Here is a 72,089-nt window from a genome sequence, read left to right on the forward strand (position 1 = left end):
GGGTTTGAGTTAATCTACAAAAAACGAAGAAAGAGGAATGACAGAGTGAGTGGGGTTCTGCTGCGCAAGGTGTCAGCTGAAGATAAACATCAAGATGGGAGCCAGCCTACCCATGCGGAGGTCTTTAGTCGATATGTCCGTTTTGCCGTCTCGTTATTAAAGGTTAGGTTGTGTCGCTTAGGACTGGAACCTAAAGGACAACAGACAAGTATTACCGCGATGACGGAAACCGGCATTAGTCAGGGGCTAGAATGGAGACTGCACGGTGAGGGCTTACCTGGTGTGTGGCGGCGGGTGGCGGCCTCCAATCGGCGGTCCGAGTCGTACGCACGGGGGCAGGCAAGGCTAACGGCGTGGGGAGCGTCTATATATACTGTGAGAGCAAGTGCTAATGTTAGGTTCAGGTGAGGGGGCGCGGGGAATTCCTGGCTTCCAAACAACATAAAGGACGGATTAAAGAGGCACTGATCCCTGTGAAAAAACGGCGGCGGCCATCTTGTAATGGGGGCCCGTCCTTACAGGACCCAGGTTGGTGATAGAATTTCATAAGGGGTAAGGTAACTTTACGGGGCAGTTGCTGGAAGTATTTGATCTGAATAAATTCCAACTATTTGCATTTGATATAGACACAAAATACAGTCGTATGGGAGTGAATTTACCTACACTATATATGGGGTAAAACCACGGTGGTCAGTGAAAAATGAATGAGCAATGCAGGGATTAAACACAAGGAGCAAAAAAAGGATTCAATACAGAGGGAAAATAATGACGGGATTTATGGTACTTTATGGTGATCGGCAAGACATTGAATTTACCTACACTATATATGGGGTAAAACCACGGTGGTCTGAGGAAAATGACTGAGCAATACAGGGATTAAACACCAGGAGGAAAAAAGATACAATACAAAGGGAAAATAATGACGGGATTTATGGTACTTTATGGTGATCGGCAAACCAGAGTGATATACAGAGCAAATAAAGGGGAACCAAAATTTACAGTAAGGCATTTGCCCACGGGCACTCCTCATTCAGGCCTTTCTCCATGCTGTTTAGAAAAAAGATCCAAAAGACCTCACGTTTTTTTCTTTGCAATGTGGGGTCAGTGCCTGCCGGGGTTTGGATTTTTTCCAGTATGGACCATCTGAGGTCATGTTCAGAATGCCCCTCAGATGTCCAATGTTCAACTAGGGGAGCTCCTCTTTTGCCAGTGCGGATGTTAGATTTGTGCTCTCCAATGCGCAACCGGATCTCTCTTCCTGTTTCACCAACATATGGTATTCTGCATGGGCATATGATGATGTAAATACAATTGGAGGACCTACAGTTGCTCATTTTGGAGAGGTGGATCGTGCGGGTGGGAATCACTATTTCCTTTCCCACTATTGCATTAGGGCATGCCTGGCATTTGCCGCATTTGTGGTTGCCCATCACTGGACCAGTCCCGGTGATGGAACTCTGTGTTAGGGTTTCTGGTACTCGCATTTTACCTCTCACCAGGTGATTTTTGAGGTTTTTGTTGCGTTTGAATGCAAAGATGGGTTTAGGTAGTGCACTTTGGTCTGGATTTAAGTTAAGCAAAAACCAGCTGGAATTGATGGCTTGTCTCAGTTGGTTGTTTATGGTCGAGTGTCGGGTGATGCAGACAATGGATTCCTTGGGATTAAGATCCCTAGGTTCGAACATAGCTTCTCGGTTATAATAACGGGCCCGTTTAAAGCTATCCTTAACCGGCCGGTAAGGATACCCCCGTTGTAACAACTTCTCCTTCAGAACATCCCCCTCAGTTAAGAAGTCTTTGATGTTTGTGCAATTCCTTCTAATGCGAAGGAATTGACTGAAAGGGATGTTGTCCCGTTGACAACGGGGGTGGTAACTTCCATATTGCAATATGGTGTTTCGGGCGGTAGGTTTGGTAAACAGAGACACTGTGATCTCTTGATTGCTATGTTCGACCCACAGGTCCAAAAATTCAATCTTGTCTTGGCTGAAATGGCTCGTGAACCTCAAATTGGGGTCCGCTGAATTGAGCCATGCGATATATTCAGTTAGGGTGATGTCATCTCCCTCCCAGATAAAGAAAACGTCGTCGATAAAACGAGACCAGGCTCGTACGTTCTCGTAAAATGGTGACATCTCATTGTAGACATGGATGCGTTCGAATTCACCCATGTACAGGCAGGCGATGCTGGGGGCGCAAGCCGCGCCCATGCTTACTCCGCCTACCTGATGGTAAAAGTTGTTGTTGAACTCAAAATAGTTCTCCTTTAGAACTATTTTTAGGCAATCCATGATAAAGTTGGAATTTTGTATCTGGGGGTTGGATGTTAAGATGTCTTGTACCACCAATAGGGCACCTTCCTGCGGGATGTTGGAGTACAAAGACTCCACATCCAGTGTCACCAGGAGTTCCCTGTTCTGATGATATGGCGTTCCCTCAACCTTCGAAATGAAATGGCCAGTATCCTTGATGAAAGAGTCCAGAGCTCCGACCAAAGGTTGGAGGAATTGGTCAATGTATTTAGATAGGGGCTCTAAGGCTGATCCTATCATAGATACAATGGGCCTTAGAGGTGGATCAAGTTGGTTTTTGTGGGTTTTAGGAACCCCGTAGATGATCGGTATCCTGGTGAAAGAAGGGGTGAGAAACTCCGCTTCCTGTTCACAGATATCCCCATTCATGACTCCTCTTTCGGTCATTTGTAAGATGCGACGCTTGAGGGCTGGTTCCGGGTTTCTAGTGATTTTTGCGTAGTATTCACGGGCAGACAGAAGGGTGTTCATCTTCTCTATGTAAGTTGGTGTGTCAAAGATCACGATACCCCCTCCTTTATCACATGGTTTTATGGTGAGTGAGTCGTTAGTTTCAAGGGACTTTAGGGTTTCTTCCTCAGTGCTGCTTAGATTTCTGGGTCCCTTGGGGACAAATTTCAAGATTTTGTTAATTTTGAGGGTTACTGTTTTTTCGAAAGTTCCTACCTCATGGCCAATTTCTTCCAAACTGGGGGTGAAAGTGGATGGAGGTTTAAGACCTGATTTGTTATCAGAGTCAACCAAAATCGGACGGTTAGAAAAGAATTTTTTGAGGCGTATTTTTCTGAAAAAGGAGTATAGATCCCTTAGAAATTCAAATTTGTTGAAGTGAGTGGTGGGCACAAAAGATAGGCCCCTGGTTAGTAGTCCCACTGTCTCAGGGGTCATGTGCTTGTTGGACAGGTTGAATACCGGAATGGTTTTCACCTTGTCCAATATTGTTGATGTCGGGTTTGTACATATGGTTGAGGAGGACCCTGATGGTAATTCCCTCTGTGGGGGTTCCGATTTCTCGGTCTGTAATTCCCCCGGCGATTCCCTAAAAAACGGTTGGGTCGTGGGGTTCGATCTGTGTTGTCCTGTCTACCTACCTGGGGGTAGTTGGTATCGTAGTTGGAGTCATAATTAGAGTTATGTCCTTCGTCACCCTCGGAGTCCGTGGTGTCAGAAAAGGTAGTTATACGTTGATTGCCCCATCTTTGATACCCGCTCTGCTGGTCGGTACTGTTTTGAGTGTTATAGAAATTGCTTGTAAGGAATGGGTATGCTCTCTCCTGGGTGAATAAGCGGATGTCCTTGCGGAACTTATCCGTTTTCCTTTTTAATAAATACTCAGAAAATGAGTCCAATTCTGCTTCAATCTCCTCAAGTTTCTTTTTTCCTAGGTCTACGGCATCTTCAGATTTTAATTTAGCTTCCAATGTCTCAATTTCTTTGGCTAGGAGATCTAAAACCTGCCGGGCGGTTTCAATGATGAGCATCATCCAGTCCCTGGAGCAACGGTTCGCAATGAGAGCCCATTTCTCCAGGAACTGTCTGATCTCAACAAAGAGACCTGGGATGTTCCTTACTCTGAGGCCAATTGGGATTGTGCCTGCCTTAAGGTAGTCTAGGATGAACTTGGCATGCAGTTCTGTGCGTTTAGATTTTTTACGGAGATTCAGGAGTTTAGACCAATCTCCTTGTAATCCTTTAGGTAAGGAGAAGGCCGATTCATTACTGGATGTAGCTCCGACCATTTTAGCGAATTCATCATCAGAGAAGCCAAAAGATTTAATACTTTCCATCATGAAGTGTCCAAAAAGGGAATCACCAGATAGTAAGACCACAAAGATACAAAAAGGTAGGAAAGGGGGAGTTAAATTAAATGAGATTCAGGCAAAGTCCTATAAAGAGAGAAGAGGCAGAGTCACAACAAACGGTAAATATTCAAAGGGCCTAGACCGGGAGTCGGAAACAATACTGAAGTCATATGTGCACCATAGGACAAATAAACCCCCACAGCGGAGCTGTGAAGAAACTTCAAATCAAAGGGGGACCCCACATCAATTTAGGCAGGTCGATGGGGAAAGTAACAATCAAACACCGGGAGGGGACCTGCCCGCAGTAGATTTAATCAATGGCCTTGGAGAGGTCCTTAGTATTATAAAACTTGTCTTGAACCCAAGCAAATCATATGACAAGTTTGATTTTATCAAAATTTATTTTTTATTATTATTTCTATGAATTCATTGTATTTGTATGTAAATATAAATAATTTGACATCAGAATAAATAAACATCTAGACAACAATTAAATGGTGGTTCTAACTTCATACTGACATACCCTTCACATTCATACTGGAAACATTCACACATCATACATCCTACAACACTAAGCAGAGATGGTTATAGGTGACAGGGGGACCGTTGATCAAATGTCCGGGTTGGTTCAGTGGGTTCCTAGAAGGGAACAGACGCCAACGCGCGTTTCGGTGTGTAGCCCCGTCCAGGGCAACACCTTCATCAGGGCAAAGTGGGGTAGAGACGAAGGAACCACATATGTATAGAACTGTCTGTGTGGGAAAACATATTAAAAACATATATATTAGGAAACATACTAGCTTGGGTTCAAGGCATAATAAAGCAACATTGTTACGTGAATACTCAAACAGATTATGACTAACAGTTTGTACCGATCCGACTAGGCCCAGAGACAATAATTATACCGTGGGGGTGCCACATCAATATCTAAACATTTTAGATGAGAGAAAAAAGTATAAGAAAAACACTTCACAGCGTAGAAAGAAATATACATATAAATGGCGGGCAACTCCTTAGGTCTAAAGTAACCGAGGTACTGTATAGGATTTTACCTGTTGGTAATTGAATGGGCTGGCGTTAGATAAACCGAGTGGTTGACAGTTAGGTGGTGCCAGCGAGAGATCGCATTTCCGTAGATGATTACCAGAGATGGATGGAATCCTGTCCCCGAATATATATAGCAGAATAAATAAGGATGAGTATCCCTGGGGTGGAAAAAAAGGCAAATCAATATACTTATCTTGCCCGGGGCTGGTTTAGCCTTAGAGTGTAAAGGCACGGTATAGGGTCACAATTTATAAATGTATACCTTCACAACAACGGGGAGACACCATCTATGGCCTTCGGTGGATGCTGACTTTATTTGCCACCCTTATAGGATGAGTATACCTGAGACAAGGGAATTGACAGTACAATTAAATATTTAGCTGCAAATATCGTCCTGGTTTAAGGAAGAAACACGTAGAGACGACATGGGAAATTATTGCCGTGGTACCTTTTCCTGGATATGGAAAAAATTCCAAGTGGGATTCTGGTTGGTGCGGGGACCGCCGGCTGGGGGTTTGAGTTAATCTACAAAAAACGAAGAAAGAGGAATGACAGAGTGAGTGGGGTTCTGCTGCGCAAGGTGTCAGCTGAAGATAAACATCAAGATGGGAGCCAGCCTACCCATGCGGAGGTCTTTAGTCGATATGTCCGTTTTGCCGTCTCGTTATTAAAGGTTAGGTTGTGTCGCTTAGGACTGGAACCTAAAGGACAACAGACAAGTATTACCGCGATGACGGAAACCGGCATTAGTCAGGGGCTAGAATGGAGACTGCACGGTGAGGGCTTACCTGGTGTGTGGCGGCGGGTGGCGGCCTCCAATCGGCGGTCCGAGTCGTACGCACGGGGGCAGGCAAGGCTAACGGCGTGGGGAGCGTCTATATATACTGTGAGAGCAAGTGCTAATGTTAGGTTCAGGTGAGGGGGCGCGGGGAATTCCTGGCTTCCAAACAACATAAAGGACGGATTAAAGAGGCACTGATCCCTGTGAAAAAACGGCGGCGGCCATCTTGTAATGGGGGCCCGTCCTTACAGGACCCAGGTTGGTGATAGAATTTCATAAGGGGTAAGGTAACTTTACGGGGCAGTTGCTGGAAGTATTTGATCTGAATAAATTCCAACTATTTGCATTTGATATAGACACAAAATACAGTCGTATGGGAGTGAATTTACCTACACTATATATGGGGTAAAACCACGGTGGTCAGTGAAAAATGAATGAGCAATGCAGGGATTAAACACAAGGAGCAAAAAAAGGATTCAATACAGAGGGAAAATAATGACGGGATTTATGGTACTTTATGGTGATCGGCAAGACATTGAATTTACCTACACTATATATGGGGTAAAACCACGGTGGTCTGAGGAAAATGACTGAGCAATACAGGGATTAAACACCAGGAGGAAAAAAGATACAATACAAAGGGAAAATAATGACGGGATTTATGGTACTTTATGGTGATCGGCAAACCAGAGTGATATACAGAGCAAATAAAGGGGAACCAAAATTTACAGTAAGGCATTTGCCCACGGGCACTCCTCATTCAGGCCTTTCTCCATGCTGTTTAGAAAAAAGATCCAAAAGACCTCACGTTTTTTTCTTTGCAATGTGGGGTCAGTGCCTGCCGGGGTTTGGATTTTTTCCAGTATGGACCATCTGAGGTCATGTTCAGAATGCCCCTCAGATGTCCAATGTTCAACTAGGGGAGCTCCTCTTTTGCCAGTGCGGATGTTAGATTTGTGCTCTCCAATGCGCAACCGGATCTCTCTTCCTGTTTCACCAACATATGGTATTCTGCATGGGCATATGATGATGTAAATACAATTGGAGGACCTACAGTTGCTCATTTTGGAGAGGTGGATCGTGCGGGTGGGAATCACTATTTCCTTTCCCACTATTGCATTAGGGCATGCCTGGCATTTGCCGCATTTGTGGTTGCCCATCACTGGACCAGTCCCGGTGATGGAACTCTGTGTTAGGGTTTCTGGTACTCGCATTTTACCTCTCACCAGGTGATTTTTGAGGTTTTTGTTGCGTTTGAATGCAAAGATGGGTTTAGGTAGTGCACTTTGGTCTGGATTTAAGTTAAGCAAAAACCAGCTGGAATTGATGGCTTGTCTCAGTTGGTTGTTTATGGTCGAGTGTCGGGTGATGCAGACAATGGATTCCTTGGGATTAAGATCCCTAGGTTCGAACATAGCTTCTCGGTTATAATAACGGGCCCGTTTAAAGCTATCCTTAACCGGCCGGTAAGGATACCCCCGTTGTAACAACTTCTCCTTCAGAACATCCCCCTCAGTTAAGAAGTCTTTGATGTTTGTGCAATTCCTTCTAATGCGAAGGAATTGACTGAAAGGGATGTTGTCCCGTTGACAACGGGGGTGGTAACTTCCATATTGCAATATGGTGTTTCGGGCGGTAGGTTTGGTAAACAGAGACACTGTGATCTCTTGATTGCTATGTTCGACCCACAGGTCCAAAAATTCAATCTTGTCTTGGCTGAAATGGCTCGTGAACCTCAAATTGGGGTCCGCTGAATTGAGCCATGCGATATATTCAGTTAGGGTGATGTCATCTCCCTCCCAGATAAAGAAAACGTCGTCGATAAAACGAGACCAGGCTCGTACGTTCTCGTAAAATGGTGACATCTCATTGTAGACATGGATGCGTTCGAATTCACCCATGTACAGGCAGGCGATGCTGGGGGCGCAAGCCGCGCCCATGCTTACTCCGCCTACCTGATGGTAAAAGTTGTTGTTGAACTCAAAATAGTTCTCCTTTAGAACTATTTTTAGGCAATCCATGATAAAGTTGGAATTTTGTATCTGGGGGTTGGATGTTAAGATGTCTTGTACCACCAATAGGGCACCTTCCTGCGGGATGTTGGAGTACAAAGACTCCACATCCAGTGTCACCAGGAGTTCCCTGTTCTGATGATATGGCGTTCCCTCAACCTTCGAAATGAAATGGCCAGTATCCTTGATGAAAGAGTCCAGAGCTCCGACCAAAGGTTGGAGGAATTGGTCAATGTATTTAGATAGGGGCTCTAAGGCTGATCCTATCATAGATACAATGGGCCTTAGAGGTGGATCAAGTTGGTTTTTGTGGGTTTTAGGAACCCCGTAGATGATCGGTATCCTGGTGAAAGAAGGGGTGAGAAACTCCGCTTCCTGTTCACAGATATCCCCATTCATGACTCCTCTTTCGGTCATTTGTAAGATGCGACGCTTGAGGGCTGGTTCCGGGTTTCTAGTGATTTTTGCGTAGTATTCACGGGCAGACAGAAGGGTGTTCATCTTCTCTATGTAAGTTGGTGTGTCAAAGATCACGATACCCCCTCCTTTATCACATGGTTTTATGGTGAGTGAGTCGTTAGTTTCAAGGGACTTTAGGGTTTCTTCCTCAGTGCTGCTTAGATTTCTGGGTCCCTTGGGGACAAATTTCAAGATTTTGTTAATTTTGAGGGTTACTGTTTTTTCGAAAGTTCCTACCTCATGGCCAATTTCTTCCAAACTGGGGGTGAAAGTGGATGGAGGTTTAAGACCTGATTTGTTATCAGAGTCAACCAAAATCGGACGGTTAGAAAAGAATTTTTTGAGGCGTATTTTTCTGAAAAAGGAGTATAGATCCCTTAGAAATTCAAATTTGTTGAAGTGAGTGGTGGGCACAAAAGATAGGCCCCTGGTTAGTAGTCCCACTGTCTCAGGGGTCATGTGCTTGTTGGACAGGTTGAATACCGGAATGGTTTTCACCTTGTCCAATATTGTTGATGTCGGGTTTGTACATATGGTTGAGGAGGACCCTGATGGTAATTCCCTCTGTGGGGGTTCCGATTTCTCGGTCTGTAATTCCCCCGGCGATTCCCTAAAAAACGGTTGGGTCGTGGGGTTCGATCTGTGTTGTCCTGTCTACCTACCTGGGGGTAGTTGGTATCGTAGTTGGAGTCATAATTAGAGTTATGTCCTTCGTCACCCTCGGAGTCCGTGGTGTCAGAAAAGGTAGTTATACGTTGATTGCCCCATCTTTGATACCCGCTCTGCTGGTCGGTACTGTTTTGAGTGTTATAGAAATTGCTTGTAAGGAATGGGTATGCTCTCTCCTGGGTGAATAAGCGGATGTCCTTGCGGAACTTATCCGTTTTCCTTTTTAATAAATACTCAGAAAATGAGTCCAATTCTGCTTCAATCTCCTCAAGTTTCTTTTTTCCTAGGTCTACGGCATCTTCAGATTTTAATTTAGCTTCCAATGTCTCAATTTCTTTGGCTAGGAGATCTAAAACCTGCCGGGCGGTTTCAATGATGAGCATCATCCAGTCCCTGGAGCAACGGTTCGCAATGAGAGCCCATTTCTCCAGGAACTGTCTGATCTCAACAAAGAGACCTGGGATGTTCCTTACTCTGAGGCCAATTGGGATTGTGCCTGCCTTAAGGTAGTCTAGGATGAACTTGGCATGCAGTTCTGTGCGTTTAGATTTTTTACGGAGATTCAGGAGTTTAGACCAATCTCCTTGTAATCCTTTAGGTAAGGAGAAGGCCGATTCATTACTGGATGTAGCTCCGACCATTTTAGCGAATTCATCATCAGAGAAGCCAAAAGATTTAATACTTTCCATCATGAAGTGTCCAAAAAGGGAATCACCAGATAGTAAGACCACAAAGATACAAAAAGGTAGGAAAGGGGGAGTTAAATTAAATGAGATTCAGGCAAAGTCCTATAAAGAGAGAAGAGGCAGAGTCACAACAAACGGTAAATATTCAAAGGGCCTAGACCGGGAGTCGGAAACAATACTGAAGTCATATGTGCACCATAGGACAAATAAACCCCCACAGCGGAGCTGTGAAGAAACTTCAAATCAAAGGGGGACCCCACATCAATTTAGGCAGGTCGATGGGGAAAGTAACAATCAAACACCGGGAGGGGACCTGCCCGCAGTAGATTTAATCAATGGCCTTGGAGAGGTCCTTAGTATTATAAAACTTGTCTTGAACCCAAGCAAATCATATGACAAGTTTGATTTTATCAAAATTTATTTTTTATTATTATTTCTATGAATTCATTGTATTTGTATGTAAATATAAATAATTTGACATCAGAATAAATAAACATCTAGACAACAATTAAATGGTGGTTCTAACTTCATACTGACATACCCTTCACATTCATACTGGAAACATTCACACATCATACATCCTACAACACTAAGCAGAGATGGTTATAGGTGACAGGGGGACCGTTGATCAAATGTCCGGGTTGGTTCAGTGGGTTCCTAGAAGGGAACAGACGCCAACGCGCGTTTCGGTGTGTAGCCCCGTCCAGGGCAACACCTTCATCAGGGCAAAGTGGGGTAGAGACGAAGGAACCACATATGTATAGAACTGTCTGTGTGGGAAAACATATTAAAAACATATATATTAGGAAACATACTAGCTTGGGTTCAAGGCATAATAAAGCAACATTGTTACGTGAATACTCAAACAGATTATGACTAACAGTTTGTACCGATCCGACTAGGCCCAGAGACAATAATTATACCGTGGGGGTGCCACATCAATATCTAAACATTTTAGATGAGAGAAAAAAGTATAAGAAAAACACTTCACAGCGTAGAAAGAAATATACATATAAATGGCGGGCAACTCCTTAGGTCTAAAGTAACCGAGGTACTGTATAGGATTTTACCTGTTGGTAATTGAATGGGCTGGCGTTAGATAAACCGAGTGGTTGACAATTAGGTGGTGCCAGCGAGAGATCGCATTTCCGTAGATGATTACCAGAGATGGATGGAATCCTGTCCCCGAATATATATAGCAGAATAAATAAGGATGAGTATCCCTGGGGTGGAAAAAAAGGCAAATCAATATACTTATCTTGCCCGGGGCTGGTTTAGCCTTAGAGTGTAAAGGCACGGTATAGGGTCACAATTTATAAATGTATACCTTCACAACAACGGGGAGACACCATCTATGGCCTTCGGTGGATGCTGACTTTATTTGCCACCCTTATAGGATGAGTATACCTGAGACAAGGGAATTGACAGTACAATTAAATATTTAGCTGCAAATATCGTCCTGGTTTAAGGAAGAAACACGTAGAGACGACATGGGAAATTATTGCCGTGGTACCTTTTCCTGGATATGGAAAAAATTCCAAGTGGGATTCTGGTTGGTGCGGGGACCGCCGGCTGGGGGTTTGAGTTAATCTACAAAAAACGAAGAAAGAGGAATGACAGAGTGAGTAGGGTTCTGCTGCGCAAGGTATAATTATTGTCTCTGGGCCTAGTCGGATCGGTACAAACTGTTAGTCATAATCTGTTTGAGTATTCACGTAACAATGTTGCTTTATTATGCCTTGAACCCAAGCTAGTATGTTTCCTAATATATATGTTTTTAATATGTTTTCCCACACAGACAGTTCTATACATATGTGGTTCCTTCGTCTCTACCCCACTTTGCCCTGATGAAGGTGTTGCCCTGGACGGGGCTACACACCGAAACGCGCGTTGGCGTCTGTTCCCTTCTAGGAACCCACTGAACCAACCCGGACATTTGATCAACGGTCCCCCTGTCACCTATAACCATCTCTGCTTAGTGTTGTAGGATGTATGATGTGTGAATGTTTCCAGTATGAATGTGAAGGGTATGTCAGTATGAAGTTAGAACCACCATTTAATTGTTGTCTAGATGTTTATTTATTCTGATGTCAAATTATATTTACATACAAATACAATGAATTCATAGAAATAATAATAAAAAATAAATTTTGATAAAATCAAACTTGTCATATGATTTGCTTGGGTTCAAGACAAGTTTTATAATACTAAGGACCTCTCCAAGGCCATTGATTAAATCTACTGCGGGCAGGTCCCCTCCCGGTGTTTGAACATGCAAAATTTAGTCAGAACATATTTCATCGTCTTTTTCTTTCAGAATCTTTATGATTTGGCCATTACAAAAGACAACTTCAAAAGTTTGTGGCAAAAAATGGACAAGGGCATCTCCGATGTTGTCAACTTCCTCATCTAACATAAACCATTTAATTAAGATCTCGTTTTCGATGGTCATAGATTGATATTCGTCTGTGTTTGTCACTTTTATTGTGATAATGCTATTTTGCTCTGTAGAGCTTTCAACACCATAAATTTGAATGTCCATCTTTTCCTCTGGTGGGGCTGTTACCTGTTGAGAGAAAACAAAAGCAACAATTAGTTTTTAAATTTGTATACTTTATGTTTTGTGTAAGGCCTATAGTGGGTGAAAGGGACAGAGTGGTTGAAAGGGACACATTGGGTGAAATGGACTGAGTAGGTGAAAGGGTCCCAGTTGTTGATAGGGTTTGAGTGGGTGATAGGTCGAGAGTGGGTGATAGGTCTAGAGTGGGTGATAGGTCTAGAGTGGGTGATAAGTCTAGAGTGGGTGATAAGTCTAATGAGGTAATATAAATTTTATGGTCAAGTTATGTTCCCTAGCGCGTACCCCACCGACTCCATGTACGAGTTAAAGTGCATGTAACTTCCCTCCTGTAACAGCTATGAAGACGCAAATACATTTGCGTCCACCGTCAACTTGTCCTCTTTCAGACCCACCATGAATGGGTTGGATGGTCCGTTCCTAAGTATGCTATGCCAACGTCTTTTTGAAGTGTACTCCTACGTTTTTCAGCCTGGCTGAAAGTAGGCCCTGAATCTCTGCCACCGAGCCTCTTTTCTGGCTTCTGACTGCGAGGGCCTCTGCCCAAGCAGCCCCCGTACCCGTGAACTCTGACTTACTTCTAGCGCGGCCCTCCGTGCTCAGCTCAGCCTGCTGCCTGCCAAGATTGACTATAACCTTCGAGTTATCTGTTTCCCTCCCCGAAAATACATTCCTTCCTGCTAGCTTCAGTAAACATCCTTCCTCAGTTACAGGGCTAAAGGGCCGACCTGTCTCTGTGCAAGTAATTCATAGCTCCGTTGCCATGCTTTCATGGAAGGCCCCTTGCCCCACGCTTCTCATACAGACACCCAGGCGCTCATACACGCACTCACAGCAAGTATAGAATAGCTTCTGCTCTAGAGACCTTTCTGCCCAGATAGCTTAGTTCCTAAACATCAGATATCAGATATGATAGAAGCACAAGTTGATCTGACATGCCAGACTTCTGTCTCTTTCCGTCAGTGTAAATGTCAAGTCCCCTGCACCCCTCCAATCAACACGTCATGCAGCTGCGCGCGCATCCAAGCTTCCGATTTCTGCTGACATTGCCACCTTTTCTGTTAGTGCCACCCATTCGTGACACCTATCAGTGACGTTTCCAGAACACACCTCTAGTTCACGCCTCTTGATTACGCACATGCACCACGTGTATATTGTTATCTTGTCTTCTCTCAGCTGTTACGCCTCTTGCACTGTAAACCTATGTTATGAAATAAGTATATAAGCTATGTACTGTTAATAAAATGTTAGCGCGCTCATCTATCCCTTCTGACACCCTGTGTGGTGGTCAGAACATGATATCCTGATTCCTTTATGAGGAATAAAACCCTTAGAAACTCTTACACCACGGACTCTGTTTTCCTTCATTCTGATTGAGTTATTATTGATTAAGTACTTATCTGCATAGAAATTAAGAGAGTAAATTAATTATTTACGTCATTTTGGCGCCCGAATAGGGACCCCTCCCCCACCTCACGTGCCGGTTGGCGCGTTGCATACTGTGTCCCCTGCCATCAGTTAGATGGAATACACGTGTACTGGCAGGATTTCCTGCATCTCCCTCTGACCCACGGAGGTGACGAAGACTGCAATCAGTGCCCAGACGAGGCGGTGAGGAGTGCGGAGGATCCCGACCAGAGCCCAGCCGAAAGAAGCAAGGTCCGAGGTGTGAAGAGGCCCACCAGTTTTCCGAAGTTTTCCGAAGTTTTTCCGAAGTTTTCCGAAGTTCCGAGTCGAGTCCAGTCGAGTTTTCCGAGGCCTTCTGTTTTCCGTGCTTCCCGGTGAGTACCATTGCTGGGTCGTATCTAGACGGGTTTGGGTACGCAAGTCCGGTCTGCACTGTTGTTAGGCAGTGTATCTGTACTGTTTAGCAGTATATCTAGTATTCCGAATTTCTGAAATTCTGCACTGTTACAACGGTGTATCTGTACTGTTGAGCAGTACTTCTAGTATAGAGGGGTAGTCATCTATGTTTTAAATGTTTTTGTAATTAATGTCGTGGTATGAATGTGATTGTTTTTGTGCATTATTGTGTTTTCTTGTATAAATAGTTACAGTCGAAATTGAGTATCAAGGATCAAGCATTTCAGTATCAAGTAGGCACAATGCCGTTTTTCAACAAGTTAAAGCAGATAGGAACTAGGAAAGGGATGTTAGAGGAAGAGATTCCAATCCCCCCTAGGGACACTCCAGGTAATTTTATGTATAATAAGCATGGCATAGACGCCATCCTGTATCTAGAGTTATGGACCGATTATACCAAGCACCTAGAGGAAAGATACCGATGGCCAGTTAACGGAACATGGGATGCCGAGTGCATCATAAAGGTAGAAGAAGTATTACGGAAAAAGAAAGCCAGACAATCTCAGAAAGACGCCATAGAATTTTGGCGTAAGGAATCACGTAAGCGTGCTGAAAGAGCACTCCGTAGAGAAGACAGACTTCAAGAATCAGAAAAGGCCCAAGAAAACGAATTAGTTACTGAGGGAATTCGAGTAAAATTAGAACAAATAGATCGTATCCAAAATAGCCAAGTGAACAACATGTATCTTTTGGCCGAAGGTACCCCTGACGCCATTTCAGAAATACCGAAAAATTTGCCGTCACCATTGGTTCCAACTAAAGTAATGCACAAGACTACTAAAGACATATTCCTAAATTCCTATCTAGACGATGTAGCACCAGCTTACACCAATCTGCCTGTTCGTGCCCTGCCTACAGACAGGGACGGGGGTGGTACTCCACCCCCAGGTCACGTTCCGCCGGTACCGCAACAGACTTCTCCTGTTCCGCCAGCCCCGCCACTTCCCCTACTCAAAACTGACCTACCGAAACCACGTTTGCCTGATCCACCTAAACGACAAGTTCACGTTCAGATACAGACTCCGCGGAGAGATAATGCCCAAGCATCCGCCTCAGGAGGTGCGACAGCGGGTCTACAGACCCCGCCACCGACACACAGATTGCATTTAAAGGACACACAGAATCCTTTCCAGTCTCCCCACTACTCATCCCGGCTTGAGGCATTGAAAGATAGGATGTCATTCTGCAGATATGATCCAGTACCCGGAACAGACGATCTAATGGTATTAGCATCACTGCGCTTAAGATCTGCCACCGATAGCTTGTTATGCTGTGTGGGAATGCAGGAAGCCCTCGACAGACTATACCAATTCATACAGACAGGGAAAGACCCCGACAGTGTCCAAGCTGCCATGTATAAACAGAAAGTTGACATTCAAAAACAGATATTACGATTCTTCATTAATTGTGTAATAAGAGAATGAGACAGGCCCGGAACAGATCAGAGTGAATTAGACGCATTGAACAAGTGGGGCCAAAATATAGCAGAAGCAAAACATGACAAGGGGACTTGCATAGCCGCTATGTTCCAGAAAATTAGAAAGGCAGTATTAGCTGCACACCAGGAAGAAACTGATAAAACTTCCTCCGAGGAGGAAAATGAAGATGAGACATCAGGAAAGTCTACAGACATTATAGCATATGTAGGTAGGGGAAACTACCTTAGGAAAGGTGTCCGTCCGGAGAGCAAGAGAGTTTTCTTCTCTGCCTTAACAAATCCGAATTCTGCTGAGCATCAGTTCCAGGAAACTGATAAACGGCTTCGAGATCGAGTTGGGTACCATGTACTCAATTCTATGGATGAACAAGAACTAGCCCGATCAGCTGTATCATGGGCCGAGAATGCAGACATATATAATGATGATACCGTAGCACAGACATTTCTGAACCTCTCCCCCGACGAACAGAAATTAGCAGGCGTATACATGATTCAGCACCTTCTCATTAAATACAGAAAACATTATTCCGATCCAGGTCCCTTACACGAGACACTAGAAGCACTACTGATGGATAGATGGAGAGGCTTAAGTACCAAATTAATTCAAATAATTCTAGAACAACGACGCAGATATGATACCTTTGTAAGCTCTGAATATGTTCCCGCCCCACCTCCAGAGAGGAAAATGTACCATATGCAATGCGGGGGTGGTATTGAAAGTCAGAACCCCTTACGAGAAGTGCACCCTGTTATGGGTGAGGATAAGGTTTTGAAACGCGTGTATGTACACACGCCTCTGACTAAATTAGAACTGTTAGAAATGAAGAAATTAGTCCCGTGCCATGATAAAGACCCTGCAGGTTTTCATAGAGAGCTCAAAGATATGTTACTGATGGGAGACTACACGTATGATGATATCATGAAAATGTTGAAAGTATTATTGCCTACGGGTATATTCGAGAAATTAAAGGAAAAGGAATGGGAGGTGGGAGACACGAAGATTGCCTGGGCAGAAATAGAAGAAGAAGAGAAAAAACGGGTTCCAGGGTTAGGCCTTGGGGACAAAACTAAAGCATTACCAGGTTTGATAGTACAGGTCTTGCCCAGATTATTGACAACTAGAAAGGAGGATTGGGATGCCATCTCGTCCTGTAAACAGAAACATGATGAAGATACTAGCGACTTCTATTCAAGATTCGAGAAATGTTTTATTATCAATAGTGGCCTCCAGCCAAGTAGCGAGTCGTATCCACATCTTTTTGTATCAAAGTTAGTCGAGAATTCCCTACCGTTAGTTAAAAATAGAGTGTATAAAGTCGAGAGTACATGGCAAGCAAATACGCCATCCCAGATGTTACAAATGTTACAATATCACCAGAATAGAATTAGGGAAGAACAAGATCAGGAACAGAAACGTATGAAAGACACGAAAATGAAAATGTTAGTAGCTCAGACGGTCCCATCCGACAGTCACAGAAAAGGTACGACCCAGACAAGTCACACTGCAGCTCCTGTTAAAGGGACATGCAATTATTGCAAGCAGCCAGGTCACTACGTACACGAATGTCCAGTTCTGAAACATAACATAGCGACAGGTAAAACTAAAGAAAGACCGCATCCGCCTAGACAAGACCATAACCAGCATCAGTCTACACAGAATACACAGCCTATGCATACATCCGCACAGACAGCACAGACCGTAGCAGTACCACAGCCACAGCCCATTGCTGCAACTCAGCAAGTTTCACAACAGATGTACCAGTATGCCCAGTCTGCTTACCCCGAATATTCCCGATATACATGAAACAGCCTAGAGAGGGAAGGTGGCTTGCCTCTTATTGAGATTCCTGTAGATCAAGAAGGTCCTTATGTACACAGTCAAGTATTGGGGAAAGACAGAAAGTTTTTAATTGACACAGGGGCAAGTCGCACTACAATAAGTCATGACGAAGTTCCAGGGGCACCCCTCTCAGGCTCACAAAATGTTTCCCTTGGTTTTTCAGGACAGCCTATTGTAAATGAAGTATCAGAACCAGTTCCCCTGGCTGTGGGTCCATTATCACGCGTTACAGACCTGTTACTCACAAAATCATGTCCGGAAAATCTGTTAGGAATTAAAACATTGAAGGCTCTAGGAGCTATAATCTGCTGTTCCCCGGAGGGAGTTAGACTCTTTCTGCGGGATTTCAAGGGTCACTATGTTCTGCGTGAGTTTGACGTCAGATTGAAAAATGTACCTGATTACTTGTGGGCAAAAGGCCCAACTGATGTAGGATGTATGCACATTACACCATACCGCGTTACACTCAAGGCAGGTGTTGTATTACCCAGAATCAGACAATACAAGTTACCACCCGATGCTGTAGTGGCTTTACTGAAAATCATTGAAGAGCTCATTGCCCAAGGAGTGGTCGTAGAGACCGACTCCAATATCTGTAATTCACCCATCATTCCGATTCTTAAACGTACTGATCCCAATGCCCCGCCAGTATATCGGCTGGTGATTGATCTTCGAGAATTGAATAAATGCATTATTCCACAGTATCCTGTGGTCCCCGATATATCATCTCTATTGACTGCTATTGATTCAGAAGCAACGTTCTTTACTGTAATTGATCTCAAGAACGCCTTCTTCAGCGTGCCTATTGATCCAGAGAGCCAATATCTCTTCGGATTCTGTTTAAATGGACGCAGTTTCAAATTTTCGCGCGCACCTCAAGGATTCACAGAAAGCCCCAGCATCTATAGTCAAGCACTGAAGAGACAACTAGATTGTATTCAAATGCCAGTTAACACCGCTTTACTGCAATACGTCGATGATCTGCTGATCACCGCACGAAGTGAGCCCGAATGTGAAAAAGCATCACTGACAGTTCTACACTTTCTGGCCGACAAGGGACACAAGGTGTCTCCTTCGAAGCTACAATTCTGTGTTCAGCAAGTTGTGTACTTGGGTCACTTGCTGTCCAAAGTGGGGAGACAGCTCACTCCCGATCGCATTCAGTTAATTGCAAATATGCCACAACCCCAGACACAAAAGGAAGTGCGGGCCTTCATAGGCCTCACCTCGTACTGCAGACAATGGATTCCCCAGTATGCATTTCTAGCTAAACCACTCATCCAGTTAACGACACAGGAGGCAGCGACTTCGACTGCCCTCCCTTGGACTCAGGAACACACACAAGCTTTTGAAGACTTAAAGAAAGCCTTATGTCAAGCACCAGTTTTAGCAACACCATGTTACAGCAAACCGTTTACACTTTTTGTTACAGAACGTGATGGTACAGCATTGTCTGTCCTCACTCAAGATCAAGCAGGTTCACATAAGCCTTGCGCTTATTTCTCTAGTACATTGGATTCAGTAGCACAGGCACTCCCTGCGTGCTTAAAGTCAGTAGCAGCAACAGCGTTAGCAATAAGACAAAGTGATTCAATTGTTTTAGGTCATCAGTTAACAGTTCAAGTACCACATTCTGTAGAGGTTTTGTTAAACAGAACCCAGACTCAACACTTAACTATAGCACGACTGACAGGTTATGAATTAACACTATTCCAGCCACACATAGAAATCAGACGTTGCAGCATCCTGAATCCAGCAACACTGTTACCTACAGTTATGACAGATCCAGCTCCACATGATTGTATAGAAATAATTAATGCAGTAACAAAGCCACGACGAGACTTAACAGATGTCCCATTGACAAATCTAGACCTGACACTTTATGTGGACGGTTCATGCATGAGAACAAGTACAGGAGAATTAGTGGCCGCGTATGCCGTGACCACTGAAACTGAAATTAAAGAAACACATCGTATTGACACACTGTCTGCTCAAGCAGCAGAGCTCATCGCTCTGACCCGAGCTTGTATTCTAGCCAAGAACAGAAATGTTAACATATACACAGATTCCCGCTATGCCTTCGGAGTTGTACACGACTTCGGAGTCCTCTGGCAAGAACGAGGTTTTCTGACTTCTCATGGGGCCAAGATACAGCATGGCCCCCTCATTCAAGCACTGTTAGAAGCAATACATTTGCCCTCGGGCATATCAGTCATGAAGTGTAAGGCACATACTAAAGTCACAGATTCTGTTTCTCAGGGTAACGACCTGGCAGACCAGACAGCAAAACATACAGCACTGACTCACACCCAGATTACTGACATAACAAAAACAATAGTACCAACAAAGTGTATGGCAGTTAGAGATCCCGCCCTAGACGTAATTGATATCCAGACACATGCTACTCCAGAGGAGATAAAGAAATGGACTGAACTAGGAGGGATTCAGACAGATCAAGGTTGGGTGACGAAGGGAAAATCTATATGGTTTCTCCCCGACTCAATGGTTCAGGTCATGATAAATACAGCACATAGCCCGGCACATCTAGGAGAGAAGGCGATGTTAGACAGTTTACAGAATCTCTGGTACAACAAACACTTACGAGCAGCAGCAAAACAGAAAGTGCGTACTTGCATGATCTGTTGTCAGTTCAATCCAGGTAAAAGCGTCCCTGTTGAGCAAGGAGGATTTCATCCTCCCGATCACCCTTTTGAAGTCCTCCAGATGGATTATATCCAGATGAATAGCTGTCGAGGTTTTAAATATGTCCTTGTAATTGTTTGTGCTCTGTCCCGTTGGACCGAAGCATACCCAGTCCCAGACTACACTGCTCCGACCACTGCCAGACAGTTGGTTCGTGAATTCTTCCCACGGTACGGTTTGCCCCGTGTCGTGTATTCAGATAACGGACAGCCGTTCTCGTCCGAGTTGATGAGACAAGTTTCCCTCTTGCTAGGATATCAGTGGAGGTTCCACTGTGTCCGACATCCCGAAGCAGCTGGCCTTGTAGAAAGGCATAATCAGACACTAAAAATCCGCCTTGCCAAGATCTGTCAGGAAAAAGGGGTCGACTGGATAGTCGCCCTGCCCGTGGCACTATTCTACATGAGAATGGTCGCCCACTCAAGATCAGGGCTATCCCCGTACGAAGTGGTCTTTGGCAGACCACCGAATATGTGGGGGACGCCCATTCCGAAAAAGATCACTGATGTTGATTGTAACATGTTGACAGATTACCTTGCCTCCTTGATGTCTGCACTCCAATCATGTCGTTCACAGGTTGCCGCAGCCTTCCCTGACAATACCGATGTAAAGGCGCATGAGGTCCGTCCAGGGGACCTGGTTCTCGTCCGGAATTTCGACCGGAAAAGTCCGCTGGAGCCCCGCTGGAAGTCTCCGAAGACCGTCCTCCTTACCACAAGGACCGCTGTGAAGATCGAGGGGAGAAAGGGGTGGGTCCACACGAGTCACATCAAACTATGCAATGAACTAAAAAACGGACTGAAACAGGACTCTGACTCGTCCACCCCCACCAAAGACTGTGTTGAAGCAAAAGACGTTACCGTCTCTAAACGAGAAAAGACTCCCCAAGAACTATACCGAATGAAACTCCGATCTAGCAAGTCAGACAGTTTAATTGTTTAAGTCCTCCCCTAGGTGAATCGGTTAAATAGTTTCTGACATGTATCCCCTAGATCGAGATAGAGAGAGAGAGAGAGAAGCAAAGAAACGTACATACTGTAAATCACTGCGTAGTCACTGTATAGTGACGTTGTTAATAATGTTTTTCCTAAGTATTCTAATTATTATTGCCAGCATTCTGCTACCTATATATTGGCCTATTTTCAGGCGTGAACAATCTGCTTACAATGTTTCTGCTGAACACACTTTTAGTGAACTTCCTGCACATGAACTCTCTTACAGACTTGCGCTGCGCAACAATACATTCATTAGTATGTTACACCATTCCCATCAGACAAATAATGCCACCGACTGTTGGATATGTGGCCGACTCCCTCCCTACCAGAATTACAAGGGAGCTCTGCCCCTCTTTCCGTACCCATTCACTCACAATGGCTCCTGTGGAGCATGGTTTAAAATAATTAATTCCTTGGATCCTGATATTGCTGTTTTCGATGGAGGCTGGGTTTGGGGAAACTTGAACTTAGTCCTGCTCAACGTCTGTTACCCTGATAAAGAGGGACTTCCCACTCGAATAGGAACTGATCTAGAAAATGAAGTATATGGATTAGGTAATTACACAATTAGCCTTATGATCCTTACTGTTGAATCTGAAACCGCTCCAGTTTTGCCCCATATGTTAGTATTACCAGTCACAGGTGAATTATGTGTTAGCAAGAAAGGTTCAGTACACGTAGGTCATAGTAAATGCACTACTGTGGTCGAATTCAGTGACCATGGTAAATCATCCTTCAAAGCTATCAGTCACTCCTATTTTGTTTGTGGTCATACCGCATACATACGTTTGCCTCCAGATTGGGATGGTACCTGTTACATTGCATTCCTTCTGCCACCTGTTTTTCTAGCTCCCCCTGATTACCATAGAAATACGAATCTAGCACCGAATAGACCCAAAAGAGATATTCCCCTTGTCGACTACACAGAAACGGCATGGGAACAGTACACTGATTTTAATAAAGGATTCTTTTTCTTCCTAGGACCTGTCCAAAACAGTAAATTGATACGCAGATTAACTAGAACACTTGAAGCAGTAGTACATGAAACTGCCTCCGCCTTAGGTAACTTAACAGAGGAGCAATCTGCTATGCGGGTTGTTGTCCTTCAAAATCGTCTTGTAATTGACGTCATCTTGGCAGATAGAGGTGGAGCCTGTAAGGTCATCGGGTCAAGTTGCTGTGTTTTCATTCCACAAAACGCACCATCTGTCTATCAAGCTATTACCCGTTTGCATAAAATTGCAAATCAGATACATCAGAATCCAGGCACCTGGACTTGGTCCGGTTGGTTCTGGACAACGTTAACCGCTTGGGGATGGAAGATCTTATCATTCCTAGGCATTGGCCTTGTTATAGTATTCAGTTGCTGCCTGTGCCTACAGTGTGGGCCAGCGATATGTGGACTGTGTGCCACATCCTGCATTGAGCATTCCAGTTGTCTCTCAAACAGTCAAAGAAAGAAAGATGAACATATAATGTTACAAGAACAGACTGATAGATTCATGAGGATTGATATATCATGAAGGGTCCGTAGGGAACAAGGAGGGAATGAGGTAATATAAATTTTATGGTCAAGTTATGTTCCCTAGCGCGTACCCCACCGACTCCATGTACGAGTTAAAGTGCATGTAACTTCCCTCCTGTAACAGCTATGAAGACGCAAATACATTTGCGTCCACCGTCAACTTGTCCTCTTTCAGACCCACCATGAATGGGTTGGATGGTCCGTTCCTAAGTATGCTATGCCAACGTCTTTTTGAAGTGTACTCCTACGTTTTTCAGCCTGGCTGAAAGTAGGCCCTGAATCTCTGCCACCGAGCCTCTTTTCTGGCTTCTGACTGCGAGGGCCTCTGCCCAAGCAGCCCCCGTACCCGTGAACTCTGACTTACTTCTAGCGCGGCCCTCCGTGCTCAGCTCAGCCTGCTGCCTGCCAAGATTGACTATAACCTTCGAGTTATCTGTTTCCCTCCCCGAAAATACATTCCTTCCTGCTAGCTTCAGTAAACATCCTTCCTCAGTTACAGGGCTAAAGGGCCGACCTGTCTCTGTGCAAGTAATTCATAGCTCCGTTGCCATGCTTTCATGGAAGGCCCCTTGCCCCACGCTTCTCATACAGACACCCAGGCGCTCATACACGCACTCACAGCAAGTATAGAATAGCTTCTGCTCTAGAGACCTTTCTGCCCAGATAGCTTAGTTCCTAAACATCAGATATCAGATATGATAGAAGCACAAGTTGATCTGACATGCCAGACTTCTGTCTCTTTCCGTCAGTGTAAATGTCAAGTCCCCTGCACCCCTCCAATCAACACGTCATGCAGCTGCGCGCGCATCCAAGCTTCCGATTTCTGCTGACATTGCCACCTTTTCTGTTAGTGCCACCCATTCGTGACACCTATCAGTGACGTTTCCAGAACACACCTCTAGTTCACGCCTCTTGATTACGCACATGCACCACGTGTATATTGTTATCTTGTCTTCTCTCAGCTGTTACGCCTCTTGCACTGTAAACCTATGTTATGAAATAAGTATATAAGCTATGTACTGTTAATAAAATGTTAGCGCGCTCATCTATCCCTTCTGACACCCTGTGTGGTGGTCAGAACATGATATCCTGATTCCTTTATGAGGAATAAAACCCTTAGAAACTCTTACACCACGGACTCTGTTTTCCTTCATTCTGATTGAGTTATTATTGATTAAGTACTTATCTGCATAGAAATTAAGAGAGTAAATTAATTATTTACGTCACTAGAGTGGGTGATACGTCTAGAGTGGGTGATAAGTCTAGAGTGGGTGATAGGCCTAGAGTGTGTGAAAGGGCCAGAGTTGTTGAAAGGTCCCGAGTGGGTGAAAGGTCCCGAGTGGGTGAAAGGTCCCGAGTGGGTGAAAGGTCCCGAGTGGGTGAAAGCTCCCGAGTGGGTGAAAGGTCCCAAGTGGGTGAAATCTCCCGAGTGGGTAAAAGGTCCAGAGTGGGTGCAAGTGGCAGAGTGGGTGAAAGGGCAAGACTGGGTGAAAGTCCAAGAGTGGCAGAAAGAGATAATTGCAAAAGGTTTTGTTTGTTGTGCTTACCTCCATTTTGCTATGGCGCGTTGTATTCAATATTTTTTGGCAATTGAATTCATGTACAGTGACGTGAGTCAGGGTAACATATTTGCCAAGATGTATTTTAAATAGTGACGCTTCTCTCCACAGTGTCACTTTTATATCATCAGTTGCATCTTTTATTGTAATCGATTTGAGTGGGGTATCTTGGCCATTGATAAACACAGTCTTTGCGTCCTCTTCCTACACAAAAAGCAAGCATTCTATTAAATAGTGACTGTAAAAACACATATTACTAGTGCATTGTATGAAAGGCAATATAATGTATCATATTTAACGACCCAAATGAACATCCTTTCTAAAAGATAGAATTGTTTATTGCAAAAAATGGCTTTGTAGAGAGTACTTGTGTTTGTAGTATACACCAAAGCACTGCCATCTTATAGTTTTCAAAACTCGTACTTGCTACTATGTGTGAAGAGTGTATAATTCTAATTTTTTTGAGTTACTTATTGAAGGTACTAATGGTGTAATGTGTGTGTAAGTCAACTATGCATTTTTTAAGTAGACATGATGACATGAGTGAGGGTGAGGGTGAGTTATTGAGTGTGAGGTGTTGATTGTGAGTGAGTGAGAGTGAGGAGTTGATGGGGAGTGAGGATGAGTGAGGATGAGGTGTTACGTGAGGGTGAGGGTGAATGTAAGTGAGGGTGAGTGAGGGTGAGGGTGAGTGAGGGTGTGAGGGTGAGAGATTGAAGGTGAGTGAGGGTGAGAAGTTGAGGATGAGTAAGGATGAGGGTGAGTGTGAGTGAGGCTGAGTGAGGGTCATTTAGGGTGAGGAGTTGAGTTGAGGGTGAGAGTGAGTGAGTGTTGAGGGTGAGAGATTGAGGGTGATTGATGTTGAGGGTGAGTAAGGTGAGTGAGGGTGAGTGATTGAGTGAGGGTGAGGTGTTGAGGGTGAGTGAGGGTGAGGGTGAGGGTGAGGCTGAGGTGTTGAGTGAGAGTGAGGTTGACTGAGGAGTTGAGGGAGAAGGGTTAAGTTTTTGAGGGGGAGGTGTTGATGGCTAGTGAGGGTGAGTGAGGGTGAGTAGTTTAGTGTGATTGAGGGTGAGTGAGATTGAGGGTGAGTGAGGCGTTGAGGGTGAAGTGTTGAGGGTGAGGTGTTGAGGGTGAGTCAGGGTGACGTTTTGAGGATGAGTGAGGGTGACTAAGGGTGAGGCATTGAGGTAAACACAGTGTTTGCGTTCTCTTCCTAAACAAAAAGTAAGCATTGTATAAAATAGTGACTGTAAAAACACATATTACTAGTGCGTTGTATGAATGGCCATATAATGTATTATATTTAGCGACCCAAATGAACATCCTTCCTAAATGAGAGCAATATTTATTGCAAAAAATGGCTTTGTAGAGAGTACTTGTATTTGTAGTATAGAGCAAATCGCTGGCATATTATAGTTTTCAAAACGCGTACTTTCTACATAGAGTGAAAGAGTGTATAATGCGTTATTTTTTTAAATTGTTAATGAAGTTACTAAAGGTGTACTGTGTGTGTAAGCCAACTATGCATTTTTTAGTAGACATGATGACATGAGTGAGGGTGAGGGTGAGGGTGAGTTATTGAGGGTGAGGTGTTGAGGGTGAGTGAGGGTTAGGGTGAGTGAGGGTGGGGTTGAGGGTGAGTGAGGATGAGGTGTTACATGAGGGTGAGTGTGAGTGAGGCTGAGTTAGGGTGAGGGGTTGAGGGTGAGTGAGAGTGAGGGAGTGTTGAGGGTGAGAGATTGAGGGTGAGAAGTTGTGGGTGAGTAAGGATGAGTGTGAGTGTGGGTGAGTGAGGGTGATTGATTGAGTGAGGGTGAGGTGTTGAGGGTGAGGCTGAGGTGTTGAGGTGTTGAGTGAGAGTGAGGGTGACTGAGGAGTTGAGGGAGAAGTGTTGACTTTTTGAGGGGGAGGTGTGGAGGGCTAGTGAGGGTGAGTGAGGGTGAGTGAGTGGGAGGTGTTGAAGGTGATTGAGGGTGAGTGAGATTGAGGCTGAGTGAGGCATTGAGGGTGAGAAGTTGAGGGTGAGTAAGGATGAGGGTGAGTGAGGGTGAGTGATTGATGTTGAGGGTGAGGCTGAGGTGTTGAGTGAGAGTGAGGGTGAGTGAGGAGTTGAGGGAGAAGGGTAGAGTTTTTGAGTGGGAGGTGTTGAGGGCTAGTGAGGGTGATTGAGGGTGAGTGAGGGGGAGGTGTTGAGGGTGATTGAGGGTGAGTGAGATTGAGGGTGAGTGAGGCATTAAGGGTGAATTGTTGAGAGTGAGGTGTTGAGGGAGAGTGAGGGTGGGGTGTTGAGGGTGAGTGAGGGTGAGGCATTGATGTAAAGACAGTCTTTGCGTCCTTTTGGTAAACCCAAAAAGAACCATTCTATAAAATAGTGACAGTAAAAACACATAGTACTAGTGCGTTGTATGAATGGCAATATAATGTATTATATTTCACGACCCAAATGAACATCCTTTCTATCATACTTCTGGCACATATTGTCCCTGAAACAGTCATAAGACTATTTAGACTTGCAATTTTAAAAAGTAAAAAATAAATAAGATATGTCATTTACAATACTAATAAGTCCAACTTTTCAAATGCGAGACAATGGTTTTTTTTAGTTGACATGATGACATGTTTGTGTTCATACTTACGGCAATTATTGTCCCTGACACGGTCATCAGACTTTTTAGACTTGCCCGTTTTATTTCCTTGATGGGAGAAGCCGATGGTGCAGGCGGATGCAAAATGTTGTTTGCTTGTTGGATCAGGCCCTCCTCGATTGTCATTGCGGGAAATTTGGTTACTTTAGTTTGCTTTGTAATTAAAATTGTTTTGTTTTTGATAATAAAGTTTTGTATCAGTAGTCCACAGTTATTTTTCGTTTGCTCATATAAATTTTCTTGGTAACAAGTACATTTTATTGTTCCAGTTTTATCTGCTAAAGCCAAATGGAATAAAATTTTCTGCTCTTGTTTAGCATTTTTGTACGTAGTTTTCCCTGAGCAGTTGATGACATTAACTCTTATTGGTTTCTGGTATGGTTTGTTGTCATCGGTATTAATGTTCATTATTTCTTCAATAGACATCATCTGAAATAGAAATTGTGATATAACATGTTAAATACAAACCCATATTGCTTTATGATCACTGTAATAGCATTCTAAAGTACCATAGTTGTGTAGTTGGTCATTTGTATATATATGATCTAAAATGGATTGGTAGTTAGTTGTGTAACTGTTAATGAGTTGTTGACATTGTAATTTTGTTTCAAAGAATCCAAGTAATTGCTTGCTGTTTGCATTTTGTTGAGATACAACCACATTGAAATCCCCTATAATAATCAATTTGTGTGTGGGGTAAAAATCCGTAATATTTGTGATGAAATCAAAAAGAGAAGTTATACTTTTTAGGGGTGGTTTGTATAAAATAATAATAAGGTAATCTGTGTTATCAATCTGTAGAGTAAAATGTAAAATGTCTATCCCTTCAAGTGTCTCATAAATAGGCAATATAAATAAATCTTTTTTGTAGTACATAATCATTCCATGGTTTGTGTTGTATGTATGAAATTTATCAAATATAATGTGATGGTATTGTTCTATGGTGAAATCATTAGCTGTAGCATTTCTTGTAGTGTTGATCTCAGTTAAGCAAATAATGTCTGCTTGTAATATATTCCTATCCGCTACCATAGATGAAAAATTTTTCTGTAGTGATCTTATATTGTGTGCAATGATATTGAAATGTGCACTGTATGTATGTAACTGTGGGATATGTATTTCAAGTGGCATTTCTGTCCTTAATCTGTGCATTTCCTCATTAACTTGTGGATGTACTAAAATTTTACGTTCATCAAAATTGTGTACATATACATTTTGTATTGATTTTGCCCTGCTAATAGCAACATAATGCAAATGATGAATCTTGCTGTTATTAAAGTGTATATAAAGTGGTTCGAGAGTTGCACCTTGTGTGCGATGTATAGTGCGTGCTGATGCTTGGCGTAAAGGAAATTGCTTCCGTATAATGGTAATAAATGTTTTAGTGTATTGGAAATGTCTAGCTATAGCATGTATTGGTGTCCATGTATTTTGTATTTGTGAATGAAATAAGTGTTTATATTGTTGTCTGGTTGTTTGTCCTATAGTGGGATTGTCAAATAACAACCAAACAATAATAGGTGTATTGTTAATCAATTCAACTAATTGTACAACACCAGTTGCGCCATTTGTTAAACCATCATTGACATCCACATTGCAACTTAAATCATAACGAAGTTGTAAGGCAATGTGTAATGTATGTGAAAGGCCCATTGTTTTCTGTGGATCTTTGGGCAGTTGCTTAAGAATCGTTTTTTTCACATTTTCAGACAAATCAGAACTGACGGTATCGCTTGCTACTGTTATGTAGACTGGATAATCTTTGCAATGTTGTTCTAAAACCTTTTGGTTAATTTCATTAACTTCTAGATTAGTTGACATGATATATGGAATTGTTTCTAATAAACTCTCCTCAGGTTGTATTTCCCTTTGCTTAATTTGTGAAATATCTTCTTCAGTATGCTTGCCTTCTCTCAATCGGTTTAGTAATTGAGCAAATTGTAGATCTTCTTTTTGGCGCATAATTTTTGTTAATTCAAAAATTTTAAAATGTTCTTTCCATAAGTTAGCACTTAAAGGACCATACATTTGTGTAGAATCCTGAAAAATGTATCTGTCAAATACAGGTTTTAATTGGTAAAAGTCACCAATGGCTAAAATAGAAATTCCTCCAAATGGTTCATTAGATGATTTAATTTCTTGAAGCCTGTTATGTATAAAATTCAACATATTGTGTCCTACCATTGAAATTTCATCAATAATAACAACTCTAACATGCATCATTTCCATTTGTAGAGCAGTTCTATGTTCATGACTCAGTTGTTTATAAGTCAAACTTTGCGACACAGGTATTTTGAAAGTGCTATGCAGTGTTTTGCCATTAATATTATGGGCAGCCTTTCCTGTTGGAGCTGTAAGTAAGATATAAACATTATCAGGATTTTCACCGGCCTTAGTGTTATAGTAGCGTAGTAAAGTTTGATATAGTGCAGATATAACAAAACTTTTCCCAACACCAGCCCCTCCAGTGCAAAAAGTATAGCATGGAGTGCTTGTAGTTTTAAACCAATGCAAGTGATGGTAAACAAATTTAAGTTGTTCTTCCGTTAAGTTTTGCATAAGTTGTTGGTATTTTTCATTGGGTAAAATAACGTTAGTTGAGCTTTGTTCTTCAGTTGTAGTTCTAATTCCTAAATCTAGAGCCAAATCATATCTATTATTATGTTCTGGATTTTGGTCTTCTGTCTGTATATTAACAGTTGGTGATAGAGGGGGTGAAATTACATTTTCATGACACTGTTCATGAATAATGTTTGTAACTTCGCCATGCTGTTTGTTATAAATTTTTAGTTGTGTGTCAACAAATGTTTTAACTTCCAGATACCTATCATAGTAAGTTTCCTTGTTGATTAGTATTTTTTCTTCTTCCCTCCATGGATAGTGCAACATTAATATTTCTCTATAATACTCTTCTGGTTCATTATTTTTGTTAAATCTGCAAAAGCGTATTATTTTCCCTTGTCTGCGCTTATTTAAAGCATAATCATAATTCTGTTTCTGTTGTTGTTTATTTCCGTCACTACATTCTATTTCTAATTCTTCCTCATCTGAGCTGTAAAAGTTTTGTTCTGCAAGTAAATCTTCGCAATCATTTATTTCTTTCCCATGTGTTTTTTTCTTCACATAGTTGAAATTAGCCGCATAGTCTGCTAACGTGCACATCTCTAATGATTGTGGCCGTTTGCAGTACTTAATAATAATATTTTCACATTGAATGTCAGTTGAATTTTCGGGCAAGTTATTAATAGTTTCGATATCACGCATTAAATAAGTTCTTTTCTCTGGACGGCTAGTATTAATAAATACAAATGATCGGGAGCTTTTCCGTAATGGTATTTGAAGAATTAGATATGCTGCTTCTTGAGCACTAATTTCTGTGCAGTTGAGGAATTTGTTTCCTATGTGTTTAAGTTGATCTTTGATATTACTATTGCTTGTTACCTCTTTAGCAGCTTGCGCTAGAAGTTTGCTAATTCCTCTTTGCGATTTACTGATATATGAGATAATATAGACTGCACAAGCATAAGGGTCTAGTATAAACTGCAAGTCTATGTTTGCTCGCCAAGCTTCTAAAAGAGTACTATTGTAGTTATTGTTGAAGCATTCGCCTGGTGTTCTTTTTAAAAAAATAGTTGTTTTTTGTAAGCTAGTTTGTATAGAAGTAATATATTCTTTATCATCCATTTTAATGAAGTCTAAAAATTCCTCAAAAGAAAGTGTATTAAAGGTAGTATTATTCATAGCTTCATGTATTATTTTCATATTATCTTGCCATTGGTTATTTGTCTCCTCAAGTGTTAATGGCTCTAATATGAGCGTTCTTGACATTGGATATTTTGGATATTGATATTTGCATGTCCGTTGCTGTTTACGTCTGCAATTTTTGGTGTGACCATGCCTTTGTAGATTTATTAACGGTTGTAAAACAGGGTTCTCAGACTTATGACAAGTGATATATTTGTCAATAAAGCTATTGACTTCTTCCACTGGTGAAACACCATACAATGGTGCTTTGTTTACCCAGAGTAATGCATGTATATGTGGAGAACCTCTTTGTTGGAATTCGACTCTGTAAAAGTAGTCTACTATTTCCCCAATTGGATTAGTGCCATTCAGCAAAACACAATTAAAGAATTTCCTAACTTGATAGTCAAACTGTCTTGCACATGTTATTGGATCTTCTTGTATTAATTTACTTTTAGTTTCCCAAGACATGTTTAAGAATTCTTCCTCTGTACATTCCTTTAAGTTTCTAACTCTCAATAGTATATTTATTAAATGGTGCCATTTTGTTTCAGCAGCAGATAAAGTCAAAAAGAAAGTGGGTATGCCAAGTTGCCTTATCATTGCAAAAATATCTTTTTTGCAACCTTCCCAATATGGAGGTGAACTGCGTATAGTTTTTAATACTTTGTACCCCTCATTAAACTGTAAAACATTGGCAATATTACATTTAATGTCTTTAGCAGTTATTTTATTTCCATCAGTAAAATGTTTTCTGATGGAAATGTTGATTTTACCATGGATCTGCTTAATATGTAATTTCTTCAGTTTAAAAAACACATTAGTAATAGATTTAGCGACTCTTCTATCATAACTCCTTAACTCTGCTTGGCAAATAGTACTATAATGTACCGGTATGTGCCTTTCCTTATTGTTAGGCCTTCGTTCACCACAAAAAATAGTAGGGAAAGCCAAAAACTCTGAATCTTTATCCTCATATAAACCTCTTGGCGTGTTATGTTCAGCTGGAGCGAAACTTAACACATTCAGCGAATTACTAGTAATAGTTTCATTTGTTAACATAGTATCCAAATTCCCAGCTTCTATGTTGTCAGAACTATCAGATGAATTGTTTGTCTCAGAAGTCTCATTGTGAGATTCTATTTCTGGAGGTATATACTCCCAGTCAGGGTTAATCGTAACACCATATTCATTAAACATTGTACTATTTTTAGCTAGCCATGTAGCTGCCTTTTTTACTGTATTTGGTCTAATATTCTCATAATGTGTATATGATTTATAGATTAATTTCCTTTTTAATTTCACTGGGATTGTCATGGCGTCATTAATTTGCCTTGGTAAAATTGTAACAGTTGTCATAACATCTGCAGGTACATTAACTACTGCACCTGATAATGATTTTTGAAAACCGCGTGGCAGACTCCGAATTTGTAAGAATGGTATCCTAGGTGAAACTAATCTTTCTTCTAAATCATATAATTCTAATTCAACTGGTACATTTGGGAAGCCCATGCCATTTACAATAGAACATGGTGGTATTTTGTTTTTGCGAATGTAATAATAGCAAGTCTTACAAATAAAATTGGTTTTCTTGTTACTAATGTTACACTGGTTGAAAATTTCGGATTGGCTAACACTGCGTATATTTTGCAACGTTTGTTTATGCCACAGTTGATTGCAAAGAGTACAAATGTACTCTGGCCCATGCAATATTTCCCGGTGGAATTTGCGAATGATTGTATGGATTTGTTTACCTTGTTTCTGTCTTTGGCCCTGCGTGAATATGGGTATGTTATTATCAGTAGCACTTAGTTGACTGTTGGTAATGTCTTCTTCAGCTGTATTAACTTTTTTTCTTTGTACAACTTTAGTTGGACATGTACTTGAATCCCTTTTTCTTTTCCGAGACTGTTTATTTGTTCCCTGTATAGCTTTACTATTACCTGGTAATTGTGCTAAATGATTACTATTGCTATTCCCTCCCTTACTTTTATTCAGTAAATCATCAGAAGACATTGATGTTGATGTTATCGTCTGATTAGGAGTACATTCAGTAGTATGTACCCAAATTTTTCTTTCTTGCGGTAGGTGACTATTTTTTTTGTGCACAGTAAGTGCTTTTGTAAAGGATTTCCTTTTAATGACTTTTATATCTATTGGGGTTAATTCAAATTGGACACATTGCTCAGCCTGATGTGTAAAGTTATATGCTAGTTTCATAACATATTGAATGAGCCCTTCAAACGAATTATATGCAATTGTAACACATGTTCCGTTTGAATGAGGCATGCCTTCATGGTCCCTACTATGTGAATCAAATACAAAGTATGATTGCATATGTTTGAAAATAGCTATTACATAAACATTCATACAAAGTAGAACACCACAGTGCTTATTAATAGTAACATTTAATGCTGTGCTAATATCTGGGTAGGCTTTATCAAAACGTTTAAGGACATTACCGTAGTAAGCATTCCGTAGCAAAAGTGAATATATCTCTTGATTGTGGTCTATATACCTTGGCAGGTCATCTGGATGCATAAGTGTTTCTTTGTTAATAGAATGCATTTGGAGATATAAAGCGTCCCCACGGTCCATTATATAATGCAGATCATTAGAGTTCCAAGTAGTTACTGGCTTGCATAAATTGTGCAAGACAGCAAAAGCACTATTTGGTAAGCATTGCTTACCTTGTGATTTGCTATTAAATTTGCTATTCCCTTGATGGTAACTTGCTTTCAAGCATCTCTGCATCTTATAAGTTATACTGAAATGTTGTTATCAACAAATGTAAATTAAGAAGGTTTGTGAACTAACAAATATTGTTGGGGACTGTAAGGTATGAAGTTTTAACACATTTTAAACTAAGCGGCAAAGTAGTATTTACCTTAACTTCTGTTTATTTTGTTGTTGTTTTAATAATCTGAAAGGAGAAAAAAAACATAATGGTTAGAATATATTTTTTCGAATTTTAACCATAAAGGCCACATTAGCATGTAAATAGTCTTTTAAAGACCTGTTAAGAGCTCTAGTGCTGCTGTGAGTGTATGCGCCACGGCTGGCACACAGGCAGGGTGAGATGATAGAGGGAGAGAGAGGGAGTGGGAGGAAAAGGGGGACAGAGAGAGAGTGAGTGAGTGCGTGAAAAGTTAATACTGAGAGACATAAAAAAATGTGTGTGTGTGTTATCTTGTAACTTGGACTGGTTAATGTGTTGCATTGAATCTGAGAATGAATGCGGTGTGCGTGTAATATTGAAAGTGTACCCAGTTAGTGTGCAAGTAATGTACAAAGACAGAAAGGGAGTGAAGGGGAGGGAAATGCCGATGGAGTAAAAGGGAGGGAGAGTGAGGGAGATGGAGAGTGAGGGAGAGGGAGGGAAGGTGAGGGAAAGGAAGGAAAATGGAGTGAGAGGAAGGGAAAGGGAGTGAGAGGGAGAGTGATAGGAAGGGAGACGGGGATGAAGGGAGGGAGAGAGAGGGGGAGGGAGACAGAGGGATTAACAAAGTTAGAGTGAGAAAGAGGAAGGCAAGAGAGAGGGAGGGGGAGCTAGAGAGGGAGAGAGAGGGTGAGTGTGGATGAGGGGTTGAGGGTGAGTGAGGGTGAAATGTTGAGGGTGTGAATGTGAGGGTGAGGTGTTGAGTGTTAGTGAGGTGAGGTGTTGAGGGTGAGGGAGGGGGAGGGGTTGAGGGTGAGTGAGGGTGAGTGGTATTGAGGGTAAGTGAGGGTGAGGGTGAGGGTGAGTGAGGGTGACGGTTTGAGGGTGAGTGATGGTGAGGGTGAGTGAGGATGATGTGTTGAGGGTGAGTGAGCATGAGGGTGAGTGAGCCTGAGGTTGAGTGAGGGTGAGTGTGAGTGAGGGTGAGGGTTTGAGGGTGAGTGAAGGTAGGTTAGGCTTAGAGATTGAGGGTGAGTGAGGGTGAGAAGTTGAGGGTGAGTAAGGATGAGGGTGAGTGTGGGTGAGTGAGAATGAGGTGTTGAGGGTGAGTGAGGTGTTGAGGGTGAGTGAGGGTGAGGGTGAGGCTGAGGCTGAGGTGTTGAAGTGTTGAGTGAGAGTGAGGGTGAGTGAGGAGTTGAGGGAGAAGTGTTGAGGGTGTGTGTGTGAGGTGTTGAGGGCTAGTGAGGGTGGGGGAAGTGTTGAGGATGAGTGAGGGTGAGTGAAATTGAGGGTGAGTGAAATTGAGGGTGAGTGAGGTGTTGAGGGTGAGTGAGAGTGAGGTGTTGAGTGAGAGGGTGAATGAGTGTGAGTGAGGGTGAGGGGTTGAGTGAGGGTGACTGAGGATGACTGAGGGTGAGTGAGGGTAAGTGAGGGTGAGTGAGGATGAGCGTGAGGGTGGGTGAGGGTGAGTAAGGGTGAGTGAGGCTGAGGGTGAGGGAGGGTGAGGGAGGGCGTGGCGTTGAGGGTGAGTGAGGGTGAGGTGTTGAGGGTGAGTGAAGGTGAGTGAGAATGAGGGTGAGTGCGGGTGAGGGTGAGGCGTTGAGGGTGAGTGAGGGTGAGGAAGGGAGAGGCGTTGAGGGTGAGTGAGAGTGAGGGTGAGCTGTTAAGGGTGACAGAGGGTGATGCGTTGAGGGTAAGTGAGGGTGAGGGTGAGATGGTGAGTGTGAGTGAGGGTGAGGGTGAGTGAGGGTGAGGCATTGCGGGTAAGTGAGGGTGAGTGTGTGTGAGGCTTCCAAAAATAACGCCCCCCTTAAAGTAGTGTCGTTATTTGTATTAGGAAAATAGTTGAAAATTGCTGAGGATGTGGGACTTGAATGTGTCTGTGGGTAGTTTTAAAAGCTGGAATTGTTGTTGGGGATGGAGAGGGAGTGAGTGTGTGCGTGAAGAGTTAATAGTGCGAGACGTACCGAAAAATGTGTGTGTGTGTCATCGTGTAACTTAGATTACTTACTATATCGCATTGAATATGAAAATGAATGCGGTGTGCGTGTAATATTGAAAGTGTACCCAGTTAGTGTGCAAGTAATGTAGAAAGATAGAGAGGGAGTAAAGGGGAGACAAATGGAGAGTTATGTACAAAGACAGAGAGGAAGGGAAAGTTAGGGAAAGGAAGGGAAATGGAGGGAGAGGAAGAGAAAGGGAGTGAGATGCAGGGTGATGGGGAGTGAGACGGAGAGGGAGGGAGAGAGGAGGAAGAAGAGAGGGGGAGTGAGACAGAGGGAGGAACACAGTTAGAGTGAGACAGAGGAAGACAGGAGAGAGGGAGGGGGAGCTATAGAGAGGGAGAGAGAGCTATAGAGATGTAGGGAGACCGCGAGAGAAAGAGAGCGAGAAAATTATGTGTATGCCGGGAGGGCTCAGTGCACGAAGCCTTCGGCTGCAGGGTCCTGTGATTAACCTCATGGTCCGTTTTATGTTGTTGCTGTCGCCCCGACCCTTAACCAAGTTTTTTTTTGGGTAGGCAGCTAATCCTGGCTAATGTGTTATTGGATGTGTGCTTGTGAAAATGTAATACTAGTAATTGTACGAGCGGCTGTTTTCGTGTGTCAGCTTGTAACTTGGATTACTAACTGTGCAAGTAAAGCTGCGAATGAATGCATTCTGCGTAAATGTTGTAAAGTGTTGCCTGTTTACGTGCAAATTAATGTGCAATTAGAAGTTCTGACTGAAAGTTTGGTGCTGTAGTGGCGAACTGCTATGATGTTACATTGCGTAGGAGTTGCACGTGCTGTATAAGGGTGGCAGTCAGTGTTTTGCCTAATGTGACAGGCTGTGTGTTATTAGTGTAAGATGCAGTGTTTTGCCTAATGTGACAGGGTGTGTGTGATTAGTGTGCTATAGAGAGGGAGGGAGACCAAGAGAGAAAGAGAGCGAGAAAATTATGTGTATGCCGGGAGGGCTCAGTGGACGAAGCCTTCGGCTGCAGGGTCCTGTGATTAACCTCATGGCCAGTTTTATGTTGTTGCTGTAGCCCCGACCCTTAACCAGTGACCCTGCCCCCACCGATGCGGTCCTTGGACACAAAGTAAACAGTAAATTTGGCCCCTGAGAGAAAGATTGTGAGTAGCCATGTAATAGAGGGTGTGTGTGAAAGTGCCCTTGTTCGTGGAATGTGTGTATGAAAATTTTGTTGTGGTGTGGCGTAGTGTTGCGAACGGTTTATGGCTGTACTATTCTCCCTAATGTTACAATGTGCCTGGGAATAGTGTAGTAAGTGTAAAGTGAAGTGTTTATTTTTGTAGGCCGCAAATCCTGGCTAATGTGTTATTGGATGTGTGTTTGTGGAAAGGTAATACTAGTAGTTGTACGAGCGGCTGTTTTCGTGTGTCAGCTAGTAACTTGGATTACTTACTGTGTGCCAGTAAAGCTGCGGGTGAATGTTGTGAAGTGTAGCCTGTTTGCGTGCAAATAAATGTGCAATTTGAAGTTGTGCCTGAAAGTTTGGTGCTGTAGTGGCGAACTGCTATGATCTTAGATTGCGTTGGAGTCGCACGTGCTGTATAAGGGTGGCAGTCAGTGTTTTGCCTAATGTGACAGGCTGTGTGTGATTAGTGTAAGATGCAGCTCTGTTCACTCTTGAGTCCGATCATCCAGTTTACTGTCTTGCTATGAAGCTGTCAATGAAAGCGTAATGAGTGTTCTAATGTGGTCGCACTCAATTCGGCGTGCGTGTGATATAGTATGTGTTCCTAACAGTGTGTGCGTGAAAAGTTAATACTAATAGATGTAAAAAAAAAGGTGCGTATGTGTCATCTTGTAACTTGCACTGGTTACTGTGTTACATCTAATCTGAGAATGCAAGCGGTATGCGTGTAATATTGAAAGATAATCTGAGAAGGTGTGTGTGAGTAGTGTAAGCTGCAGCTCTATTCACTGTTCAGTCCGATCATCCTGTTTACTGTATTGCTGTGAAGCTGTGACAAAAATCGTAAGGAGTGTTCTGTTGTGGTTGCACTCAATTCGCCGTGCGTGTTATATAGTATGTGTTCTTAACCGTGTGTGCGTGAAAAGCTAATAGTAACAGACGTAAAAAGAAGGTGTGTGTGTCATGTTGTAATTAGGAGTAGTTACTGTGTTGCATTAAATATAAGAATGAATGGGTGTGTGTCAAACTTATGTTGTGCCTTGAATTATTGGAAGCAATGTTCTGTGTGGCGAGTCGGAGTGTTAGGAAGGGAAGTAAAAATTGTGTAGAAGAGTGAACAGTTGGCTGTACTTACATGATATATGTTGGTGCGCAGTTTCTTTCCCCCTATCAAGCAAATGTTGAAAGCGTACCAATAACCTACAAGAGATAACGATAAAAAAAAACAATATGTATCGGTTGGTTTAAACAAAGGTATGACCTGTTTGAGAAATTACGTAGTCCTTTGCTAAGTATTACCATAGAAAATGTAGATTTGCAAACAAACATGTCGCAGAATAATTTAACACAAGTGCAATGTTGATATAGTAACCGTTCTAATAAACGCAAGTAAATGTATCAATACTGTCCCTTAGATGCATAGAAATAAAACTTGCATGCACTTACGTTCTAAGATTGAATGCCGTAATTTTTCAGTGGCTGTTGGTCGATAGCAGCAAGTACAGCGCCGTTCTGTAAGTCGAAGTTCTGTCCTCGCAGGTAAAAAGAGAGTATGACTTAAAGTGACCCGTCCCTCTGCTTAAATAGGGGGTAACGATGCAAGAATCTTTTTTTTTTTGGGGGTTTAAGAAAGGATCAAAGCTTTTAGTCCTTCCCTTGCCCCAAGGAAAAGTCACACTAGCTGATGTGCGCGACTTGGAAGTGTGAATGTTTGAATGTGTATGCAGATGGAGTTTCGGCATTGGCGCGCCAGTAGACTTCCCTGGGCAACTCCCTTAAGCCCACATAAGATTTTGCTCGGAACTGACAAAGCAAAGGGCCTTTTTTTTACGTTAGTGTAATTGGACTTCAACTGTCTGCTCGAAGTTACACTTAAAAATGGCATATCTAAAGCATCCAAAGTATACAAAGTTTCACTTTTAAACATACAACTCTTATAATATACTGGCTCAAAGTTGTGGCGTTTATGTTTAGTATGAAAATACTGAAAATTGCTGCGGATGCGTCCATTAATGTGTGTGTGGCAACGTGAAAATACAGTGGGTGAATGAGAAAGATGGTCGATGATTTTGTTTGGCAAAAAAGAAATGTAAAGACAGGTGTGGTGCTGAACGGGTCAGAGGCCGGATGCAATATTTGCCATAAAAGTTGTGTTCTTCGTTTTATTATGAAAATCGTGAACATTGCTGCGTAAGTGGCCCTTAAATGTGTCTGTGGGTAGTTTTAAATGCTAGGATAATTTTGGCTGTGTGTGTACGTGTTGTAAATACAGAATTTTGCTGCAGGTGCGTCCCTTAATGCAAGTCTTGTAATATAGAGGCTCAAAGTTGTGGCGTTTATGTTTAGTATGAAAATACAGAACATTGCTGCAGATGCCTCCATTAATGTGTGAGTGTCACCGTAGAAATACAGTGGGAGAATGAGAAAGATGGTCGATGATTTTGTTTGCCAATACATAAATGTAGACACAGGTGTGGCGAAATGTTATGAGCTGATGTATGATGCTGAATGGGTCAGAGGCTGGATACAATATTTGCCATCAAAGTTGTGTTGTTAATTTTAATATGAAATTCGTGAGCATTGCTGAGGATGCGGCCCTTGAATGTGTCTGTGGGTAATTTTAAATGCTAGGAATGATGTTGGTGTGTGTGTACGGCATGGTATGTAGACTATAGGAGTTTTGGTTATAAAACATAACGTTTACAGACGCCATTTTCGACCTTACTGTAATTTGACTGTAACTGTCTGATCCAAGTTACGCGTAAAAATGGCATGAGGAGTTGAGGGTGAGGGTGAGTGAGGGTGAGGTTGAAGTGTTGAGTGTGAGTGAGGGTAAGAGTGAGGGTGAGTGAGGTGTTCAGTGTTAGTGTGGGTGAGATATTGAGTGTGAGTGAGGGTAAGGGTGATTGAGGGATTGAGAGTTAGTGAGGGTGAGGGGTTGAGGGTTAGTGATGGTGAGGTGTTGAGGGTGAGTGAGGGTGAGGGTGAGTGAGTGTGAGGGGGAGGGGTTGAGGGTGAGTGAGGTGTTTAGGGTGAAGTGTTGAGGATGTAGGTGAGGGGTTAAGGGTGAGGGAGGGTGAGTGAGGGTGAGGGGTTGAAGGTGAGGGGTTGGGGGTGAGGGGTTGAGGGTGAGGTGTTGAGGGTGAGTGAGGGTGAGATGTTGATGGTGAGTGAAGGTGAGGTGTTGTGTGAGGCGTTGAGGGTGAGTGACTATAGGAGTTTTGTTAAAAAAAATCACGTGCCCAGACGCCATTTTCTCCCTTACTGTAATTCGACTTGCACTGTCAGCTCCAAGTTACCCTTAAAAATGGCATGAGGGATTGAAGGTGAGTGAGGGTAAGGGTGAGGCTGAGGTGTTGAGTGTGAGTGAGGGTGAGAGTGAGGGTGAGTGACAGGTGTGGCGAAATGTTATGAGCTGATGTATTTGACATCAAAATTGTATTATTTTTACTATAAAAATAATGAGCATTGCTCAGGATGCGGCCCTTGAATGTGGCTGTGGGTAATTTTAAATGGTGGAATTGTTGTCGGTGTCTGTGTACGGCATGGTATGTAGACTATAGGTTTTTTTTTAAAAAAACATAAAGTTTACAGACGCCATTTTCGACCTTACTGTAATTCAAATAGAACTGTCTGCTCCAAGATACCCTTAAAAATGGCATGAGGCGTTGAGGGTGAGGGTGAGTGAAGGTGAGGCTGAGGTGTTGAGTGTGAGTGAGGGTAAGAGTGAGGGTGAGTGAGGTGTTCAGTGTTAGTGAGGGTGAGATATTGAGGGTGAGTGAGGGTAAGGGTGATTGAGGGATTGAGAGTTAGTGAGAGTGAGGTGTTGAGGGTTAGTGATGGTGGGGTGTTGAGGGTGGGTGAGGGGGAGTGAGGGGAGGGGTTGAGGGTGAGTGAAGTGTTTAGGGTGAAGTGTTGAGGGTGTGGGTGAGGAGTTGAGGGTGAGGGAGGGTGAGTGAGGATGAGTAGTTGAGGGTGAATGGTTGAGGGTGAGTGGTTGAGGGTGAGTGGTTGAGGGTGAGGTGTTGAGGGTGAGGGATGGTGAGATGTTGATGTTGAGTGAAGGTGAGGTGTTGGGTGAGGCGTTGAGGGTGAGTGACTATAGGACTTTTGTTAAAAAACCATCACGTTTCCAGACGCCATTTTCTCCATTACTGTAATTGGACTAGAACTGTCAGCTCCAAGTTACCCTTAAAAATGGCATGAGGGATTGAAGGTGAGTGAGGGTGAGGGTGAGGCTGATGTGTTGAGTGTGAGGGTGAGAGTGAGGGTGAGTGAGGGGTTGAGTGTTAGTGAAGGTGAAGTATTGAAGGTGAGTGAGGGTAAGGGTGATTGAGGGTTTGAGAGTTAGTGAGGGTGAGGGGTTGAGGGTGAGTGAGGTAGGTGTTGAGGGTGAGTAAGGGTGAGGGGGAGTGAGGGGGAGGGGTTGAGGGTGAGTGAGGTGTTTAGGGTGAAGTGTTGAGGGTGTGGGTGAGGGGTTGAGGGTGAGGGAGGGTGAGTGAGGATGAGTAGTTGAGGGTGAGTGGTTGAGGGTGAGTGGTTGAGGGTGAGTGGTTGAGGGTGAGGGGTTGAGGGTGAGGTGTTGAGGGTGAGGGATGGTGAGATGTTGATGTTGAGTGAAGGTGAGGTGTTGGGTGAGGCGTTGAGGGTGAGTGACTCTAGGACTTTTGTTAAAAAACCATCACTTTTCCAGACGCCATTTTCTCCATTACTGTAATTGGACTTGAACTGTCAGCTCAAAGTTAACCTTTAAAATGGCATGAGGGATTGAAGGTGAGTGAGGGTGAGGGTGAGGCTGATGTGTTGAGTGTGAGTGAGGGTGAGAGTGAGGGTGAGTGAGGGGTTGAGTGTTAGTGAAGGTGAAGTATTGAGGGTGAGTGAGGGTAAGGGTGATTGAGGGTTTGAGAGTTAGTGAGGGTGAGGGGTTGAGGGTGAGTGAGGAAGGTGTTGAGGGTGAGTAAGGGTGAGGGGGAGTGAGGGGGAGGGGGAGGGGTTGAGGGTGAGTGAGGTGTTTAGGGTGAAGTGTTGAGGGTGTGGGTGAGGGGTTGAGGGTGAGGGAGGGTGAGTGAGGATGAGTAGTTGAGGGTGAATGGTTGAGGGTGAGTGGTTGAGGGTGAGGGGTTGAGGGTGAGGTGTTGAGGGTGAGGGATGGTGAGATGTTGATGTTGAGTGAAGGTGAGGTGTTGGGTGAGGCGTTGAGGGTGAGTGACTATAGGACTTTTGTTAAAAATCCATCACTTTTCCAGACGCCATTTTCTCCATTACTGTAATTGGACTTGAACTGTCAGCTTCAAGTTACCCTTAAAAATGGCATGAGGGATTGAAGGTGAGTGAGGGTGAGGGTGAGGCTGATGTGTTGTGTGTGAGTGAGGGTGAGAGTGAGGGTGAGTGAGGGGTTGAGTGTTAGTGAAGGTGAAGTATTGAGGGTGAGTGAGGGTAAGGGTGATTGAGGGTTTGAGAGTTATTGAGGGTGAGGGGTTGAGGGTGAGTGAGGGTGAGAGTAGGTGAGAGGTTGAAGGTGAGGGTGATTGAGGGTGAGCATGCCTCCATTAATGTGTGTGTGGCAACGTTAAAATACATTGGGCGAATTAGAAAGATGGTAGATAATTTTGTTTGCCAAAACATAAATGTAGCGATAGGTGTGGCGAAATGTTCTGAGCTGATTTATTTGCCATCAAAGTTGTGTTGTTATTTTTACTATAAAAATCGTGAGCATTGCTGAGGATGCGGACCTTGAATGTGTCTGTGGGTAATTTTAAATGCTGGGATTGTTGTCGTTGTGTGTACGGCATGGTATGTAAAGTATAGGAGTTTTGTTCTAAAAACATAACGTTTCCAGACGAGATTTTCTCCCTTACTGTCATTCGCCTTGAACTGTCTGCACCAAATTACCCTTAAATATAGCATGAGGGGTTGAGGGTGAGTGAGGGTGAGGGTGAGTGAAGGTGAGGCTGCTGCGGATGCGTCCCTTAATGTGTGTGTATAAGAAATATGGTGGTTATCCAAAAGAAGGCAACATCGGAAATTTTTCACTGAAGGCAACATCGAAAATCTTTAGTCTGTACAAGCGTCGAAGTAGAATAGTCCGATGTTACATACTACGCTGTCCCGCAAAATTGTGAAATACTAGGCCTGGTTATGTAAAGTAAATAAGTTTTGTTAAAAAAAAATCACGTTTCTAATGTTCGTATTTACATTCAGTGGGATTGTTTAAGTTTAGCCAAAAAACATCACGTTTCTACTGTTAGTCTTTTTTGGGGGGGGGGGGGGGGGGGTTTATTGTTGTTCTCGAGCTAACACCCGGCTCGCAGTCCTTCCCTTGCCCCAAGGAAAAGTCACACTAGCTGATGTGCGCGAATTGGAAGTGTGAATGTTTGAATGTGTATGCAAATGGAGTTTCGACATTGGCGCGCCAGTAGACTTCCCTGGCCAACTCCCTTAAGCGCACATAAGAGTTAGCTCGGAACTGACAAAGCAAATTTTTTTTTTTTTTTCTGTTTTATTTAACGTTAGTGTAATTGAAGTTCAACTGTTTGCTCGAAGTTACCCTTAAAAATGGAATATATAAAGCTTGTAAAGTATACAAAGTTTCACTTTTAAACATAGAACTCTTGTAATATACAGGCTGAAAGTTGTGGCGAAGTTGTGGCGTTTATGTTTAGTATGCAAATACTGAACATTGCTGTGGAGCCGTCCATGAATGGGTGTGTGGCAACGTTAAAATCCAGTGGGCGAATGAGAAAGATGGTCGATGATTTTGTTTGGCGATACATAAATGTAAATACAGGTGTGGGGAAATGTTATGAGCTGATGCATGGTGCTGAATGGGTCAGAGGCCGGATGCAATATTTGACATAAAAGTTGTGTTTTTGTTTTTATGATAAAAATCGTGAGCCTTGCTGCGTACGCGGGCCTAAATGTGTCTGTGGGTAGTTTTAAATGCTAGGATAGTTTTTGCTGTGTGTGTACGTGTTGTAAATACAGAACTTATCTGCGGATGCGTTCCTTAATGTAAGTCTTGTAATATCCAGGCTCAAAGTTGTGGCGTTTATGTTTAGTATGAAAAGAATGAACATTGCTGCAGATGCCTACATTAATGTGTGTGTGGCAACGTTAAAATACAGTGGGCGAATGAGAAAGATGGTGTATGATTTTGTTTGCCAATACATAAATGTAGAAAAAGGTGTGGAGAAGTTTTATGAGCTGATGTATGTTGCTGAATGGGTCAGAGGCTGGATACAATATTTTCCATCTAAGTTGTGTTGTTATTTTTACTATGAAAACAGTGAGCATTGCTAAGGATGCGCCCCTTGAATGTGTCTGTGGGTAATTTTAAATGCTGGGATTGATGTTGGTGTGTATGTACGGGATGGTATGTAAACTAAAGGAGTTTTGTTTAAAAAAAAAAACATTTCCAGACGCCATTTTCTCCCTTACTGTAATTCGACTTGAACTGTCTGCTCCAAGGTACCCTTAAAAATGGCATGAGGGGTTGAGGGTGAGGGTGAGTGAGGGTGAGGCTGAGGTGTTGAGTGTGAGTGAGGGTAAGAGTGAGGGTGAGTGAGGGGTTGAGTGTTAGTGAGGGTGAGGTATTGAGGGTGAGTGAGGGTAAGGGTGATTGAGGGGTTGAGAATTAGTGAGGGTGAGGGGTTGAGGATTAGTGAGAGTGAGGTATTGAGGGTGATTGAGGGTAAGGGGGATTGAGGAGTTGAGAATTAGTGAGGGTGAGGGGTTGAGGGTGAGGGAGGGGGAGTGAAGGTGAGGGTGAGGGGTTGAGGGTTAGTGATGGTGGGGTGTTGAGGGTAAGTGAGGGTGAGGGTGAGTGAGGGGGAGGTATTGAGTGAGTGAGGTGTTGAGGGTGAAGAGTTGAGGGGTTGGGTGAGGGGTTGGGGGTGAGGTGAGGGTGAGGTGAGGGTGAGTGGTTGAGGGTGAGTGGTTGAGGGTGAGGTGTTGAGGGTGAGGTGTTGAGGGTGAGGTGTTTAGGGTGAGTGAGGGTGAGATGTTGATGGTGAGTGAAGGTGAGATGTTGAGTGAGGGTGAGGTGTTGACGGTGAATGAGGGTGAGGATGAGTGAGGGTGAGGGGCAGGGGTTGAGGGTTAGTGAGATTGAGGATTTGAGGGTTACTGATGGTGAAGTGTTGATGGTGAATGAGGGTGAGGGTGAGTGTGGGTGAGGGGGGGGGGGGTTGAGGGTTAGTGATGGTGGGGTGTTATGGGTAAGTGAGGGTGAGGGTGAGTGAGGGGGAGGTATTGAGTGAGTGAGGTGTTGAGGGTGAAGAGTTGTGGGGTTGGGTGAGGGGTTGAGGGTGAGGTGAGGGTGAGGTGAGGGTGAGTGGTTGAGGGTGAGTGGTTGAGGGTGAGGTGTTGAGGGTGAGGTGTTGAGGGTGAGGTTTTTAGGGTGAGTGAGGGTGAGATGTTGATGGTGAGTGAAGGTGAGATGTTGAGTGAGGGTGAGGTGTTGACGGTGAATGAGGGTGAGGATGAGTGAGGGTGAGGGGCAGGGGTTGAGGGTTAGTGAGAGTGAGGAGTTGAGGGTTACTGATGTTGAAGTGTTGATGGTGAAGGAGGGTGAGGGTGAGTGAGGGGGAGGGGTTGAGGGTTAGTGAGAGTGAGGAGTTGAGGGTTAGTGATGGTGAGGTGTTGATGGGGAGTGAGGATGAGGGTGAGTGAGGGTGAGATGTTGATGGTGAGTGAGGGTGAGGTGTTGGGTGAGTGAGGGTAAGGGTAGGTGAGGTGTTGAAGGTGAGGGTCATTGAGGGTGAGCATGCCTCCCTTAATGTGTGTGTGACAAGGTTCAAATACAAATGTGTGTGTGACAACGTTCAAATACAGTGGGCGATTTCGAAAGATGGTAGATAATTTTGTTTGGCAATCCAAAAATGTAGAGACAGGTGTGGCGAAATGTTATGAGCTGATGTATTTGCCACCATTTTTTTTTTTTTAGTTGTACAATAAAAATCGTGATCATTGCTCAAGATGAGGGCCTTGAATGTGTCTGTAGGAGGGTGAGGGTGAGGCTGAGGTGTTGAGTGTGAGTGAGGGTGAGAGTGAGGGTGAGTGAGGGGTTGAGTGTTAGTGAGGGTGAGGTATGGAGGGTGAGTGAGGGTAAGGGTGATAGAGGTGTTGAGAGTTACTGAGGGTGAGGGGTTGAGGGTTAGTGATGGTGAGGTATTGAAGATGAGTGAGGGTGAGGATGAGTGAGGGTGAGGGTGAGGTGAGGGTGAGTGGTTGAGGGTGAGTGGTTGAGGGTGAGTGGTTGAGGGTGAGTGGTTGAGGGTGAGTGGTTGAGGGTGAGTGGTTGAGGGTGAGGTGTTGAGGGTGAGGTGTTGAGGGTGAGGTGTTTAGGGTGAGTGAGGGTGAGATGTTGATGGTGAGTGAAGGTGAGATGTTGAGTGAGGGTAAGGTGTTGACGGTGAATGAGGGTGAGGATGAGTGAGGGTGAGGGGCAGGGGTTGAGGGTTAGTGAGATTGAGGATTTGAGGGTTACTGATGGTGAAGTGTTGATGGTGAATGAGGGTGAGGGTGAGTGTGGGTGAGGGGGAGGGGTTGAGGGTTAGTGATGGTGGGGTGTTATGGGTAAGTGAGGGTGAGGGTGAGTGAGGGGGAGGTATTGAGTGAGTGAGGTGTTGAGGGTGAAGAGTTGTGGGGTTGGGTGAGGGGTTGAGGGTGAGGTGAGGGTGAGGTGAGGGTGAGTGGTTGAGGGTGAGTGGTTGAGGGTGAGGTGTTGAGGGTGAGGTGTTGAGGGTGAGGTTTTTAGGGTGAGTGAGGGTGAGATGTTGATGGTGAGTGAAGGTGAGATGTTGAATGAGGGTGAGGTGTTGACGGTGAATGAGGGTGAGGATGAGTGAGGGTGAGGGGCAGGGGTTGAGGGTTAGTGAGAGTGAGGAGTTGAGGGTTACTGATGTTGAAGTGTTGATGGTGAAGGAGGGTGAGGGTGAGTGAGGGGGAGGGGTTGAGGGTTAGTGAGAGTGAGGAGTTGAGGGTTAGTGATGGTGAGGTGTTGATGGGGAGTGAGGATGAGGGTGAGTGAGGGTGAGATGTTGATGGTGAGTGAGGGTGAGGTGTTGGGTGAGTGAGGGTAAGGGTAAGGGTAGGTGAGGTGTTGAAGGTGAGGGTCATTGAGGGTGAGCATGCCTCCCTTAATGTGTGTGTGACAAGGTTCAAATACAAATGTGTGTGTGACAACGTTCAAATACAGTGGGCGATTTCGAAAGATGGTAGATAATTTTGTTTGGCAATCCAAAAATGTAGAGACAGGTGTGGCGAAATGTTATGAGCTGATGTATTTGCCACCATTTTTTTTTTTTTTAGTTGTACAATAAAAATCGTGATCATTGCTCAAGATGAGGGCCTTGAATGTGTCTGTAGGAGGGTGAGGGTGAGGCTGAGGTGTTGAGTGTGAGTGAGGGTGAGAGTGAGGGTGAGTGAGGGGTTGAGTGTTAGTGAGGGTGAGGTATGGAGGGTGAGTGAGGGTAAGGGTGATAGAGGTGTTGAGAGTTACTGAGGGTGAGGGGTTGAGGGTTAGTGATGGTGAGGTATTGAAGATGAGTGAGGGTGAGGATGAGTGAGGGTGAGGGGGAGGGGTTGAGGGTGAGTGGTTGAGGGTGAGTGGTTGAGGGTGAGTGGTTGAGGGTGAGTGGTTGAGGGTGAGTGGTTGAGGGTGAGTGGTTGAGGGTGAGTGGTTGAGGGTGAGTGGTTGAGGGTGAGAGAAGATGGTAGATAATTTTGTTTGTCAATAAATAAATCTAGAGAAAGGTGTGGCGAAATGTTTTGAGCTGATGTATTTCCCATCAAAGTTGTGTTGTTTTTTTTATAGCATGCCTACATTAATGTGTGTGAGGGAAGGTTAAAATACAGTGGTAGATGGTATGTAAAGTATAGGAGTTTTGATCTAAAAAAACATAACGTTTCCAGACGCCATTTTCTGCCTTACTGTAATTCGTCTTGAAATGTGTGCTGCAAGTTACCCTTAACAAAATAGCAAGAGAGGTTGGCTGCAAGTTACCCTTAACAAAATAGAAAGAGAGGTGGTTGAGGGTGAGTGAGGGTGAGGCTGCTGCGGATGGCTCCCTTAATATGTGTGTTTATAAGAAATATGGTGGTTACCAAAAAGAAGGCAACATCGGAAATGTTTCACTGAGGCAACATAAAAAATCTTTAGTCTGTAAAAGCGTAGACGTAGAATAAGACGATTTTACATACCACGCTGTAGAGGAAAGTTGTCAAATAATAGGCATGGTTATGTAAAGTAAATAAATATTGTTAAAAAAACTACACGTTTCTAGTGTTAATATTTGCGTTCAGTGACATTGTTTAAGTTTTGCGAGAAAGTATCACGTTTGTAGTGTAAGTATTTTTTTTTTTTGGGGGGGGGGGCGTTTGTTGTTGTTATCGAGCTAACACCCGGCTCGCATCCTGCTGTTCTAAATTAGCACATCTCCAAAGGAACTTCACAAGTGATTACAATCTTGACGACGGCGCTTAAAGTAGTCTAGCATCCTGTAGTTTTCTTGACGAAAGCCTTGGAGTCTGTGGCCTGACTTTGTGTTCATGTAAATGGTACTAAAGAATGGTCCCAGCAGGTCCGGCGTATTGTTGGGGGTTATGGCGGGTTGCGAGGACTGTTTAGTCACGTGGATGTGCTAGAGGCTCTGTGAGGTCACGCTGTGTCGGAGGAGGGAAATAGTAGGCCCGTTGAATTGAACTGACTCTGTGTGAATCAGTTCGTTTTTAAAGATGTCTAAATATCTCTTTTTTTTTTAGGTGCAATGCTAGAGATACAAGCGGTATTTTGGTTTTAGAGGGAAGGAATGGGAATAGTAGGCCTGCAGATTAGGGAATGTACAAGCCGATGTACCTTGTAATGCGTATGTCATTATTTCGTGGTGTAGACGATTTCAGTTTAAAGTCTTTTTGTATTCGGAGAGCCTGGATGGGTGCAGGGACAGAGAGGGGAGGTCCTGGCGTCTGGAGAGGGGGAGTTGAATTGCGAGCATGGCTGTGTACGGGAACAGAGGGGGGATGTTCTGGCGTTTGTGAGTTGTAATCTGAACTTTTTTAGGTGCAATGCTACGATGTAGCTTGTAATGCGTCTGTCATGATTTCTTTTCAGTCGACCATTTCAGTTTAAAGTCTTTTTGTGTTCGGAGACCCTGGATGGGTGCAGGAACACAGAGGGGAGGTCCTGTCGTCTGGAGAGGGGGAGTTCAATTGCGAGCATGGCTGTGCACGGGAACAGAGGGGGGAGGTTCGGCCGTTACTGGGTTGTGGAAGAGAAGTGGAAGGCTGTAGAAATGTTTGGTAACAAATAAGTATGTGGTCCTGGCGTCTGGAGAGGGGGAGTTGAATTGCGAGCCTGGCTGTGTACGGGAACAGAGGGGGGAGGTTCGGGCGTTAGTGGGTTGTGGAAGAGATGTGGAAGGCTGTACAAATGTTTGGGAACAAATAAGTATGTTTCATTGTCCCGTAAAATAGATTTTGCGAAGTTAGAGTTGAAGACGAAAATCATTTCTGAAAGGAAATAGGTCGTGGTAATAGTAAGACTTTCGTGTGCCAAACAGTTTCACGGTGGTAGACAAAATGGGGAGGGGGCGGATCCGGAGGTGCGTCGTGAGGGGGAGTGGAGAAGGAGGGGGGAGTAGAGTAGGGGAGGCACGGCCTAATGGCCGTGCAATCAAAAAGTGAGGAGGCGGAGCTGGGGGAGGCTGTGAGAGAGAGAGCAGGCAATGCGGGCGGGTGGAGGCTTGTGCACGCGCTTTGAAGCTCATTGCGCATGCGCATTGAGCTTAAATGTCTCGTGCACTGCAAGGAATCGCCACGATTCCTTGCAAGTTGGATAAAGAGTGGATAAGCCCCCATAGTCTCGCAAGCTCGATGCGCATGCGCATCGACAGGCGAGACCTAAAAACAACATTGTGGGCGGGACATATATTTGGGATGGGTGGAGCCATGAATACTGTCCAATAAATACTGCATATTTTGTATGGCTCATAATAAATATTCTAACTGCTGTAGCTCAAATCATAAAAGAAAGTATATGCATTTACAACTCTCTAATAACTTAACAAACAACATCTTTCAATAAAGAAACCTGATGAAAAAATAAATCTTATTGAAAAATTATAAATATGTACTTAAAAAAGGTAAACATGATAAAAAAACTTTTGATAAATCTGTTAAATGTAAACATTATAAATGTAAAAAACCTAACGCATTACACAATTAGATATTCATAAAAAAATGCAGGATAATAATGACCCTAACAAAAAAACTACCCATTGAAATATTTAAAATATTTAAAAAAATTATTTAAAAAGCTATATTTCCAATAACTGTATTACATTTCTAATAAACATTTGACTTAATTATGTTAATTGCATTAAAATATTATATTTAAAAAATGATTTCAAATGACTAAATAAATATATTTGAAAACACGAGCTTCAAACCCCAAAAACACACAATGAATAAAAAGGTTCTGATTATTAATAAATATTTCACGATCTAAAGCAATAACAATTAAAGAATAGCATTTTTAGTTATTAATACATTAAAACACTACCCCAATAACCTAATACACGCCTCAACTCAATTAAAATATAAATGAATGAATACATTAAGCAATCAATCTATTAGCACATGAAAATCATCTTTAAAAAAATAACAAAAATAATATAAAAAACAAAAATAACAGTTTTATATATTTTGCTAAAAACACAAACAACCCATATCCACAATGCCCTCACATGCCAAAAATGTGAAATTACTTGAAAAAACAAACAAAGAAAAATTACTCATTTAACATTGAAGCTGGGTCTATGTTTACCATATATAGTGCCCAGGCCCCATTTCTGTCCGCATCTGAAGCTTGAGAGTCGCAAATAACCCTGCTAGCCCATTACAGGGTTTTGCTAAAATTGTCCACACCAACATGAGCATCTACAGAGGCAGTAGGCCTCACACCCTCCTGTAACTTCAGATGTATCTCCCCTAGGAAGGCCAATAACCTCAAGTCACTGTCTTTCTGAGAAATAAGTCTCCGAGCCCCTGTCCTCTGCGTGTACATCTTTCTGAACATCAAGAAGATGTAGCAATAACAGGATGCATCTGTCATCTAAAAGAACAAGATGGGCTAAGTGTAGGAGTGGGGGCCAACTGGGACTCTCCGCAGCTTTGGAATCTAAGACAGCCACAGGGCTTAAAAGAAACAATAATCTTATAAGGAGCTTCTGCTTTAAATCTTCCCAGAAGTGACGGAAATTGTTTTCAATAAAATGTTCAGCTTTTGTTATGTTCTGCGGTCAAACACGTGCTAATGTTGGACTTTGCGGTCAACAGTTCCTCATTAAAACTGTATCAAATAACTGCTTACCGTCCAACTCGTAGACCACCTCTCACAGTGTATTTCACGATTGAGGTGGTCCCAGCTAGCTGATTTATTTAAAATTGGACAAGGCCTTACTGTGCTTTGGTATTCAATTTCTCTCTCTCTCTCTTTGAATTGCTTTTATTTTAAACTTGCCAAGGCTTCATGTTTTTGTTCTTGATCAGTGATGTGTCTTTGACACTTGTTATTCGTTAGATTGCATGGTGCCATTTTTGGTTAGTGATATGCCTCTGACATTATTTTTTTAGTTGTTCGAATAAATAGTGTCTCTCCTGACTCAATTCCTGCTTCTCAGAAGTGTGTCTTGTTATTTCAGTTAACACATTCTGTGTGAGTTTTTGTGTGGTGAAAACCACCCTCCAATAGTATTCCAATAATTAATTTCCAAAAGGTGAGGGACAGAACGGACAGTGTCCCAGACAAGGGAGAGACACAGTATAAGGAAACGCTGTCATATCAGATCCAAGGCTTACAGTATAAATATTTACGTGGGGCGGCAGCGTGCTTCCTGTTGGATCCCACGGAAGGTGTGATAGGCGCGTACATGTTGGGTAGGAGGCGGCTTTACGGCCGATTACGATCCTGTTCGGAAATCCTTCCTACCTAATCGGTACCAGAATGCTTTCCGGACGACTTGGAACGAGTGAGTCCGACCAAACGATTCAGATGTATCTGGATGCTTCCAGATAAGATTAAGTCTAACTCCCATTGACATCAATGGGAGCCTATGTTCCGAACGAGAACACAGGCTCCCATTGAAGAAAGGGATGGCTGGGGAAAACCTTGCACCCTGTGGCGGGCACTCCAAGGTGCCTGCCACACTGTGCATAGTTGGAAAGGAGGTCCCTTGGGTACCCCCATGGACCTGACTCAGGGGGCCCCAGGTGAAGAGGGGCCTGCTACCGGCCCCAAAGACAGATTCCGACAGCTGTTTCATTCTGGTGAAACTGAATCAGAAAGGCTGTCCGAATCGGTCATTGCAATCGCTTGCTTGGAAATCGAGTCCATAGAGCTGTACGATTCGGCTCCAAAAGACGCGACCTGTCCAAATGCCTTTTGGAAACGATTCGGACAGCCCTACCTGGTTTACAGGTATCGTAATCGGTCATTAGGAACTGTGTACAATTTGGTCCGGAATAAGGGTTCAGAATCGGATTTGGCAAACCAGAATCCGATTCGGGGCCCTTCCGAACGGGATCATAATCGTCCCCTTAGTATGATTAGCAGTGTAAGACAAGATCACCGCTGGCACTGCAAAATATTGATAAAAATAACATATTACATGACAGAATGACACAAGACAACACAATGCAACAAACAAACATAAAATAACATATTGCATAGTATAAAACAACACAATCTTATATGACATAAGAATAGACATACACCAACACATTACATGGGTTGTATCCCATACTTCCAAACATGCTGAAACACAAAGTACCTAAACAGCATCACAATATAAATATATGAAAGAAATAAATATGTATTACATTACAATGTATGCCACACTCCTGAAAACAAATATTGTGTTTTACTAGAAGTTTACTAATAAATGCACATTCACATATTTAGTGCTACAGTGCACATGCCGATGTATACACTTTTACCTTAGTGCAGCTTGTCTAACCTGAGAAAAAATTGTGTATCCTCTCACAGATATCATTCTGGAATTGCTATACAAAAGAAAAATCCTGGAATCATATTCCCAAGGCCTGTTTCTTGTGATTTTGTCACACTGCACAGGTTTTTCACTTTTTGAACTAATTCTGGTGAGGGCCCCTGGAATTAGGAAATTCTGCGCCAGCAGCGTTTTTGCATATCTTTGCTGCATTTGCCACAGAATCCATTATCTGCTGTATAAACTCCAGATTTTAACCCAAAAACTTTTTTTCAAGGTCAAACGGATCAAAAGTCATTAAAACGCAGCAACAGGTGCGCTGCACCGCGGAAGGCCCTTAATAACGGTTGACCGGTCATCTTTCTGTTGCTTCTTGTTGCATTTGGGTGTCAGAATGATCATAATGAGGTGAAACCTTTGCCCAGATAGTGTTAACGTGTGTAAAAATGACAAAACAAGGGACGAATGCCATTGCAAACTGTGCAGCATTAAGCCACACAATTTGCCTTGTCTTTGTCACATAATTTAGTAAACTCTGCCACATAATTTGGCCCTCCCTTGTAGCATGATTCTAGCATATTACCCTCTGATCATCTGCATGTATAGCATATGCAGAACATTACCTAACCAAAGGTGGCATAACATTTGACATGATAAGACAACAGTAATGTCATGGTAGTTGAAACTTGACTCAAGTTTCTGCCCTCCAGTTAACATTCACGCTCGAGGAAGCCTTCATCCGGTCGTCTCCTCTCTCAAGAGGGTGAAATGTTTCATCAATTACGTGTGGTCCTCACCCGGCCTCTGGTCTCAGAGCAGCTCGAACGTCAGTAATTAAAGTGGAATTACCCAGGCGGCCATTACGTCAGCGTCCCTGGCGTGGGTACCGCCGCGAGGCAGCTCAGATGTAAATTGACCTATCAGAGACTCACTTCACTCGTCTTTTCCCATCAACCGAGCTCATCTCGAAATTAAGGGTGGAAATTAGAATGCTGGTCACAGGCAGGATTCATACTCGCTCGTCTATTGTCGTATTATTTATATAGCGCTTCATAAACCTTGAGAGGCTATAAAGCGCTCTGATTTGGATCGGATTGTTGGTGCTTTTTTCTGAGTGCCCGATTGAACTCTTTTTGGATGTAATTTGACCTATAGATGAGGTGATACATTCAAGACACTGGGATATTCTCCACATTCTGGTTTACCGAGAAGGCAGGGAGGATGGGGCGGAGTCAGTCACTTGTCCCCAAGCAGGCGATTCCTTCTAGGGCTTGTGGCCATGGGAGACTGGTAGGGGTGGGGCAGAATCAGCCCCATGCCAGGAATTTGGCGGATTTATTTCAGAGATATTTTAAGCCATAGGCAAAGTGGGCAATTGCCCAGGGCCCCCACCTTCTAGGGGGCCCCTGGAAAAGTGAACTTTTTCTCTATATTACTTCTCTCTATTTCATCCTTTAACACAGAAATAAATATTGTTTGTTTGGCCTCACGGCCCTTCAAATAGCTGAAAATTATTCACACAATTCAAAGTTGTTCTGAACAGGGTCTCCCTAAAACATTTCACTCCCTGGGCCCCCCAAATCCTTAAGATAACAATGATTTAACTACATGCCAATGCATGAGAAAGACCGGTAGGGTCGGTGCATATGATTATTAAAATATCGGCTTTAGATACTTGTAATGTGCAGTCAATCACTCTGTCTCGGCCCCAGGGCACAAGTCCTAAAAAAAGAAGTGGGGGGACTCTCCAAGGTAGACGTGGTCACAGGAAGTGACATCACGACAGGAAGTGACATCACGACAGGAAGTGACATCACAACAGGAAGTGACATCACAACAGGAAGTGACATCACAACAGGAAGTGACATCACATGTAAGGCAGATCTATCATTTGCATATAATGCAAGATTTAACAATTGAAGCTGCTTGGTACTTAAGCCTGTGACTTAAAGTCCCTGTATGGAGGAATTAGCAGCCCAAATGTGGATGAAGTTTGGCGAAGGTGACATCAACACATTTTCAAAACACTACAGGAAAGTTTGACTGCAAGATTTTGTACACATTACAGGTTCCCAGAGAGGCTGCTTCCCACACTCGACAATGACTATTACACACACTAGGGCTCCATATTCACGTTATTCTATTGATGAGTGTTATATGTTATCTCCCCACCTATTGTAAACTAGCGACTCTGTATTACATAGTTTTGTCCCAGCTGCCTCTCTCTAGCTGTGGCTAGATTTATTTATTTTATTTATAGAGTTTTATATAGCGCGAACTTGATCCTGAAGGATATCAGAACGCTTTACAATTTGCAGCAAAGGTAACAAATCAGAACATTAGTCTAACATTGGGAATCTTGGTTGAAGACAATGGAGCTGCCGGGGCATTTACTTGGGTCAATGCCTAAATTTTAGATATATTAACTGGCCATTGTATTTATTTTAGCAGATTTATTTATTTCTATTTATTTTAGGAAATGTATTTAGTTTTGGTATATTTTAGTTTGACTTATTTGCCTTCATTTACTTCAGTGCAACAAAATATAAACATTGCTTTACTTTGTATTAATACTGTTTATTTTTGTGATAGTTCCTAAAAAAAGGGCCGATTATGACTCATGCATTGTAATGGTTGTTTCCCCCTTTACAGAGACTACTTACTATAAAATTGGGGTGGGCCTAGCTCATGATGTCATTTTGTGGGGACCCCTTGAAGAAAGCGGGCAGAACCTTTGCAAAACTTTGTGCCCCCCTATCCAGTAGTGCAATTATCCAAACACTGACAGGATTGAGCCTAAATTAAAAATATACTGACATACGTAATGCCAAGTCAGACGTCATCATGGAGTCACGTTTAAATGAACAATCCAGCGCCATCCTACACCTCCCCATTCCACAAAATTATACAATTCAGACCGACAACACAAACTAGAAGGGGGCGTTGCTGTCATCATTAAACATTCCATGTGGAAACAGCGACACACGGAAGAACACACAAGGGTACACCATCATACTACTTACATTTCATTTTGTAGCCTGGTGTCAATTGTTCAATGCAGGGCTTAATTTGTGCCAGTGCTTAGCGCCGGCACTTAATTGGCAGGGCCGGGTCTAGTGGTACTCTGATTCTACACGCACGAGGCGCACAGTGCATGTAAAATGTTTTAATTTAACTTACAGCACACTTGCTAGTACTAATACTTAATTAACTCCTCAAGTCTCGTGCAGCCGCATCGCATTGTGTTTAGTTTTTCACATCTCAGTTTACCCTTAATTGTTCACGATCACTTGAATAATGAAATATTCTGAGTGGGAGAGCTCTTTGGCAGCACTCTGCCAGGTTTCTCTCTCGTCACTCTCATGCTGCTGTGTTAAAGAGCCTCGGTTCTACTGCACAAAGAATTAGGGTGACCAACTGGCATTGGTGCAAATTCAGGACGGTGAGTGTAAAAATTCAGGACAAAGGGTCAAAATTCAGGACACAAATTCAGGACAGGAGGTCAAAATTTAGGACAAAACTTCAGGACAATAGGTACGTTTTACAGACACATCAGAGGTCGCGCAATAGTATATAAGTAAGCCCAGCCATTTCCAAAAGTATTCAACCATTTGCAAACCTATCCATCATGTATCCTCCCATGTATCATTTCACTCATCCATCCCTTCATCCATCCCCTCATCCATCCTTTCACTCATCTCCATTATCCATCCATCTATCCACCCTTTCACCCTATCCATCTGTACACTTATCCATCCACTCTTCATCCCATCCATCCATTCACTCATCCATTCAGCCATTTACCCTTTCACCAATCCAGCCATCCTTTCACTTACTAATCCTTCCACCCATCCACTCTTTTAGTCATCCATCCATCCTCCCTTTCTCTCTCCATCGACCCTTTCACTTAGCCTTCCTTCCATCCATCCATCCTCCCACCCATCCATCCATCTACTCATCCACTCATGAATCCATCCATTGCCCCTATCACTCATCCATCTATCATTTCACCCCTTCACACATCTATTCATCCTTTTTTCCATCTACCCTCCCTTTCACTCACTCATCCATCCTTACACCCACCCTTTCACTCATATGTCCATTCATTCACCCTTGCACTTATCAATCCATCAATCCATCCATCATTTCACTCATCCACCTACCCCCCCATCATCCACCCACCATCCACGCACCCACTCATCCATCCTTTCACCCACCCACCGTCCAATCCACTGATCCATCCTTTCACCCATCCACCTTCCACCCACCCACTCATCCATCCATCCTTTCACCCACCCACTCATCATCCATCCATCCTTTCACCCACCACTCATCATCCATCCATCCATCCTTTCACCCACTTATCCATCCATCCCTTCACCCACTTATCCATCCATCCCTTCACCCACTCTCCATCCATCCATCCTTTCACCCACCCATCCATCCCTTCACCCACTCTCCATCCATCCATCCTTTCACCCACGCATCATCCATCCATCCATCTGTCCTTCCCTTCATCATCCATCCATCCATCCATCCCCTCATCATCCACCCATCCTTCCCCTCATCATCCGTCCATCCTTTTCCCTCATCATCCATCCATCCTTTTCCCTCATCATCCATCCATCCTTCCCCTCATCATCCATCCATCCTTTTCCCTCATCATCTATCCATCCATCCATCTGTCCTTCCCCTCATCATCCATCCATCCTTCCCCTCATCATCCATCCATCCTTTTCCCTCATCACCCATCCATCCTTTCCCCTCATCATCCATCCATCCATCCTTCCCCTCATCATCCATCCATCCTTCCCCTCATCATCCATCCATCCTTCCCCTCATCATCCATCCATCCTTTCACCCACCCCCTCATCATCCATCCATTCCCTCATCATCCATCCATCCATCCCCTCATCATCCATCCATCCACCCTTCCCCTCATCATCCATCCTTTCCCGTCATCTATCCTTCCTTTCATCCATCCTTCCCCTCACCCATCCATCCATCCCATCCATTTATCCTGCCCTTCATCCATCCATCCTTCCCCTCCATCCATCCATCCTTCTCCTCATCTATCATCCTTCCCCTCACCCATCCATCCATCCTGCCCCTCATCCATCCATCCTTCATCCTTCCCCTCATCCATCCTTCCTTTCATCCATCCTTCCCCTCACCCATCCATCCCATCCATTTATCCTGCCCTTCATCCATCCATCCTTCCCCTCCATCCATCCATCCTTCCCCTCATCCATTTATCCTTCCCCTCATCCATCCATCCTTTCCCTCCGTCCCTCATCCTTCCCCTCATCCATCTTTCCCCTCATCAATCATCCAGCTACCCTTCCACCCATACATCCAGCTATTTACATTTTCTCTCCATCCTTCCCCTCACTCATCAATCCATCTATCCTCTCTCATTATCCATTTATTCAATCTTTCATTCATCCATTCACCCTTTCACTAATTCATCCAGCCATTCACACATCCCTTCACTTACTTACACGCCCACCTTTCCATATTAATTTTGAGCTGAGCCCTTTTGAGAAGAGGCCCATCAAGAACTTCACCCTCGCTGCAGGGGCCGTTCCAGGACTGGGATAGAAGCCACACAGGGCGGAGACAGGATCCACCACGGGGGGGGGGGGGGGGGGGGGGGAACAGGAGCCATCACAGGTGGGGGTGGACTGGAGCCACAACATGGGGGGACAGGTGCCATCACTGAGGGGAGGGCAGGAACCATCACAGGAGAGGGAGCACAGGGGTGGGCATGCAGTATTCTAGTATCATATTGGGCTCCTCTCCTGCACAAGACAACGAGAAGACAGGCTCTCTGTTCAAAATGCCATCCCCCACTGTGATGTACTGTACTTACAGGAGATACTCCGAGAGAACTGATTGAACTGATTGTGTGGGTGCGATTGTGCCATTTCTTTATTTTCTTACATTATAGCCTGCATGTTTGAAGAACCGAGGTTTGCTTACAATTTAGTGACAGTAATTAAGCTATGTGAAGAGAACCACGTGGTGCCTGGGTGTAATCCGGGGTGTAATCTGGCCGAGTCTCGGATGTTTGGGGCCCTGGGTGGAAATGGAATGTGTGAGCCCCCCTCTAAATCGCAGATACAAGACGCATTCAGGGCTGTTTGCATGTGAATAGATGTTGCTGCTCCGAAGCTGCCGCCCTCCCTCTGTCACCTTCGAGCACCTTTTAACAGCTCATCAAGGGCTGGAGGTGTGAGGGTGGCCATCCCGCTGTGCCTCTACAGTGCTGCTGGGGGTCTGAGCTTCTATACAGCATCGGAGTCAAGAAGGGAGGTGGGGGCAAGCTGTGCCCGTTTAAAATTACGGACAAATGCGGGAATGCATTATTTACTTTGTGCGCGCCGCGCTCCCGTTTTTTAATGGTGGACGTGGTTTTTATTTAGCAGGGTGGACGGCGTCCACCCTGAACAACTCTCGGAAATAAGTGGGGGGATGCCGTCCACCCGCGTGGTACCCCGACTCGTGCCCTGCTCGGCCCCACCTGATCCCGCCCAAAGGCATTATCTGAATTCCGTCTGGACACTCCATCATGAATTCCAGAGCTCAGGTGCTCGAACCATCAACGTCCTGCCCCTTTGCCTACGTCCTAAACTTGGGCTTGCAAAATCTCCTTGGGAGAGGATGTAGCCTAACAGCCAGGGTGGCGGTCGAGCTCTAATCTGGGGAACTCCGCTCGAGTCTCAGCAATGATGTTTCACATCCTGTGATTCTGGGCAAATCACGTAGGGGTAGATTTACAAAAACTGGCGCATCCCTGCATATCAGCGGGGGATGCGCCAGCCATTGTGCGCCAAGCCTCCGCCACCATGGATGCGCCGCATTTAGAATGCGGCGCACCATGGGGTAAAAACGGCACAGATGCATGACGCATCTGTGCTGTGAAAGCGGCGCATTGCTGGAGTTGCGTCGCAAGCGCGACGCAGCTCCAGCAATGCTCTGGGTGGCCCTCTTCTTACAATGCTGCGTCAATCCTTATGCCTGCTTCAAGCAGGCGCAGGGTTTCGACGCAGCATGGCCCAAAGTGACTGAGTGAAATCTTGCAGATTTCACTAAGCCACTTTTAGGAGGCGTTCCTGCACCAGAACGCCCCCCGCAGAAACGCCTCCTTCTGGCGCAAGGCTTTCACAACATGACGCATCTCTCAGATGCGTCACGTTGTAAGTACACCGCACCATGACGCATATTTTCCGCTGCATCACAAAACTACGCAACGGCGGCGTAAAAGGGGCGCAAGGGACTGGTAAATCTGCCCCTTAATCTCCCCATGCCAACAAAAATATATAAATAAATGTGTCCTTCTGTAACGCAACTGGTGGTCATGTAAAGCGCTCTGATACCTGCTACCTTCGGGTCAAGTTCGGGCTATTTCAAACTATATTAAAAAAAAAAACAGTTTAGCATATGCAGAGTGGAGAGATCTATAAGAAATATATATCTTTTCAATCTCGTTTGCAAGGGAACAGGGCCCAGCTCATGAAAGGATTTAAAGGCCAGGCAGAGAGATGTGAACTGTATTCTTTGCCTAAGTGGCAACCAATGCCGCTCCTAAAGGGCCAGGGATGCAGGCGCTGTCCCAGGTCTGCGACGAGCAAGTTTAGCATTTGCAATCTGCACCCTTGACAAGCGATGCAGGAGGTAATCTGGTGCATCCAGAAGAGCATTGCAGCAGCCCAAAAGGCTGAGATCAACACAACGGACAACCAAGGCTTTGGCAAGATCTTCCGAAGAGTTTTCAAGAGCGCAAAGCATGTTGCCGCCGTCTTATTTACATGGCTTTCCATGCTAAGTTTATCATCGAAGGTAACTTCCAAATTACGAAGTGTGTTAACAGGAGTGACAGGACCGTTAAACGATCCAGGCCAGAAATTGGAAGGGAGAAAAGAGACTCAGGGATATTACAGGACGTGCAGTAAAGTAGCGCTGTCTTGTCTCCGTTGAACTTCAGTGAATGGCGCCTAAGCGACTGAGTGATGTCGATCATGCAATCATGAAGGGAAGAGAGTTCCTGATTGCCGTCTAGAGAAACAATAAGCTGAGTATCATCAGCATAGTCAACAAGGGTCACTTTATAAGATTTGATAAGTCTAATCAACTGAGCCATATAGATGTTAAACAGAATCGGGCTGATGACAGAGCCCTGTCTCACTCCCTGGTTGATGGCCCTGACCTTGGAGCAATCAGTAGGAAGAGCCACTGCTCGACTTCTAATCCACAGGAACGAGCGGAACCATTGCAATGCAGGTCCACAGACCCCTATAGACTCCAGCGAAGCTAAGAGGGTGACATGAGAAACGGTGTCGAATGCAGCCGAGAGGCCCAGCAAAATCAGTACTACTGAGAGCCCTTTATCGACACGCATCCTCAGCTCGTCCATGGTTGCAATCAAAGCTGATTCAGTGCCATGGCCCGGCCTGAATACAAATTGTTCTTCTTCCAGGTGGTTGTAATTTTCTAAGTGTTGGGCGGAAAGCCTACACTTCACTTTCTATCTCTTTATCTCATGAATACTGAGGCTGCCTGGACTGGATTCCACCTCATGCCTCTTTCTTCCACCCCCTACTCTTCCGGTCTCTTTGTCTCATGAATATCGAGGCTGCCTGGTCTCGATTCCACCTCATGCCTCTTTCTTCCACCCCCTACTCTTCCGGTGTCTTTGTCTCATGAATACCGAGGCTGCCTGGTCTTGATTCCACCTCATGCCTCTTTCTTCCACCCCCTACACTTCCTGCCTCTTTATCCCATGAATACCGAGGCTGCCTGGTCTTGATTCCACCTCATGCCTCTTTCTTCCACCACCCTTCACTTCCTGTCTCTTTATCTCATGAATATCGAGGCTGCCTGGTCTCGATTCCACCTCATGCCTCTTTCTTCCACCCCTACGCTTCTCTTCATCTCATGAATACGAAGACTGCCTAGTTTTGATTCCTCCTTCTACACCTCCCCACACTACCTGTCTCTTTGACTCACTCTTGCAGGTTTTGACTTAACTGCTTACTCCTTTTGTCACCGTTTTCCTACCTTTCTTTTCCTTATTCTTTCTCACTTTCTTCCCCTTTCTCTCATGCTCTAGCTCAAGATGATGTAGTCCCCTGCCCACCACCTGCACAAATTAAGCACTCTTTAAAATGAAAGCACAAGTCAGGGAACAGGACCAAGGACTCTCTCCACACTCAACCACCCCTCAGGGATTCCAGGCTCTTCTCAATGCAGATCGCCTTCGCAGTCACACTTTCAAAGCCGGGGACGGTGTGAACAACACGCGTGAAGGTGAAAATCTACAGACAAGTAAGCAAAGGTAAATACATTTACCATGAGGCTCAGGGGAAGGCTTCAGAGACAGGCTCAAGGCAGATGGCAAACAGTTTTTGAAACATGTATTGTAGATTAATTCCATTTACTTCCCTTGACAGGGCGTTGAAGCGCTTTACGCAATTATAGGGTGTGGGGCAGCCCGTGGCTGGAAAGTGGTCGGTGATGGTGAGCTGCAGTCCGCCTCCAGCAGCAAATTGCATCAGATGCGCCTCTGCAGGAGTTTGCACAGCCGCCTCCAGCAGCAAATTGCATCAGATGCGCCTCTGCAGGAGTTTGCACAGCAGCCTCCAGCAGCAAATTGCATCACATGCGCCTCTGCAGGAGTTTGCACAGCCGCCTCCAGCAGCAAATTGCATCAGATGCGCCTCTGCAGGAGTTTGCACAGCAGCCTCCAGCAGCAAATTGCATCAGATGCGCCTCTGCAGGAATTTGCACAGCCGCCTCCAGCAGCAAATTGCATCACATGCGCCTCTGCAGGAGTTTGCACAGCAGCCTCCAGCAACAAATTGCATCACATGCGCCTCTGCAGGAGTTTGCACAGCAGCCTCCAGCAGCAAATTGCATCAGATGCGCCTCTGCAGGAATTTGCACAGCCGCCTCCAGCAGCAAATTGCATCACATGCGCCTCTGCAGGAGTTTGCACAGCCGCCTCCAGCAGCAAATTGCATCAGATGCGCCTCTGCAGGAGTTTGCACAGATGGACTGCGGCAGCAAATTGCATCAGATGCGCCTCTGCAGGAGTTTGCACAGCAGCCTCCAGCAGCAAATTGCATTAGATGCGCCTCTGCAGGAGTTTGCACAGCAGCCTCCAGCAGCAAATTGCATCACATGTGCCTCTCCAGCAGCAAATTGCATTAGATGCGCCTCTGCAGGATTTTGCACAGCTGCCTCCAGCAGCAAATTGCATTAGATGCGCCTCTGCAGGAGTTTGCACAGCCGCCTCCAGCAGCAAATTACATCAGATGCGCCTCTGCAGGAGTTTGCACAGCCGCCTCCAGCAGCAAATTGCATCAGATGCGCCTCTGCAGGAGTTTGCACAGCAGCCTCCAGCAGCAAATTGCATCAGATGCGCCTCTGCAGGAGTTTGAACAGCAGCCTCCAGCAGCAAATTGCATTAGATGCGCCTCTGCAGGAGTTTGCACAGCAGCCACCAGCAGCAAATTGCATCAGATGCGCCTCTGCAGGAGTTTGCACAGCAGCCTCCAGCAGCAAATTGCATCACATGCGCCTCTCCAGCAGCATATTGCATTAGATGCGCCTCTGCAGGAGTTTGCAGAGTAGCCTCCAGCAGCAAATTGCATTAGATGCGCCTCTGCGGGAGTTTGCACAGCCGCCTCCAGCAGCAAATTGCATCAGATGCGCCTCTGCAGGAGTTTGCACAGCCGCCTCCAGCAGCAAATTGCATCAGATGCGCCTCTGCAGGAGTTTGCACAGCAGCCTCCAGCAGCAAATTGCATTAGATGCGCCTCTGCAGGAGTTTGCACAGCAGCCTCCAGCAGCAAATTGCATCAGATGCGCCTCTGCAGGAGTTTGCACAGCAGCCTCCAGCAGCAAATTGCATTAGATGCGCCTCTGCAGGAGTTTTCACAGCCGCCTCCAGCAGCAAATTGCATTAGATGCGCCTCTGCAGGAGTTTTCACAGCAACCTCCAGCAGCAAATTGCATTAGATGCGCCTCTGCAGGAGTTTGCACAGATGCCCTGCAGCTCACTCTGATCCTGAGGTGATGGACGCCCTAATAGGTTCCCTCTGACTGTGAGGAGTCCAGAGCCCTTTTGATGAATTGAAATTGCAGATGCCCCCCCTCCTGGCTGACCCAGGCAGCTCCCGTCCCTTGAATATTTATCAGTTCTACGCCATTGTTGTAAGAGGCGGCTCGGGCCTCTGCGCCGCTCTCTCAATGCAAAGAGGGGGCAGGAAAACTCCAGGGAATTTTCACATTTTCAGTTTTGATTGTGACTCCGAAACTGCTATTAGGTTCAGGCCAAGCAATCTGCATTGAGCCCCCTTCCCCTGGCCTCGCCTTTTCTTATATTCACCCTCTTTCTGCTTTTTACTCTCAAGCTCTCTTATCGCAGCCTCTCTCTTTGTATGCTTCTCTCCCCCGCTCTCTCTCTCTCTCGCGCTCTCTGTCTATTAATCCACTCGTCTCCCAGTCTCTCAATCTCTCTCCCCTACTCTGTCTTTCCTCTGTCTCGTCTCCCCTCACTCTGTCTCTCATCCCCTCGTTCCTTTGCCCGCATTGTCTCTTTTCCCTCCTTTCCTCTCCCCCTCCCCAATCTCTCCTTTTCTCTCCCTCCCCTACTCTGTCTTTAATCTGTCTCTTCTCCCCTCACTCTGTCTCTCATCCACTCGTTCCTTTGCCCGCACAGTCTCTCCTCCCTCCTTTCCTCTCCCTCTCCCCAATCTCTCTTTTTCTCTCCCTCCCCTACTCTGTCTTTAATCTGTCTCTTCTCCCCTCACTCTGTCTCTCATCCACTCGTTCCTTTGCCCGCACAGTCTCTCCTCCCTCCTTTCCTCTCCCTCTCCCCAATCTCTCCTTTTCTCTCCCTCCCCTACTCTGTCTTTAATCTGTCTCTTCTCCCCTCACTCTGCCTCTCATCCACTCGTTCCTTTGCCCGCACAGTCTCTCCTCCCTCCTTTCCTCTCCCTCTCCCCTCTCTCTCTTTTTCTCTCCCTCCCCTACTCAGTTTTTCATCTGTCTCTTCTCCCCTCACTCTGTATATCTTTCCCTCACACTCTTACCCTCACTTTCCTTTCCTCGCACTGTCTCTCATCCCTCCTTTGATTGCACTCTCCCCCCTCTCTCTCTCTCTCTCTCTCCTCCATCTCAGCCCTTCACACTCTCTCATCATTGTAGTGTAAGGGAGAATCCACATACATTTTCAGGGTTCATATTTGCCAATGCTCCATGTTTTCCATGCATGCAGAGACCAGGATGTGTTGTGCTGTGGTGTGTGTCTGGCTGAGCTGTCCTCCTTTCATGACGTGCTGGCAGGCAGATTAAACTCTAAGGTTGAGGTAGACAAAGTTCACATATGAAGATGTAAAGTTGAACGCATAAACAATGGATTAGAAAACTTTAATGGCACATAACCAGGGAAGGACTGCGAGACATCCTTCCATCATTGTTGACTTCCTCTCCTCCCATCATTGATGACTTACTCTAATCCTATCATTGATGACTTACTCTCCTTCCATCATTGGTGACTTACTCTCCTCCCATCATTGTTGACTTACTCTCCTTCCATCATTGTTGACTTACTCTCCTTCCATCATTGATGACTTACTCTCCTTCCATCATTGTTGACTTACTCTCCTCTGATCATTGTTGACTTACTCTCCTTCCATCATTGATGACTTACTCTCCTCCCATCATTGATGACTTACTCTCCTTCCATCATTGTTGACTTACTCTCCTCTGATCATTGTTGACTTACTCTCCTTCCATCATTGATGACTTACTCTCCTCCCATCATTGATGACTTACTCTCCTCCCATCATTGATGACTTACTCTCCTTCCATCATTGATGACTTACTCTCCTTCCATCATTGATTACGTACTCTCCTTCCATCATTGATTACGTACTCTCCTCCCATCATTGATGACTTACTCTCCTTCCATCATTGTTGACTTACTCTCCTCCAATCATTGGTGACTTACTCTCCTTCCATGATTGATGACTTACTCTCCTTCCATCATTGTTGACTTACTCTCCTCCCATCATTGATGACTTACTCTCCTTCCATCATTGTTGACTTACTCTCCTCCCATCATTGATGACTTACTCTCCTCCCATCATTGATGACTTACTCTCCTTCCATCATTGGTGACTTACTCTCCTCCCATCATTGATTACGTACTCTCCTTCCATCATTGATTATGTACTCTCCTTCCATCATTGATGACTTACTCTCCTCCCATCATTGATTACGTACTCTCCTTCCATCATTGATTATGTACTCTCCTTCCATCATTGATGACTCACTCTCCTTCCATCATTGATGACTTACTCTCCTCCCATCATTGATGACTTACTCTCCTTCCATCATTGATGACTTACTCTCCTTCCATCATTGTTGACTTACTCTCCTCCCATCATTGATGACTTACTCTCCTCCCATCATTGATGACTTACTCTCCTTCCATCATTGTTGACTTACTCTCCTCCCATCATTGATGACTTACTCTCCTCCCATCATTGATGACTTACTCTCCTCCCATCATTGATGACTTACTCTCCTTCCATCATTGGTGACTTACTCTCCTCCCATCATTGATGACTTACTCTCCTCCCATCATTGATGACTTACTCTCCTTCCATCATTGATGACTTACTCTCCTTCCATCATTGTTGACTTACTCTCCTCCCATCATTGATGACTTACTCTCCTCCCATCATTGATGACTTACTCTCCTTCCATCATTGTTGACTTACTCTCCTCCCATCATTGATGACTTACTCTCCTCCCATCATTGATGACTTACTCTCCTTCCATCATTGATGGCTTACTCTCCTTCCATCATTGATGACTTACTCTCCTTCCATCATTGATTATGTACTCTCCTTCCATCATTGATGACTCACTCTCCTTCCATCATTGATGACTTACTCTCCTCCCATCATTGATGACTTACTCTCCTTCCATCATTGATGACTTACTCTCCTTCCATCATTGATGACCTACTCTCCTTCCATCATTGATGACTCACTCTCCTCCCATCATTGATGACTTACTCTAATCCTATCATTGATGACTTACTCTCCTTCCATCATTGATGACTTACTCTCCTTCCATCATTGTTGACTTACTCTCCTCTGATCATTGTTGACTTACTCTCCTTCCATCATTGATGACTTACTCTCCTTCCATCATTGTTGACTTACTCTCCTCTGATCATTGTTGACTTACTCTCCTCCTATCATTGATGACTTACTCTCCTTCCATCATTGATTATGTACTCTCCTTCCATCATTGATGACTCACTCTCCTTCCATCATTGATGACTTACTCTCCTCCCATCATTGATGACTTACTCTAATCCTATCATTGATGACTTACTCTCCTTCCATCATTGATGACTTACTCTCCTTCCATCATTGTTGACTTACTCTCCTCTGATCATTATTGACTTACTCTCCTTCCATCATTGATGACTTATTCTCCTTCCATCATTGTTGACTTACTCTCCTCTGATCATTGTTGACTTACTCTCCTCCTATCATTGATGACTTACTCTCCTTCCATCATTGATGACTTACTCTCCTCCCATCATTGATGACTTACTCTCCTTCCATCATTGTTGACTTACTCTCCTCCCATCATTGATGACTTACTCTCCTTCCATCATTGTTGACTTACTCTCCTCCCATCATTGATGACTTACTCTCCTTCCATCATTGATGACTTACTCTCCTTCCATCATTGATTACGTACTCTCCTTCCATCATTGATTACGTACTCTCCTTCCATCATTGATGACTTACTCTCCTTCCATCATTGTTGACTTACTCTCCTCTGATCATTGTTGACTTACTCTCCTTCCATCATTGATGACTTACTTTCCTTCCATGATTGATGACTTACTCTCCTTCCATCATTGTTGACTTACTCTCCTCTGATCATTGTTGACTTACTCTCCTCCTATCATTGGTGACTTACTCTCCTTCCATGATTGATGACTTACTCTCCTTCCATCATAGTTGACTTACTCTCCTCTGATCATTGTTGACTTACTCTCCTCCTATCATTGATGACTTACTCTCCTTCCATCATTGATGACTTACTCTCCTCCCATCATTGATGACTTACTCTCCTTCCATCATTGTTGACTTACTCTCCTCCCATCATTGATGACTTACTCTCCTTCCATCATTGTTGACTTACTCTCCTCCCATCATTGATGACTTACTCTCCTCCCATCATTGATGACTTACTCTCCTTCCATCATTGATTACGTACTCTCCTTCCATCATTGATTACGTACTCTCCTTCCATCATTGATTACGTACTCTCCTTCCATCATTGATGACTTACTCTCCTTCCATCATTGTTGACTTACTCTCCTCTGATCATTGTTGACTTACTCTCCTTCCATCATTGATGACTTACTCTCCTTCCATCATTGTTGACTTACTCTCCTCTGATCATTGTTGACTTACTCTCCTCCTATCATTGATGACTTACTCTCCTTCCATCATTGATGACTTACTCTCCTCCCATCATTGATGACTTACTCTCCTTCCATCATTGTTGACTTACTCTCCTCCCATCATTGATGACTTACTCTCCTTCCATCATTGTTGACTTACTCTCCTCCCATCATTGATGACTTACTCTCCTTCCATCATTGATGACTTACTCTCCTTCCATCATTGATTACGTACTCTCCTTCCATCATTGATTACGTACTCTCCTTCCATCATTGATTACGTACTCTCCTTCCATCATTGATGACTTACTCTCCTTCCATCATTGTTGACTTACTCTCCTCTGATCATTGTTGACTTACTCTCCTTCCATCATTGATGACTTACTCTCCTTCCATCATTGTTGACTTACTCTCCTCTGATCATTGTTGACTTACTCTCCTCCTATCATTGATGACTTACTCTACTTCCATCATTGTTGACTTACTCTCCTCCTATCATTGATGACTTACTCTCCTTCCATCATTGTTGACTTACTCTCCTCCCATCATTGATGACGTACTCTCCTCCCATCATTGATGACTTACTCTCCTCCCATCATTGATGACTTACTCTCCTTCCATCATTGTTGACTTACTCTCCTTCCATCATTGATGGCTTAGTCTCATCCAATCATTGATGACTTACTCTTCTCCCATCATTGATGACTTACTCTCCTTCCATCATTGATGACTTACTCTCCTTCCATCATTGTTGACTTACTCTCCTTCCATCATTGTTGACTTACTCTCCTTCCATCATTGTTGACTTACTCTCCTCCCATCTTCAATGACTTACTTTCCTTCCATCATTGTTGACTTACTCTCCTTCCATCATTGATGGCTTAGTCTCATCCAATCATTGATGACTTACTCTTCTCCCATCATTGATGACTTACTCTCCTTCCATCATTGATGACTTACTCTCCTTCCATCATTGTTGACTTACTCTCCTTCCATCATTGTTGACTTACTCTCCTCCCATCATTGATGACTTACTCTCCTTCCATCATTGATGGCTTAGTCTCATCCAATCATTGATGACTTACTCTTCTCCCATCTTCAATGACTTACTTTCCTTCCATCATTGTTGACTTACTCTCCTCCCATCATTGATGGCTTACTCTAATCCTATCATTGATGACTTACTCTCCTTCCATCATTGATGACTTACTCTCCTCCCATCATTGATGACTTACTCTCCTCCCATCATTGATGACTTACTCTCCTTCCATCATTGATGACTTACTCTCCTTCCATCATTGTTGACTTACTCTCCTTCCATCATTGTTGACTTACTCTCCTCCCATCATTGATGACTTACTCTCCTTCCATCATTGATGGCTTAGTCTCATCCAATCATTGATGACTTACTCTTCTCCCATCTTCAATGACTTACTTTCCTTCCATCATTGTTGACTTACTCTCCTCCCATCATTGATGACTTACTCTCCTCCCATCATTGATGGCTTACTCTAATCCTATCATTGATGACTTACTCTCCTTCCATCATTGATGACTTACTCTCCTCCCATCATTGATGACTTACTCTCCTCCCATCATTGATGACTTACTCTCCTTCCATCATTGATGACTTACTCTTCTCCCACCTTGCCGCGAGAGCCTGGAATAAACTGCCTAAAAATCTCAGACAACTGACCCAGGAAAAACCTTTCAGAAAGCTTCTAAAAACCTGGATCTTCACTCTCCCCGATGACTACACCAAAGCAGCCATCTAAACCTCTTGGACTAGCTCTCTCAGGATTCTTAGCGCCAAGATGCTCCCTTCGGAGCGAACGCTGCGCTCTAAAAATACCCCCAAAATATCAAAATATCAAATATCCTTCCATCATTGATGACTTACTCTCCTTCCATCATTGTTGACTTACTCTCCTTCCATCATTGTTGACTTACTCTCCTCCCATCATTGATGACTTACTCTTCTCCTATCATTGATGACTTACTCTTCTCCCATCATTGATGGCTTACTCTCCTTCCATCATTGATTACGTACTCTCCTTCCATCATTGATGACTTACTCTCCTTCCATCATTGTTGACTTACTCTCCTCCCATCATTGATGACTTACTCTCCTCCCATCATTGATGGCTTACTCTAATCCTATCATTGATGACTTACTCTCCTTCCATCATTGATGACTTACTCTCCTCCCATCATTGATGACTTACTCTCCTCCCATCATTGATGACTTACTCTCCTTCCATCATTGATGACTTACTCTCCTTCCATCATTGTTGACTTGCTCTCCTTCCATCATTGTTGACTTACTCTCCTCCCATCATTGATGACTTACTCTTCTCCTATCATTGATGACTTACTCTTCTCCCATCATTGATGGCTTACTCTCCTTCCATCATTGATTACGTACTCTCCTTCCATCATTGTTGACTTACTCTCCTTCCATCATTGTTGACTTACTCTCCTCCCATCATTGATGACTTACTCTTCTCCTATCATTGATGACTTACTCTTCTCCCATCTTCAATGACTTACTCTCCTTCCATCATTGTTGACTTACTCTCCTTCCATCATTGGTTATGTACTCTCCTTCCATCATTGATGACTTACTCTCCTTCCATCATTGATTACGTACTCTCCTCCTATCATTGATGACTTACTCTTCTCCCATCATTGATGGCTTACTCTTCTCCCATCTTCAATGACTTACTTTCCTTCCATCATTGATGACTTACTCTCCTTCCATCATTGATGACCCACTCTTCTCCTATCATTGATGAATTTCTCTTCTCCCATCTTCAGTGACTTACTCTCCTCCCATCATTGATGACTTACTCTCCTCCCATCATTGTTGACTTACTCTCCATCCATCATTGTTGACTTACTTTCCTTCCATCATTGATGACTTACTCTCCTTCCATCATTGATGACTTACTCTCCTTCCATCATTGATGACTTAGTCTCATCCAATCATTGATGACTTACACTCCTCCCATCATTGTTGACTTACTCTCCTCCCATCATTGATGACTTACTCTCCTCCCATCATTGATGAATTACTCTCCTTCCATCATTGATGACTTACTCTCCTCCCATCATTGGCGACTTACTCTCCTTCCATCATTGATGACTTACTCTCCTCCCATCATTGGCGACTTACTCTCCTTCCATCATTGATGACTTACTCTCCTTCCATCATTGATGACTTACTCTCCTCCCATCATTGGCGACTTACTCTCCTGCCATCATTGATGACTTACTCTCCTTCCATCATTGATGACTTACTTTCCTCCCATCATTGGCGACTTACTCTCCTTCCATCATTGATGACTTACTCTCCTCCCATCATTGGCGACTTACTCTCCTGCCATCATTGATGACTTACTTTCCTTCCATCATTGATGACTTACTTTCCTCCCATCATTGGCGACTTACTCTCCTTCCATCATTGATGACTTACTCTCCATCCATCATTGTTGACTTACTCTCCTCTGATCATTGATGACTTACTCTCCTCCCATCATTGATGACTTACTCTCCTTCCATCATTGATGACTTACTCTCCTTCCATCATTGATGACTTACTCTCCTTCCATCATTGATTACTTACTCTCCTTCCATCATTGATGGCTTAGTCTCATCCAATCATTGATGACTTACTCTCCTTCCATCATTGTTGACTTACTCTCCTTCTATCATTGATGACTTACTCTCCTTCTATCATTGATGACTTACTCTCCTTCCATCATTGATGACTTACTCTCCTTCCATCATTGATGACTTACTCTCCTTCCATCATTGATGACTTAGTCTCATCCAATCATTGATGACTTACTCTCCTTCCATCATTGTTGACTTACTCTCCTTCTATCATTGAT

General features: G+C 44.0%; 1 protein-coding gene across 1 annotated transcript; it reads right to left on the reverse strand.

Annotated features, from left to right (window-relative positions):
- Positions 1 to 12,049: 12,049 nt before the first annotated feature.
- LOC147673275 (uncharacterized) lies at positions 12,050 to 37,929 on the reverse strand. Its single transcript, XM_086946338.1, has 5 exons — positions 37,817 to 37,929; positions 33,546 to 33,581; positions 26,906 to 27,343; positions 24,258 to 24,473; positions 12,050 to 12,334 (listed from the first exon to the last, which is right to left on the reverse strand). The coding sequence occupies exons 3-5, from the start codon at positions 27,341 to 27,343 to the stop codon at positions 12,050 to 12,052; spliced, it is 939 nt and encodes a 312-aa protein (XP_086802464.1). The 5' UTR covers positions 33,546 to 33,581; positions 37,817 to 37,929.
- Positions 37,930 to 72,089: the final 34,160 nt, after the last annotated feature.

The sequence above is a fragment of the Lissotriton vulgaris genome, chromosome 12 (assembly GCF_964263255.1).
Source record: "Lissotriton vulgaris chromosome 12, aLisVul1.2, whole genome shotgun sequence".
In the NCBI taxonomy this organism is placed as follows: Eukaryota; Metazoa; Chordata; class Amphibia; order Caudata; family Salamandridae; genus Lissotriton; species Lissotriton vulgaris.

Bases quoted from the DNA above. Each gene is read 5' to 3' on its own strand.
- LOC147673275 (XM_086946338.1), bottom strand. From the start codon at position 27,343: ATGATGTCTATTGAAGAAATAATGAACATTAATACCGATGACAACAAA. The intron at 24,474-26,905 runs GTAAGTATGAAC...CTTTTTGTGTAG, and splicing joins TGTCAGGGACAATAATTGCC to GAAGAGGACGCAAAGACTGT. The intron at 12,335-24,257 runs GTAAGCACAACA...TTCTCTCAACAG, and splicing joins CGCGCCATAGCAAAATGGAG to GTAACAGCCCCACCAGAGGA.